The following is a 72089-nucleotide window of genomic DNA, read 5'->3' as shown; positions in this document are numbered from 1 at the left end:
TAAGCCAGGATGGGTGAGTCGCAGTGTGGAGGGGAGGCGAGGCACTGGGCAGTAGTGGTGGTGGCTGAATAGGCCCCTGGGTTCCCTGAGGGGGACCCCGGGTTGGACGGTCGGAGCAGAGGAGTGCGCTCCGAGTCTTCGCCTCCTGTCCCTTCTCCCCCCCCACGTCCTCCAGTTTCCTCCTCAGACTCGGACTCTGAGTGCTCTGGGTTGTTGCGAGTGACGCGCTGTTTGCACACAGGACATGTCTTCTTGGTCTGTGTGAGCCACGGGTCCACACACTTGCAGTGGTAGGCTGACAGGCAGAAAGAGTGGCAGTTAGCAACAAGGACTTTGGTGCAGGAGGAATTGGCAATTTCAAGTTTGGAGGAAAAGGGATAATGTTGCTTTATGAACATTTTTGATCACTTGGGAGTACAATATTGTGCTTTTAAAGATGCACTAAGTAGGGGTACAAATATCGACTTGCAAGAAAGGGTACATTCATGTACTTTGTGTTCAAATAGTACAAAAGCGTGTTGCTGCAAGAGTGGTAGAATCAGTAGAGGTATTTTGCACTGTAACATACACATTTCATAGTAACATAAAATATTTACCATGTGAACAAGGTAATACTCGCAGCTTGTCACCTTCTTCATAATCATCCAGACAGATTGCACACACATCATAGTCATCCCCTAAAACAGAGGAGAAAAGTTAAGAAGTAATTTTAATTCTTAGTAATATTTCATCTTAAGAACCTGTTCTATAAATAAAAAGCTCCACAGATAATAAAATACATTTTACAGACTTCAAACTCCCATGCAAAGAAAATGTGATCATTGCAATTAGTTCTGAATATTCTTAAAAACAACATGCTACAGTAACAGTGCAATAGTTTGCAATAGTGTTACCTTTCCTGAACTTGTGGGTTGGAATCCGCTTCAGCTGTTCCTTGGACAAACGATTTTTCCTCAGCCTTTTTCTGTACTGTACACATCGTATAATCTAAACAATACAAAAAGACCATGTTTCTGATGGCATGAGAATTACACTCAAAATGCACGGATTAGTTTGTTTATTGTGTTCATGTAGGACCCCACCGCTCGTAGTAAGTAAGAACAAATTATTTGGAAAATAGTTTTTCAGATGTGTCTACTGAATAAATATAGGGTGAGGCTATTTGCACCCCTGGTACTATTAGCAGTGTATGCTATTTGTACCCTGGTGCAATTAGAAGTGTATGCTATTTGCACCCCTGGTACAATTAGAAGTGTATGTTATTTGCACCCCTGGTACTATTAGCAGTGTATGCTATTTGTACCCTGGTGCAATTAGAAGTGCTATTCGTACCCTGGTGCAATTAGAAATGAATGCTATTAGTACCCCGCCGGTGCACACAGCAATGTGTTCTATTAATACCCCGTCTGGTACAAATATCAATGTATGCTATTTGCACCCCTGTGCATTTACAGTACCTTGGCATATATTTACACACAGTTATCCATACTACTCATGTATTACACCTTTTTGTAATATTATCGCCCTGACATTCTTACCCTAACCATAACCAATCCCACTCCTCTTGCCTAAACCTAACCAACCCAACCAGAGCAGGCATATTCATGAGTCTTCCCCTACCACCCTGCAAAAAAAATTGACTTGCGCAATTGCATGCAAATTATCCAATCCAAATTTAAAAAAATAATATCACCACACAGGGGAATCGAACTCCAAACTCCCATACCAAAGGTAAGCATACTAACCGCTCACCTAGCAGTTCTGTCAGGAAGTTGAACAAATGTTTACCCTTTGGTTTCTTCAAGCCTCGGTTGCTAGGTAACAATACCGTATACAAAAAAATAGGTACTAACTAACAAACTAACGGTTATATGCTTTCACTGAAGACAGAAAGCGCAACTGTAGTATCCATTTTCCGCTAGAAATTCAATTGTTATAAACTTTAGAGACAAAACTTCCCTAATATGCCAGTTTCTGCGGTCATGGAAGATGAACGTCCGCCATGATTTCGGTGCACGCGAGCAACGTTTTTTTGTTGTTACGTCACAGGGTGTAAATAGCTCAGCTGTGTGGCCGAGGCTATTCGTACCGGGGGTGCAAATAGACACTCCGATAAATATATCATCCAGATAGTTAGCTGGCTCAAGCTTTGCTGTAAAAGCAGCCTATTCAAGCCTTGCCTCTGCTAAGCTTGCTTATAATAGACTATCTTTGGAACCTGGATGACAAAACAAACACATCGTATGGTAATTATTGCACCACAATTATTTCCATCCAAAAAGGTATATTATTAGAATGCAAAACATAATAACACAACACCCAGGGAGGCATCACATCATATGCATACTTACCAAGACGACACACATCACAAGAATGATCATGCCAACTACTCCAGTGAATGGAATAAGGTAGTACGAGAGTGGAAAAGCAAACTCCGGCTTGAGGATCACATAGGCCCTGCAGATACCAACATTATTATAAGCACTAGCGCTGAAAAGGTCAGTATGTATTGGTCTGTACACATCTTATTCTGACTGTTAAGGTTCGGTTTGGTCTAGATTATATTTAGTTTGAAAAATTATTTCATGAATTTATTTCTGAAAGCGCTTTTACTTACCCTTGTTCTGGAATTATGTAATTCCTGAGAATTTGGGAGGCATAGTAGCTGGTGAATACAGAGGGGATCTCAATTTCCTCTGCAATAGTGTCTGAAAAAAAAACAAAAAAACAAGATTTACATTTTAGCCATTTTATTAAGATGGTGTGAATGTGTAAAGTTTGAAATATAAAAAGAGAATTACCATTGCTGTAGTTCATATTGAGCAGTGTGTCTGAGTACATGTTGTGAACGATTACAGCACTGTATCCAGCCTGCTGTGCATGCAAGACCTAAAAAAACAGTTCCACACATTAAACCTGTTTGCCTCACAGACACTTAAACATACTCAATGTCACTCAAAACATTACTGACCTTTATATCAAAATTGCATTCGTAGCGTCTGATGAGAGCGATGAATTTGGTGGTGTTGGCATCATAAGATAGTGGCAATGGAGGGGGAGGGTCTATTGCTGTACAGCCATTAAGTGGACGAGACGCCACCAAAATTCCCTTTCACACAAATAAAAAAAAACATCATTATAAAAAAGGACTAGAACCTCTAGTTTTCCTGTATGCACCCTTTCTCCAATAATCTGCTCTTACCATTAGTCCATCCTTAGGAAGTGGGGAGCCAAAAAAGGCAGGCAGGTCCTCAAACAACATGGAGGTCATATTGCTATAATGCTGCAAAAACAACATACACATAAAAGAACTGACAATCTCCAGGAGATTTTGAGGAATCATATTTATAGCTAAAGCCTAAAGATTACTTACAGCATAGATATAGGCATGTGTGGGTGAGGGAACCAGTACGCTGCAGAAAACCACTATAAGGATACTCAATCGTGCTTCTACACACCACACACCAAGGTGAGCCATCCTTGGTTGCACTAATCTGTGAAAAACATATGACAGTAAAACACATCATAATCAAGAGTCACAACCAGAAAGAAATTATTTAGGTCTCAGGCTTGAGCTGATCTAGCAGTTTGGTTACAGCCTGGCATTAACATACTATTGCAAATAGTCAATTCAGGTGGTAAAACTTTGTAAATATGCAAATGGTTATGCAAACAAGGAACTGTAAACTGGCTCATCAGCATGCACTCTATTGTAATGGAGTAGCATAGCAAACCTAAAACTCCATTTAAACATCAACGTCAACGTAGTAGTGTGGATGTAGCTTAAACCAAATTATACTTTTGAAAGTGATTGTGATTCTGTTACTTTGTAAGACTAAAAATGTCCTCTCAAGACTATGGTTGTTGTTGTTTTACAAACAAAAAGGACATATGCATAAAATGCATTGTATTGACATTTAACTGCAGGTTGGCTAAGAAATTGTATCAATTACCTGCAAAGCAATCCCTTTAATGTAGTTATCTGCAGTTGGTCTACAATATCACTTAATAAATATAATAAATTACTTTTTCTTGGTGTTAACATCTTATGGCTTACTCTTAAAATGAAGTCTTTAACAAACCATCTGGTCTCTCAATTCCTGTATTTTTTTTGTTAAATTCAAATTTCTTTCTTGGCAGAATTGTTTGTTGTAGTGACACTGCAACGCTGTTGGTTATTTTATTTACAAATAAAAATAAAATAACTGTGGCAAAATAATTGGGGTAATTAAAATCAATACTATAATAATTTAAAGAGATATCAGCTGAACCAGGCAGACAGTCTCAAATTTTACAATTTGAGTTTGAATATGCAAAGCCTGATCAACACACTATTTGGATGTGTTGGCCCTCATGTGGGCATAGAGTGCAAAAACCTTCTCGGCCTCAGATCTGGTTAACAATGCTGTTTTCGTATGCATCTATCTAATTTTGTGTACAGAAAATCAGGTTTAAGAAGCAAACATTATGATCAGGTAAAATAAGTGCTATGCTCAGATGATATGTGCTTGTAGACAAGATGTTAGCACAACAATTATGGACATGCCCACTTGTCCTGGGTACTACTCTGTTTGTAGGTTACTTTATGGCACTAGATAGCAATGAACCCAAAGTACTGCCTCTTGTGTGTACTAACCTAAAACATGCTGAAATATACTGTCCGTATGTTAAATCAACGTAACACCTTTTGTGGCGTAACAGCCCAACGTTACATGAAGTTAGTGGAGAAAGAATCTGCTGCTGCTTTTGTCGCTAAACGAAACATTAGCTAGTTATGTAGCTAACGTTAGCTAATGTTTCCTCAACTTCTTAGAAACAACTTGACTTAGCTAACGTAACTGTACTCATGGCAGGCGATTGATTATAACGTTAAATAGTTACGTTATAGTAGTCTGCACTGCTGGACTGTCATTTGCATTTACGTTACTCCGGTATTGTTTATATTCCTTTCAAAATAACAATAACAAATATACAACATATCAAAAGTCATCGGGGTAATGTGTAATTTAGTTAGTTAGCTAGCTAGCTAGCCAGCTAGTGACATAACGTACCTTAGTATCCTGCTAAAATCGGCACCGTGAAGGATGTAATGTAAACCCAGTCGTCTCACTTGGGTTTCTTACATGTCGTGTAAAAACGATTAAATTAGTTTTTCTGTACGTCTAGCTACTTTCTCGACAATCATATAATTCCACAAGAAAAAGACAGGAAGGATTACTGTTAGCGGACGTCTGGCTAATGTTACCAGATGTTAGATACCAGTTAACGTTACGTGACAGATTACTATATGCCTTCTTTGTAGTCCATGTACATCCTATCATACACGGTTAGTAGTATATAAACCAATAATATGTTTATCCACCGTGAAGGAGACACTTCGCCTGCGTGCTCGATTTCTCAAAGTTACGTTAGCTTACTTCTAGCTTTGTTTGTTATTGCTTCTTGTTCCCTGGCTCTTCTTCGAGTTGTTTGATAGATTGACTCACCAGCATCCTGACCCACAGCGCCACCAGCGGCCACAAGGACGACCAGATAATCTAAAATAGCTAAACACGCGTGGACCCAAAATTAAAGGATTGAAGGAGCTATGAAAGAAAGTATGTTATTATGATATTTCATATAGAGTGATAACAGAAAATGCGCGTGAAAAAGAGATTTCACATGCTAAGGATTTCAAGCTGTATTTCGAGACGCAGAAAGAAACAAACATTCAAATGAGCAGATTCCAATCATTCAGGCCAGCATCCACAGGTCACATGACTGAATTACCTTTTACTCAGGCATGTCAGTTGTAAGAGATTGGGCCCCTGGTAGAAATCCTGTGCGGGCCTATGAAAATAAGAGAGGGCAGAATAATAAATAACTGCAGCAAATAACTTCAGTCATCAGGCCACATCTTCCTCAACACTGACCTCAAGTGGTGGAATCACTGTACTAGAGTACAGTGTTTAAACTGTTGTCGGTCTGAAGACTCTATCAAGAGTGATAATAGACTGTATAAAACAAGAATTCGGGATACTTTTACCCTCGGGGAAATTAAATGTTGTTTCAAACACACACACACACACACACACACACACACACACACACACACACACACAGAGTGCATTTCACTATCTTTGTGGGGGCCCGTCATTGACATAATGCATTCCCTAGCCCATTACCTTAACCTTAACCATCACAACTAAATGCCTAACCTTAACCCTTCCTCACCCTAAAATAACCTAATTATATCCCTAATCCTAAAACCAAGTCTTAACCCTCAAACAGCCCTTTAAACTTGTGGGGTCCACCATTTTGGCCCCACAGAGCTGTCGGGACCCTACAAGTATACTGGACTCCCAGTTTTTGGAGCCCATGAATATGGTTAAACAATAACACACACACACACACACACACACACAAGTCTGGGCATTCTCTATGGGCATCCACAGTTATTCATTCTAGCACCCCTTTTGTTGGAAACCTTAATGACATACAGGATGCCAGAGACTGGTCAATTTGATCTTCAAAACAATGTTGACCATTGATTGCTATTTATATTAAACATTTATAACAAACATGGTCTTTATACGTATACTCTGCCATGAGCCAATACTGCATGATGGAGCGGGCAGACTTAAACAAAATCCATATGAGTTTTCTTCACTTTATAATTTTTCCGTTTTTAATATATTACTCTTAAAATCGAAGATGTAAAACTGTTATTTCATTCTGAATTCCAGCTTGTACAATGGAGAATAAGTGATTTTAAGGTAAAATTCAGAGTGAACTCAACTGAAATCAGAACAATGTAAGAGTTTCATTTTTGGATTAAAAATGTAAGATTATGAGCTGATGGTGAAATTATAAGGACCAACCACTGGTCCTTTTGCAAAGCAGGGATTGTAGTGTACTAAAGCATGCAACTCTAGCTATCCACTTATTGTCCATTGTACATCCTAAAGTGCAGTGCCCCTGCATTCTTCTTCTTCCAATAAAAACATGCCGCTTATTAAATTAGAGCAACTCTGATGAGAAAAGAGGAGATTTGCTATACAAGTGGTAGTCTTTCTGCCCAACAACATGTTTAGTGTGTAAATCACATTAGTTTTCTATTATTCTGACCAGTATTCCAACGTTTCATGTAAAAAATACAAAGCAAGCAAGAAAGTTTAATGTCGTTTTTTACTTCACCTCAGCCATTTCAGCTGCATTAAAATCAGCAACAAAAAACTACAAGCAGTTGAGTTAACATTCCAACGTCCACTGTGTTACATTAGAGTAAAAAGCCAAATATGGTCCTTCACAACAGTGCCTTCTGTGATGCTTCTTGTTTTAGCATGGCTGAATGACATTTTTACGACTGCAATGACAGCTCTCATAGAAAATGAGACACACAGCACCTGGGAATAAACAAGAAACAATGCATTACAATTTGTCAGCAGATAAACACACACAAAATATTCACATACTGCATCTGATCATGAAAACATACAAGAAGCCTTTTCCGCAGCCAAGAGGTCCAAAGAACAATTCTGTTGGGAGGCAAACTTTTCTACACACTCCACTTAGACTGGGGCAAGACCAAGGGAATGATGCAGCCTCATTCTCCACAACTGTAATGATGGGAAACATTGTAGCCATGTTTAACGAATAAATATATTGTCTATAATCTCTGGAAGCGTACAATTGTGCAGATTAGAGCTACAAAAATGTGCAGAGAAATGTTATCAAAACTTACCATTTAGCAGTAAGACAACCAAAAGCGCCAAAACAACCACACGATGACAAGACATTGTTGTATCTGATGCTGTTGCTCCAAAATGAGGATTAGCCTCGGGTCTGTATATTGGTCAGAGGGGAGGAGTGAAGATAATTTAAAGCAGCATACTGGTCACTGGGTTTTATATTATAGAATTATAAGAATCCTTAAGAGAACATGCTTTTCTTAATCACATTTAAGAAACCAACAGCACTGTGCCAAACCCATGACCAACTTTTGTCATGAGACAAGAGACAAACATTCCCAAGAAGCTGCTTGTTTTCAAGATGATTAAAAACCCATGCACATCCTTAATCCTTATTGCTTTCTGAGATTGAGGACATAAACATAGAAGTTCTAAGCATCAGAGAAGACATTTTCTCATAAATGGTAAATGTACCTATATGGAGGAGAGCATTTTGTAAACAGCATTAACTTTTCCAGAGAGAATAACTTTCCCAGACAGAATAATCTAAGACCACATTTTTTTAAAATAAATGATTGTAGACTTGAGTAATTGATTTGAATTGTTTGTATCTATTTTTGCAAGCTCATTTGGGCCTTGGCACATTCTTTGTAAAATTTAGTTACCTCAGTTTCAGAGAGGATGTTTAAATGTTTTATCAGAAATATTTAGAATCACAAAAAACTGCTTACTCACTATTACATCACATTACTGCATCTTATGTGGTGTGGTTGATTACTTTGTTTAGTATGTTTTTATTCTTTCAATTAAGCGTTAGTGATTCCTCCACCCCACACATTACAACCATTTTAGTTGTAGAGGTGTTGGTGACCCAACAGCAGTGTTGTCCAGGGTCTAGGCACCTGGACATCTAAGGAGAATTGGTCTCAAGTGACAGGCCTAACAAATGAGAAGAGAAACTAACAGAGTTGTATGGAAGTTGGCATGTGACGGTAGCATTCCTTCTTCAAACAGACATTTCTTAAACTCTCTAATACAGTCAGAAAGTATATATTTCACAAAAAATGCCTTCATCTCTAAAGTAGAATATGGCTTAGTTTCTGTCTGTGTATACATGTTAACCCAAATGAACTGAAATAAACACAGAGCTTATACTGCAGTATGAGAACTGCGCTGTTGGAGACGTACAAGAAAACTGCAGGCCCAGCTCAAGGGAGAAAATGACACTGGAGAAGAGCCAAATAGACCAGGGTCCAGGTAAGACACACATCCTTTCTTTGGAGACAGCAACCAATGACACAGTATAATGCTGTGCCATGTAGCTGTCATTAACCTTGGCTCGACTAACACTTTAAAGAGACAGTTCAGGTGGGGTTTTCAACTGACTCAATCAGAGGCACTGGTATTAGTAACAGCAGGGTGTACATGCAAGGCTGAGCCCACTACCCATTAGAACCAGTAAGTGGGGAACCACTGTTTGACATAGCCAGAGCAGTACTCAACATTGGCCTCTTTAATCTACCAATTTAAGGAGTGTGGTGTGTAGCCAAGGGTTATGGGGCCTCTTTTGAGGGGCTACGGTTTACTTTTAAAACAGTCATGCATTTGAGTAGATTTAGTGAATAGAATATATGGTATTTTAGATCAGAAACACGCAGAAAGCAACAAAGCCACCAGGATTGCAAACACCTCCTATACTGCCACCTGTGAGCAGATACATCATATAATCAAACCAGATCACCACTGCGTTCACTGATATTGTTGCTGTTTAGGGGTACTTTACTTCACCAGTAAAGTAGAGGAGCTGCTGAATCAAGCAACACATAAAATACTAGTCTACAATTTACAATAAATGCTGGTCACAGGTTTAGCTTGCAATGCTTTCCCACCCCTTCTAGGGCACAGTTCATCTATTTTATATTTGCCCTCTGTACAACCTGCCCCTCACTCACCACCAGCCATCATGATGAGTACAACGGGGTAATGGCTATGTGTCTTCTCAGAGAAAATGAATCAAAACCAGCACCTCTGCCCAACTTGTCATGTTGGTATTTTTCTTATGCATGCTGTTAAAAAAAGCTAATTGTTTGATGATGGTATAAGTAAATGAATAAACAAATTATTGTTGTGTTTTGCATTAGCTCAGATGTCACAACCCCTCGGAAACAGTTTCACCAGAGTTACATCAGTGTTCTCCAAGGGGAAGTCATTACTGTTTTCCTCTCATCCCCTTGTCTCTATTCTCAAGGTGCTGTCCAAAGAAGTCTCACCAGACCTGTGGCAAAACAGCAGCGTCTAAATGCTTTCTAGAGGAATGGAAACACAAAGTGGACTAATGACCTCTAATGAGCGTGTTTATCCATTTATGGCTTGCATCATCGGTGCAACTCTTTCGTGGCATTCAAATTAGCAGTGCATTATTTACAGATTTATCTGATAAGTAGAGGTCACACAGAAAAGTTTCAAATTTAAGGCAAATTGTAACATTTAGAACAAATTAGACTAAAACAAAATAAGAGATTTTAAACACAAGGTTGAAGGTACTGATATTAAGGACTACAACCAGCTGTTACACATCACAAATAAGCATAGAACCATCACTTTTCACACCACCCTTTCCTTTTCTGTTACAGAGTCAGGCATAACTATCTAGCAATTATTTTAGTGGCTTACAGTGGCTTAAATCCATAATGTGATATGCTGTGTAGTGCACAGTCTGACAACACAACTGCCTTGCTCAGTCCTCTAGTCTAGCGGCCTTGTCTCAGCTGAATGGAAAGATAGTCCAGATACCAGTTCTGGGGCAGCTCCTCATGATCTGAATCCTTAATGACATCATTGGATGAATTCAGGTTTATTGCCATCCGTAGTGTATTCGTGGGTATAGCAGATGTGCGACCCTTTAACTAAACTATTTGTCCGTCCCAAATGACCTCCGATGCTATATGAAGCTTTCTGACTTCCCTCTCACACAGGTGATTGGGAAAAGATGCATTGATTGTTTCTTATGTGTGCTTTGACATGTTTTGGAGAAAGCACAGCTTCCTCACTTGGAGTATGGCTGCTGCAGCAGCCATCTTTGAGTCTGCCCTAATGTCTGCCTCCAGTTTGTCTGATCGGTCTGTGGTCAGTTTTGGGTACTGCTATTTTCTGAAAAAAATTGGCGCCACTCTTTGATCAGCTAGTAGAGGTACAGTTGTCGTGTTTTTTTTTTTGTTTTTTTTTAATTAAACATTGAAATTGGTATTTCACCTCTAGTAGCATCAGAAAATTGTTACAGGCTCTGTGTAATGGCTAGTTAGCCCACGTACACAAACACAGGCGAGGTGGACTACTGTACACCGGGCACTTTTTGATAATACCAAAACTCAAATAGCTGCTATCTTCAAACTGTTTCACTTAAGTCCAGATGACAAAATATCTATAGTAAACATGTGAACAAAGCAAGTAAAATCCCAAAGGCCTAATGTGATACTTTTGTATGTTATGTATAGTGCAAAGGGACCATAGGGCCTGCAGATATTTTAATCATATATGTTAATCATTCACACTCTTTCCAAAGGTGTCTAAATCCTTATTATTTGTTTTTAGTGTTTATAACCAAATGTTCACATGATTGCTATTGTGAAGGAGTTCAAAATAAGTAACACACTTTGGTAGTCGTGTTTACAAGAAACACATGATGAAAAACCATGAAAAACACACCACTGGTCCACACTGAGTAATGTTAAAATGCCACCCAAGCCTTATGCAGCACACAGTGGTGGAGAGGATGATCACACAGGTAACTGTAGTTTTAAATGTGTGTTTCTGTACTCTGAACCATTAACTTTGACAGATATGTATGAAATAAAAATACTTTATAACTGAGAAATCATTGCTTGCCTGGGTGACTTAGACTCACATTCTTCATAAAACCTTAACGTTTGGTGTAAATTCTATGTGATATGTGGTACCATTTGGCCATATTACAAGATAAGATAAGATCATCTTTACTGATCCCACACCGGGGGAATTCACATGTTACAGCAGCTCACGAGTTTAGAAAAGCCAATCAAATAAAGACAAACAATAAAACTGAAATGTAGTGTATGTCATAATACATTTATATTTTGGCAAGTCAAATTGTGTTAAAACTCACATCTTTTTCTTTTCAGAACTGAAACACGGAGAACGGAACGACACTAATGTTCACAATGACTGCATACACTGTGATGAAAAACTACAAACATGGGCTGTTAAGTGTGTTCCTCCTGCTGTACATTATTACTATAGCTTTGAATGCCCTGCTAATTACTATCATACACCAAAATATAGAGTTGCATCAACCTATGAAGGTGCTCATATCCGAGACGCATAAAATGCCTGTGAAGTGGTGAATGGCTCAAGTCTATTTACTACACACATACGACAGATATGCTGCCATACAGTATGTTGCCCACTACATTACCACAGCATCATGTCTAATTCAAAGACAGGGAAGCTTGTTGCATTGCATCCCTGCGTGAACATGGAACTGGTAAAAAATTCATGTTCAAAAGTATTGTGGGACTTGTACATATTTGGTTTCTTGTTGTGCCTCAGGTAGTGTTGATTGTTTCCTCGAATGTATTATTATTATCTTTGCTAAACTACACAATAGGTTCTCTTTTTGAAATTATCCAAACTAGATTTAACATGGATCATGTTTCTATTAAGGCACGAGCTTCCTGTCTTTATACTTTGTCATCATTCCATCAATTGTCAACCCAGTGTTGTATGGACTCGGTACACAAATAATAAGAGTTCATATCTTGAAACTGTTTGTTAGATACAAAATCCCGCCAAGACATTTGTTAAATACATTGTAGTGACATTTAGAATATGTTTTACAGACACTGTACTGTTTAATATTAGATTGTATATAACATGTAACATTAATAACATGACTTTTATGTTTTAAGTTATGTTCTTTATGAAGTGGTTACTCTCCCTTAACTTTTGCTCTCCTTTTTTCTTGCCATTATGGAGCTAAAGATAAACAAAATTAAACTATAGATCTTGTCATTCAATGCTGTGGTTCAAATTAGGAAGTGAAAAACAAGATGGAATCTTTTTAAGCATATACTGTACTATTATTTAATTTGATGATAATAATTGCTTTTGTGCTAATTTATGATAGTAAACTCAGTGTCAGAAATAAATAGAAAAAATAATATTTCACCTTAACCTTCAATAAGTTGAAAATTAAGGTGAGGACCTGCCGACCTAATACAAAGAGTTGGAATCACTAATTCATCACTTATCCTCCAAATTGCATGAGTTATTTCACATTCAATCATTTGCTTCAAAGTGTATTTTGTTGGAGCAGTCACTTGTTCAACAATCATTATTAAAATGTTATATAAGTTGATGAGATCTTGATCTGCCAAACTACCGTTTTAATCATTTAAATCACTGTTATGCAGGTTTAGTGTCAAAACTGTTAAAGTGTGTTCAGCACAAGGCAAGTTTATGATTTCAAACTGTATTCATGCTTTAGAAATATTGGTACTTAACCACATGTCCTGTTGTTGCATCATTAGGACTAATTAGAAAGCCTCAAAACATTTTCAATTAGGCCTTATGGTCCAGGAAGTTGAACACAGGCTCATGCACAGCTGTTAAGTATCAGGTACAGCTGAGTTTCCAAGTTTGTTGCATGGTTTTGCTCTGAACACATCTGAACAGAATGCAGTAACCTTCGCAGCAGCTGCAGCTGTCTCAGACGACATAAACCCTGGTTCACAGCCAAACTCAGAAGGTTAAGGCTGGCTAAGGAAGACACGTTCAGAAGTGGGGACAAAGACAGATTTAAAGAGTCAAAGTACAAGTTTAGCAAGGCGGTGAAGGAAGCTAAACGACGGTACTCTGAGAAACTCCAAAACCAGTTCTCAGCTAACGACTCTGCGACTGTCTGGAAAGGACTTCCAGATCACCAACTATAAGCCTAAAACCCCCCACTCCTTCGACGACCGACACCTAGCCAACGACCTGAACGAGTTCTACTGTCGATTTGAAAGACAAAAGGACAGTCCTGACACCATCCCCCACGACACCTCCCTACAGCTACAGCCACTATGCATCACCTCCACCTCCCTCACCTCAGCAGGGTCCTGGGCCCCCCCACCAATGCCCTCATTAAAGGTCTCCACCTCCACCCCCCTACCCACCTCAGTGACGATTCTCTCCATCCACGGGAGGGATGTCAACAGACTCTTTAGGAGACAGAATCGCAGGAAAGCTGCTGGACCGGATGCTGTCTCCCCATCAAGCTTGAAGCACTGCGCTGATCAGCTGTCTCCAGTGTTCACAGACGTTTTTAACACCTCACTGGAGACATGTCACGTGCCAGCCTGTTTCAAGACCTCAACCATCATCCCTGTCCCCAAGAAGCCAAGGACCACAGGACTTAATGACTTCAGACCTGTCGCCCTGACTTCTGTGGTTATGAAGTCCTTTGAGCGCCTTGTGCTTTCACACCTCAAAGCCATCACCGACCCCCTCCTGGACCCCCTGCAGTTTGCCTACAGAGCCAACAGGTCTGTAGACAATGCAGTAAACCTGGCCCTACACTACATCCTCCGGCACCTGGACTCTGCAGGAATCTACGCCAGGATCCTGTTTTTGGGCTTCAGCTCTGCCTTCAACACCATCAGCACCGGATCCCCTCAGGGCTGTGTTCTTTCGCCTCTGCTCTTCTCCCTGTACACCAACAACTACAAGTCTGTCAAGCTTCTGAAGTTCGCGGACGACACTTCCCTCATCGGACTCATCTCTGATGGAGACGAGTCCGCCTACAGGTCGGAGGCTGACCACCTGGTGAAGTGGTGCAACCAAAACAATCTAGATCTCAACACTCTAAATACAGTGGAGATGGTTGTGGGCTTCAGGAAGAACCCAGCCCCACCTGCCCCCATCACCCTCTGTGGCTCCACAATTGACACTGTGGAGTCTTTCCGCTTCCTAGGAACTACCATCTCCCAGGACCTCAAGTGGGAGCTGAACATCAGCTCCCTTGTCAAGAAAGCACAACAGAGGATGTACTTCCTGCGGCAGCTGAAGAAATTCAACCTGCCAAAGACAATGATGGTGCACTTCTACACAGCCATCGTTGAGTCCATCCTCACATCCTCCATCACCATCTGGTACACTGCTGCCACTGCCAAGGACAAGGGCAGACTGAAGCGTGTCATTCGGTCTGCAGAGAAGGTGATTGGCTGCAATCTGCCGCCGCTCCAGGACCTATACGCCACCAGGACTCTGAAGCGTGCTGGAAAGATTGTGGCTGATCCCTCCCACCCCCGGACACAAGGAGGCCCCCTCTGGCAGGAGGCTGAGGTCCATCAGGACCAAAACCTCACGTCACATGAACAGCTTTTTCCCCTCCTCCACTAGCCTTATCAACAAGGCCCGGAAACCACCCTGACTCTCCACCTGGCTCTTCATGCCACTGTTCTCTCTCTGCTGTAATAATCTTTGCTCTTTATTTATTTATTTTATTTTATTTTTAATTTAATACATACTGTGTACATATACTTATACTTATAATGTTTATACCTATACTTATATTGTTTAATATTCCATTTAGAGAATGTGTGATGTGCACCAACAACACCAAAACAAATTCCTTGTATGTGTTAAAAAACGTACTTGGCAATAAAACCCTTTCTGATTCTGATTCTGATTCTGATATCACAATAACTGAAGGGCAGCTCATGGCTGTTTCCTGACTGTCTAACAATACTCACATTATAAAATAATTAATGAAGCAACAATGAAATGTGCAAGTAAAAGATCATTCAGAGCCAAGTGGAGTGACAACTGAAATTCAACCGACATTGATGGAAGAGGGAGGAAAACAGAAAAGACACATTGTAAAAATTATTTACAAAGCCTAGTAATTACCCAGATTTATTTAATCCAATAAATCAAATATGACAACTGGATTAAACCTAAATGTTACGTTAAGAGGATCTATCAAAAACTTACAGAACTTGACTTGGATTCAAGGAGGTAAAATGATTAATAGGGTAATGATTTGTAGGGTAACCCTGGGTAATGACTGCTGTCATAATAGGAACAAAATATACAGTATATTAGATATTTTCCTGGAATGTCAAAAATCACATAAGACCTGAGCATGTAGAGAGGGTCAAAGTAATGACAGTGAGTGAAATGAAGATGGAAATGAAGACTGAAGAATTGTTTGGGACGACTTTCTGTGCAGTATTATAGAAAACCTGAAGGGTTATTAACCTGTGAAGAAGGCAGTAATCTCTCATCTCTGCACCCAGAGTGTCCTGCAGCACACTACATCAGTGGATTGAGGGGCATCATGCCACGGCCTACATCTGAAATGACACAACTGGTTGGGTGTGTGAGTGGTTAAGTTAATATCTTCTGTTAGTTTGTACGGTGTGTGTGTAAGCCTTAACATGTTAACCAAGCTGGACACAGTTTTAAATTTACAGTTTGTGCTTTGTTTGCATTATTTTGGGCAAATAAAATCCTCTTTCTGAAAATCTACCTGTGGCTCCTCATGCCTGCAAAATTGGTTGCTCACATTTAGATTTTGGTTTGGTGTAGTACAGCTAACTCATTTGTCTTAGTTTAGTTTAGTACATCTTGTCCTATACCCCTTTTCCACTGGCCAAAAAAACCACTGACATCCACTAACATCTATCTATGGTCAGCAGTGAGAAAAGTTAGAATTGCAGTTAGTTAGTTTAGTTTAGTACATGTTCAGTACAAATGCATTTTATACGTTAAGGTGAGTTCAGATTAAATGAAAAACACCTTTTTAACTTTTAAAAACTGATCACTGATTTGTGAATTAGCGAGGGAACCTGGGAAGAAGCTCAATGGAAAAACATACTTATTAGCAGCCAGTGTTTAACATCCCTTTGGAGGCAATTAAGAAGTGCTTCATAATGAGAGTAAGACCATACCTGACTTGTGGACAATACCTGGAGAATAGGCTATATGACCTTGCTGTATAGTAATGAAACAAGTGTAAACACATTGTCAATATTGTTGGCTGATTGGTTAAAAAAATAACAGGAATATTATAAAAGCAGCACAAAGGTGAATCTAAGACTGTGCAACATTGCACTGCATATTCTGGATTACTCAGATGCTTTTAAATATGAATTTCTCTGAAGTGACGTATTTTTATCTATCTGATTACAATGGAATGGAGGGCTTTAAGCCATTGTACTTCTGCATCTTTCTGATTATATACATGACTATTGTTGCTGAAAATGTTGTGTTAATAGGACTGGTCTATTCTGAAAAAACCCTGCATGAACCAATGTATTTTTTGCTGTGTAACTTGGCTGTGAATGGCCTGTATGGAAGCACTGCCTTACTGCCAGCCGTACTGAGCAACCTGCTGTCACACTCATATGAGATATCTTTACCATTTTGTCAGACACAGATCTATGCCTTACACACATATACCATCACTGAATTCACAATTCTAGCAGCTATGAGTTATGATAGGTATGTGGCCATTTGCTATCCACTGCTTTATCATTCAATCATGTCACAGAGAGTTGTTAAAATTATTGCTTTTACGTGGCTGTACCCCTTGCTGGCATTTGTCATTGTTTTAATTTTCACTCTTCGACTGCGGTTTTGTGGGAGAACCATAGATAAGGTGTATTGTATGAATTACTCACTGGTGAAACTTGCCTGTACAGATACATCTATTGTTAACATAGTTGGCCTGCTATCTGTAGTTCTATATACACTTCCACAGATCATCATGATCTGTTATTCATATGCACACATCCTGAGGATATGTGTACTGTCATTCAGCAAATCCAAGCTCAAAGCCCTCCGGACTTGCACCCCACACCTGCTCGCAATAACGAACTACTCTATCGGGTGCTTTTTTGAAATAGCACAAAGTCGCTTCAACATTAGTCACCTGCCTTACCAAAGCAAGTTGTTTTTATCGCTGTACTTTTTGATATTCCCACCCATTCTAAATCCGTTACTCTACGGTTTGAGTATTCAAATCATAAGGACACGACTGTTTAGGCTTTTTCGCAAAAAAAGCGGGCAAGTGACAAATAATGTAGCCAAGAGGGCTGTTGTTATGGTGCATTCAAAGTGTGTTCTGCATGGTGCTGGGAGGACTGATGCCTCTGGAAACACATGACCAACAGAATCTCCTGTCTCTCCATGTTGTTTTATCAAATTTGCTCATCTCATTTTCTAAAACAAAACCAAAGAGAAAAACATTTTTACTTTATCAGTTATGCCAGGTGGGATTATTGTAGTATTATCATCAGACTGAAGCTCAGGGTTTGTGCACATAATGTAATGAGATTTAGTCAGTTTGTCTGGGATTCCTGTGATTGTAAAACAGGAATGCTGTGAAGACATATGTCTCAGCATTCAGTTTATTCTATTTGGTTTGCTGAAATGAATATACCACTGGAACTTTAAAGCACACCTTTGTCTTTCATGCATTGTTCTTCCTGCTCTAATATGACCATGTGTGTTTTAATTATACTGCAATGTTTTGCAAACAGCAATTTAATGTTTTATGTTTTAAAGGTAATTTATTTTGTTATAACTGAAAGCTTGTGTAATCTAAGTTTAAATTTGCAATAAATATTAAAGCACACATTTTCCAGTCACTACTTGAGATTTTCCTATCATTATTCCATTCTTCCATTTTTTTCCTTTTTTGCTTAATAAATATCAACCAGCAGAATTACAAAAAAGACACACATTTGATGAGTTTATTTTATGAACTAAACACTTAAATTGTGCATTGGGTGTGAAACATAAAAGCATTTACTTACTAAGGAAAAGAGATTAATTTACTAGTCAATGACTACATGACTGATGTATAGGTTCCTTATAGTTGAAATGATAATCTTCACAAATCTTCAAAAACAAATATGTATGTGCTGTTAATACTGTGCTATAAATACAAAAACAATCATGTTGAATATTAATGTAGGTTTTATTTGTAGGACCTCTACTACTCTATTTCCAAAAAGAAACATCAAAGTCTGCAATTTGAACATAATTCTTTAGTTAGCCATTGTTCTAACAGGACAAATGGATCAATACTCTTATCACAAGACACAATGGCTATATAAAGGCCATTCATATGGTATAACATCTGTAGAGAAATGAGAATTAACTATTTGCCCTATATGTGCTGTATTCTATGTTGCTCTCTGTCTATTTGTGAAAGATTGTGCAGAGATAAACCGAACTGACTACACAGGAAAAATAAAGATATGTCGGACACTTGACACCTTTGCAATAGTCAGTATGTAATCGGTATGTAACTATTTTTATGTGATTTACTCTCAAGCTTGTGCAAGTCAACTATTTTTTGTCTACAAAATCATGTGTATGGTATAAATAAATGATTGAACAAATTATTGCTGCGTTTTGCATTAGTTCAGAGGTCACAACTCCTCGGACACAGTTTCACCAGAGTTACATCAGTGTTCTCTAAAGGAAAGTCATTACTGTTTTCCTCTCATCCCCTTGTCTCTATTCTCAAGGTGCTGTCCAAAGAAGTCTCCCCAGACCTGTGGCAAAACAGCAGCGTCTAAATGCTTTCTAGAGGAATGGAAACACAAAGTGGACTAATGACCTCTAATGAGCGTGTTTATCCATTTATGGCTTGCATCATCGGTGCAATTCTTTCGTGGCATTCAAATTAGCAGTGCATTATTTACAGATTTATCTGATAAGTAGAGGTCACACAGAAAAGTTTCAAATTTAAGGCAAATTGTAACATTCAGAACAAATTAGACTAAAACAAAACTGCAAAATAAGAGATTTTAAACACAAGGTTGAATGTACTGATATTAAGGACTACAACCAGCTGTTACACATTATAAATACGCATAGAACCATCACTTTTCACACCACACTTTCCTTTTCTGTTACAGAGTCAGGCATGAATGTCTAGCAATTATTTTAGTGGCTTACAGTGGCTTAAATCCATAATGTGATATGCTGTGTAGTGCACAGTCTGACAACACAACTGCCTTGCTCAGTCCTCTAGTCTAGCGGCCTTGTCTCAGCTGAATGGAAAGATAGTCCAGATACCAGTTCTGGGGCAGCTCCTCATGATCTGAATCCTTAATGGCATCATTGGATGAATTCAGGTTTATTGTTATCCGTAGTGTATTCGTGGGTATTGCAGATGTGCGACCCTTTAACTAAACTTTTGTCTGTCCCAAATGACCTCCGATGCTACATGAAGCTTTCTGACTTCCCTCTCACACAGGTGATTGGAAAAAGATGCATTGATTGTGTCTTATGTGTGCTTTGACATGTTTTGGAGAAAGCTCAGCTTCCTCACTTGGAGTATGGCTGCTGCAGCAGCCATCTTTGAGTGTGGTCTGTGGTCAGTTTTGGGCACTGCTATTTTCAGAAAAGAATTGGCGCCACTCATTGATCGGCTAGTAGAGGTACAGTTGTCAGTTTTTTTTTGTTTGTTTGTTTTTTTAATTAAACATTGAAATTGGTATTTCACCTCTAGTAGCATCAGAAAATTGTTACAGGCTCTGTGTAATGGCTAGTTAGCCCACGTACACAAACACAGGCGAGGTGGACTACTGTACACCGGGCACTTTTTGATAATACCAAAACTCAAATAGCTGCTATCTTTAAACTGTTTCACTTAAGTCCAGATGACAAAATATCTATAGTAAACATGTGAACAAAGCAAGTAAAATCCCAAAGGTCCAAAGCTACATGATGCATTGAGGGATTTGTAAAGCCTCATGTCAAAAGAATTAGGCCTAATGTGATACTTTTGCATGTTATGTATAGTGCAAAGGTACCATAGGGACTTCTTCTTCTGCAGATATTTTAATCATATATGTTAATCATTCACACTCTTTCCAAGTCTCCTTGTGAAGGAGTTCAAAATAAGTAACACACTTTGGTAGTCGTGGTTACAAGAAACACATGATGAAAAACCATGAAAAACACACCACTGGTCCACACTGAGTAATGTTAAAATGCCACCCAAGCCTTATGCAGCACACAGTGGTGGAGAGGATGATCACACAGGTAGCTGTAGTTTTAAATGTGTGTTTCTGTACTCTGAACCATTAACTTTGACAGATATGTATGAAATAAAAATACTTTATAACTGAGAAATCATTGCTTGCCTGGGTGACATAGATTCAAATTTTTCATAAGACCTTAACGTTTGGTGTAAATTCTATGTGATATGTGGTACCATTTGGCCATATTACAAGATAAGATAAGATCATCTTTACTGATCCCACACCGGGGGAATTCACACGTTACAGCAGCTCACGAGTTTAGAAAAGCAAATCAAATAAAGACAAACAATAAAACTAAAATGTAGTGTATGTCATAATACATTTATATTTTGGCAAGTCAAATTGTGTTAAAACTCACGTCTTTTTTTTTCAGAACTGAAACACGGAGAACGGAACAACACTAATGTTCACAATGACTGCATACACTGTGATGAAAAACTACAAACATGGGCTGTTAAGTGTGTTCCTCCTGCTTTACATTATTACTATAGCTTTGAATGCCCTGCTAATTACTATCATACACCAAAATATAGAGTTGCATCAACCTATGAAGGTGCTCATATCCGAGACGCATAATATGCCTGTGAAGTGGTGAATGGCTCAAGTCTATTTACTACACAGCTATGCAAGTGCTGAGTTTTGTGCGTTAGCTGTCATGGGATACGACAGATAGGCTGCCATACAGTATGTTGCCCACTACATTACCACAGCATCATGTCTAATTCAAAGACAGGAAAGCTTGTTGCATTGCATGCCTGTGTGAACATGGAACTGGTCAAAAATTCATGTTCAAATGCAGCGTAGAAGCATATGGTGGGTACATATTCTGTTTCTTGTTGTGCCTCAGGTAGTGTTGATTGTTTCCTCGTATAGATAAATATCGAAAGAGTGTAGGAAATAATCAAGAGAGTCCCAGAGAAATGCTCTTAAAACACATATCCCACATTTATTATCTTTGCTAAAGTACACATGTTCTCTTTTTGAAATTATCCAAACTAGATTTAACATGAATCATGTTTCTATTAAGGCACGAGCTTCCTGTCTTTATACTTTGTCATCATTCCATCAATTGTCAACCCAGTGTTGTATGGACTCGGTACACAAATAATAAGAGTTCATATCCTGAAACTGTTTGTTAGATACAAAATCCTGCCAAGACATTTGTTAAAGGCAGTGATTGCAGTTTAAACTCAGACTAAAAATGTTGACATTGTAGTGACATTTACAATATGTTTTACAGACACTGTACTGTTTCATATTAGATTGTATATAACAATAACATGACTTAGTTATGTTCTTTATGAAGTGGTTACTCTCCCTTAACTTTTGCTCTCCTTTTTTTGTCGCCATTATGGAGCTAAAGATAAACAAAATTAAACTATAGATCTTGTCATTCAATGCTGTGGTTCAAATTAGGAAGTGAAAAACAAGATGGAATCTTTTTAAGCATATACTGTACTATTGTTTAATTTGATGATAATAATTGCTTTTATGCTAATTTATGATAGTAAATTCAGTGTCAGAAATAAATAGAAAAGATAATATTTCACCTTAACCTTCAATAATAAGTTGAAAATTAAGTTGAGGACCTGCAGACCTAACACAAAGAGTTAATTACTATTTCAGAACTAATTCATCACTTATCCTCCAAATTGCATGAGTCATTTCACATTCAGTCATTTTCTTCAAAACTGTATTTTGTTGGAGCAGTCACTTGTTCAACAATCATTATTAAAAGGTTATATAAGTTGACCTGTAACATCTCAGTTGAATGAGATCTTGATCTGCCAAACTACCGTTTTAATCATTTAAATCACTGTTATGCAGGTTTAGTGTCAAAACTGTTAAAGTGTGTTCAGCACAAGGCAAGTTTATGATTTCAAACTGTATTCATGCTTTAGTAATATTGGTACTTAACCACATGTCCTGTTGTTGCATCATTAGGATTAATTGCAAAGCCTCAAAACATTTTCAATTAGGCCTTATGGTCCAGGAAGTTGAACACAGGCTCATGCACAGCTGTTAAGTATCAGGTACAGCTGAGTTTCCAAGTTTGTTGCATGGTTTTGCTCTGAACCATGGGCGATTTTAGACCCTTTTTAGGGGGGCTCAAGCCCCTCTAAATTTCATCTCAGCCCCCCTAAACATATATATATATTTAAATAAATTGTAGTGCTTCAAGTGAGATTTTGTGAACTTGTATGTTAGTGACAGAGGTCAAACAATTACCTTTAACAGAAATGTAGTTTTGGCCAATTGGAGGTGGTCTCTCGCCTTTGGCTGAGTCTCTATCTGATCTGTCAGAGGGAGAGCAGGAGACAGTTGGGAAGTTTAACGTTGGTAGTCCCCAGAGAAGAAGTTGGTCATTTCATGGCGCAGATTAGAAGCCAAATTGAAATGTAAGAAACTAAAATTTCTGAATGTTAGAACATTGTGTCAAATTGGTCATCATTACTGTGACTTATAAAGTCTCAGGTTTAGTTCCATCCAGAGGTTAAATTGGGCCGGAGCGCAGCTCTGTCTCCTCAGGTCCACAACACACCCTGCTGGAGCTCAGCTCTGTCTTCTTCAGCATCACGGTACTCTGTGTTTCAAACGGGGCTCTGTGTCTGTCAGAAGGTCTGAGATCTACCGTATCAGCAGAGCAATCATGTAATGCACAGCACATGATGGGATGAGTTATATTTTAAATATGCACAAAGTTTTGGACATGAGCAGAAATCTTGCTCAAACATCTGAAATATTACAGTCCAGAGGTTTATTAATAAATTCAATGAATAATATATCACTGGGGTGAATAATTGTCATATGCACATTTACGGAGGTTACTTCCCCAACAAAAGATGCAAAAGAGGGAAGAATAAATGATGCCTAAGCTACATGTGTGCTGACTCAGATATCATTAGAAAAGTTGATCTAAAGGAGAATAAATAGATGAAAGAAATACAGAATGCCTGACAGCCTTACTGCAATATTTTCCATTATGTTTTTATATTTGGATTGTAGCCTAATGTTTCCCTTTACATAAAGATATTTCAGGTATATTTATTCAGAAAAAGCTAGAAATAGGGGCATAAAGTGTTTAATGTTAAAAAAAAATGTTGTTAATGCTTTGCAAGGCACTGTATCCGTGTCACATTCTCATTAGGGGCTGAGCCCCCCTAAAGGTCTGATCCTAGGGTCGCCCCTGCTCTGAACACGTCTGAACAGAATGCAGTAACCTTCGCAGCAGCTGCAGCTGTCTCAGACGACATATCACAATACCGGCATTTTCCCGGTGGGCCGACGGACTTTTGGGCCGAATCGCTGATATAAATAGGCCTTTTTTTATTTTTTTTGCCGGGCCGGCCCATAAAGAACTCACAGCGGCCCATTGGTTAATTTTCTTTATTGGCACTGGCCTGACCCAATGAAATCCAGGAACCCCCTTCCCCACTCCTGGCCGCAAATTTACGAATCCCACTATGGCCACGCCTCCCGGCCCTGAGACGTGAGCTGTAATAGTTATGCTGGAAGTTTAGCATTCACGTTATAATGGACAAACGACCACCAAGTGCAAGGGAGGTGCAGAGAAATTAGAGGAGAAAAAGATTAAGAATCTACAGGCGGAGTCCTCAAAAATTTCTTACATGTTTGGGGCTGTATAGCTGCTTCAACATCAGCATTACCTAAAGCCGAGGAGGAGGAGAGGTGGCTGGCTAAACAGAGAAGCAGAAACCACGATGTCAGGGAAGAAGGCGAGGAGGAGGCGAGTGAGGAAAAGATGGAAGAGAGAGTAGATGATGATGTGGTAAGGACTAGACAAATTAACAGGGACGGGAAGGGAGGGAGGCTGTGTGTGTGTGTGTGTGTGTGTGTGTGTGTGTGTGTGTGTGTGTGTGTGTGTGCGTGTCACGTCATAACGATAACAAGAAGTTTGGCTGTAACATTAAAGTTAGTGGCTGTCAGGTAACCTAACTGCTTAAGCTTACATTGAAAATGCTAGCGGTTAGCCTGTTGGGTAGCTGAAAAGTCTGTGTGATCTATAAAATCAGTGTTGATTAGATAATACTTTTATTAATACTTTATTCATCCCACAATGGGGAAATTCACTTGTCACAGCAGCAGTGTTTCCACAATAAAAACAAACCAACAAACAACCAAACAAACAAACAACAGGCAAACAACAGACAATGTGCAAAAAACACTGTGGCATTATATAAAAAGTATTTAAGTAAAGTGAGGTGGGCAGTGCAAAAAAAATACTGTAATTGTAATTGACGTGAAATTAGATTGAAAAATATGTAATTACATAATCACACTTCTCAGCCTCCCTGGTAAAGTCTACTCCAAGGTGCTGGAAAGGAGGGTTCGGCCGATAGTCGAACCTCGGGTTGAGGAGGAGCAATGCGGATTCCGTCCTGGTCGTGGAACAACGGACCAGCTCTTCACTCTCGCAAGGATCCTGGATGGAGCCTGGGAGTATGCCCAACCGGTCTACATGTGTTTTGTGGATTTGGAGAAGGCGTATGACCGGGTCCCCCAGGAGATACTGTGGGAGGTGCTGCGGGAGTAGGGGGTGAGGGGGTCTCTACTCAGGGCCATCCAATCTCTGTACGACCAAAGCGAGAGCTGTGTCCGGGTTCTCGGCAGTAAGTCAGACTCGTTTCAGGTGAGGGTTGGCCTCCGCCAGGGCTGCGCTTTGTCACCAATCCTGTTTGTAATATTTATGGACAGGATATCGAGGCGTAGTCGGGGTGTGGAGGGGTTGCAATTCGGTGGGCTGGGGATCTCATCGCTGCTCTTTGCAGATGATGTGGTCCTGATGGCATCATCGGCCTGTGACCTTCAGCACTCACTGGATCGGTTCGCAGCCGAATGTGAAGCGGTTGAGATGAGGATCAGCACCTCTAAATCGGAGGCCATGGTTCTCAGCAGGAAACCGATGGAATGCCTTCTCCAGGTAGGGAATGAGTCCTTACCCCAAGTGAAGGAGTTCAAGTACCTTGGGGTTTTGTTCGCGAGTGAGGGGACAATGGAGCGGGAGATTGGTCGGAGAATCGGTGCAGCGGGTGCGGTATTACATTCAATCTATCGCACCGTTGTGACGAAAAGAGAGCTGAGCCAGAAGGCAAAGCTCTCGATCTACCGGTCAGTTTTCGTTCCTACCCTCACCTATGGTCATGAAGGCTGGGTCATGACCGAAAGAACGAGATCCAGGGTACAAGCGGCGAAATGGGTTTCCTCAGGAGGGTGGCTGGCGTCTCCCTTAGAGATAGGGTGAGAAGCTCAGTCATCCGTGAGGAGCTCGGAGTAGAGCCGCTGCTCCTTTGCGTCGAAAGGAGCCAGTTGAGGTGGTTCGGGCATCTGGTAAGGATGCCCCCTGGGCGCCTCCCTAGGGAGGTGTTCCAGGCACGTCCAGCTGGGAGGAGGCCTCGGGGAAGACCCAGGACTAGGTGGAGGGATTATATCTCCAACCTGGCCTGGGAACGCCTCGGGATCCCCCAGTCGGAGCTGGTTAATGTTGCTCGGGAAAGGGAAGTTTGGGGTCCCCTGCTGGAGCTGCTCCCCCCGCGACCCGACACCGGATAAGCGGACGAAGATGGATGGATGGATGGATGGTAATTACATAACAGCAAAAGTAATTAACCATAATTTAAATGATATTTAAGTGTGACCATAATATAAATAATATTGAAAGTAAAAGTAAGTACTTGGAATGGAAAAAATATAAATACAGTTGGAAAAATATAAATACAGATAATAACAAATATATACATAGAGCCATGCTGAGTGGTGGGTGATTGAGACAGGACCCGAAAAAAACTACAACATTATTGGGTGGTGCAGGTGTTGTAGAGTCTGACAGATTGATACAAGCATCATTGTTCTTGAATGGCTTAATTAGCTTCTCTTGTATTGGTGCTCTTTTCCAGGGCATATACTTCAGCTTTATTGTAGCTTTTGGGAAGGGTTATAGTTATGGTTACAGTATTTAGCAGACACTTGTGTCCAAAGCGACAAAATATGAATCTTACAATAGTTAAAATTAACAGTAAACTGTTTTTAAAGTTGCTAAGCCAATATTAAGCAAAATAGTAATAATAAAAATAATGACAATACAATATCAAATATCAATAATAAAAAAAATATAAAAATACCATAAATATACAAATCATAACTCTAAGAATGAATGAATTATTTAAGTGTAAGATCAACAGATAAGTCTTGAGTCCCCTCTTGAAGGATTCAAAACGATCACATGAACGCTGAACACTAGGCAACTCATATCATTGAATGCACGCATATTTTAAGAGTACTGTCTGCAGGGAATTTGTCTGACCAATCACGGTGGGTGTGGGCCGCCTGGGCCAAAAATGCCAGGGCCGATTATTTGTCCCAGTCCAGCCCTGCTGAAGGGCAGCTCATGGCTGTTTCCTGACTGTCTAACAATACTCACATTATAAAATAATTAATGAAGCAATAATGAACTGTGCAAGTAAAAGGTCATTCAGAGCCAAGTGGAGTGGCAACTGAAATTCAACCGACATTGAGGGAAGAGGGAGGAAAAGAGAAAAGACACATTGTAAAAAATTATTTAAGAAGCCTAGTAATTACCCAGATTTATTTAATCCAATAAAACCAAATCTAATAAATCAAATATGACACCTAAATTAAACCTAAATGTTATGTTAAGAGGATCAATCAAGCTTTAATTGGATTCAAGGAGGTAAAATGAATAATAGGGTGATTTGTAGGGTAACCCTGGGTAATAACTGCTGTCATAATTGGAACAAAGTATACAGTATATTAGATATTTTCCTGGAATTTAAAAAATTACATGAAACAGTAATCTCTCATCTCTGCACCCAGAGTGTCCTGCAGCACACTACATCAGTGGATTGAGGGGCATCATGCCACGGCCTACATCTGAAATGACACAACTGGTTGGGTGTGTGAGTGGTTAAGTTAATATCTTGTGTTAGTTTGTACGGTGTGTGTGTAGGCCTTATCATGTTTAACCAAGCTGGACATAGTTTTAAATTTACAGTTTGTGCTTTGTTTGCATTATGTTGGGCAAATAAAACCCTCTTTCTGAAAATCTACCTGTGGCTCCTCATGCCTGCAAAATTGGTCGCTCACATTTAGATTTTGGTTTGGTGTAGTACAGCTAACTCATTTGTCTTAGTTTAGTTTAGTACATCTTGTCCTATACCCCCCCTTTTCCACTGGCCAAAAAAAACACTGACATCCACTAACATCTGGCTATGGTCAGCAGTGAGAAAAGTTACGATCTGCAGTTAGTTAGTTTAGTTTAGTACATGTTCAATACAAATGCGCTTTACACGTCAATGGTGTGTTCAGTTTAAATGAAAAACACCTTTTTAACTTTTAAAAACTGATCACTGATTTGTGAATTAGCGAGGGAACCTGGGAAGAAGCTCAATGGAAAAACATACTTATTAGCAGCCAGTGTTTAACATCCCTTTGGAGGCAATTAAGAAGTGCTTCATAATGAGAGTAAGACCATACCTGACTTGTGGACAATACCTGGAGAATAGGCTATATGACCTTGCTGTATAGTAATGAAACAAGTGTAAACACATCGTCAATATTGTTGGCTGATTGGTTAAAAAAATGACAGGAACATTATAAAAGCAGCACGAAGGTGAATCTAAGATTGTGCAACATTGCACTGCATATTCTGGATTACTCAGATGCTTTTAAATATGAATTTATCTGAAATTACATATTTTTATCTATCTGATTACAATGGAATGGAGGGCTTTAAGCCATTGTACTTCTGCATCTTTTTGATTATATACATGACTATTGTTGCTGAAAATGTTGTGTTAATAGGACTGGTCTATTCTGAAAAAACCCTGCATGAACCAATGTATTTTTTGCTGTGTAACTTGGCTGTGAATGGCCTGTATGGAAGCACTGCCTTACTGCCAGCCGTACTGAGCAACCTGCTGTCACACTCATATGAGATATCTTTACCATTTTGTCAGACACAGATCTATGCCTTACACACATATACCATCACTGAATTCACAATTCTAGCAGCTATGAGTTATGATAGGTATGTGGCCATTTGCTATCCACTGCTTTATCATTCAATCATGTCACAGAGAGTTGTTAAAATTATTGCTTTTACGTGGCTGTACCCCTTGCTGGCATTTGTCATTGTTTTAATTTTCACTCTTCGACTGCGGTTTTGTGGGAGAACCATAGATAAGGTGTATTGTATGAATTACTCACTGGTGAAACTTGCCTGTACAGATACATCTATTGTTAACATAGTTGGCCTGCTATCTGTAGTTCTATATTCACTTCCACAGATCATCATGATCTGTTATTCATATGCACACATCCTGAGGATATGTGTACTGTCATTCAGTAAATCCAAGCTCAAAGCCCTCCGGACTTGCACCCCACACCTGATTGCAATAACGAACTACTCTATCGGGTGCTTTTTTGAAATAGCACAAAGTCGCTTCAACATTAGTCACCTGCCTTACCAAAGCAAGTTGTTTTTATCGCTGTACTTTTTGATATTCCCATCCATTCTAAATCCTGTAATCTACGGTTTGAGTATTCAAATCATAAGGACACGACTGTTTAGGCTTTTTCGCAGAAAAAGCGGGCAAGTGACAAATAATGTAGCCAAGAGGGCTGTTGTTATGGTGCATTCAAAGTGTGTTCTGCATGGTGCTGGGAGGACTGATGCCTCTGGAAACACATGACCAACAGAATCTCCTGTCTCTCCATGTTGTTTTATCAAATTTGCTCATCTCATTTTCTAAAACAAAACCAAAGAGAAAAACATTTTTATTTTATCAGTTATGCCAGGTGGGATTATTGGAGTATTAGTAGACTGAAGCTCAGGGTTTGTGCACATAATGTAATGAGATTTAGTCAGTTTGTCTGGGATTCCTGTGATTGTAAAACAGGAATGCTGTGAAGACATATGTCTCAGCATTCAGTTTATTCTATTTGGTTTGCTGAAATGAATATACCACTGGAACTTTAAAGCACACCTTTGTCTTTCATGCATTGTTCTTCCTGCTCTAATATTACCATGTTTGTTTTAATTATACTGCAATGTTTTTTTTAAAGTTCATTTCTTTTGTTATAACTGAAAGCTTGTGTAATTTAAATTTGAATTTGTAATAATTATTAAAGCACACATTTTTCAGTCACTACTTGAGATTTTCCTATCATTATTCCATTCTTCCATTTTTTGCTTTCTCTATCTGTTATATTAATGAATATGAACCAGCAGAATTACAAAAAAGACACACATTTGATGAGTTTATTTTATGAACTAAACACTTAAATTGTGCATTGGGTGTGAAACATAAAAGCATTTACTTACTAAGGAAAAGAGATTAATTTACTAGTCAATGACAGTGCACAGTCAGACTACATGACTGATGTATAGGTTCCTTATAGTTGAAATGATAATCACAAATCTTCAAAAACAAATATGTATGTGCCCAATACTGTGCTATAAATACAAAAACAATCATATTGAATATTAATGTAGGTTATATTTGTAGGACCTCTACTACTCTATTTCCAAAAAGAAACATCAAAGTCTGCAGTTTGAGCATAATTCTTTAGTTAGCCATTGTTCTAACAGGACAACTGGATCAATAATCTTATCATAAGACACAATGGCTATATAAAGGCCATTCATATGGTATAACATATGTAGAGAAATGAGAATTAACTATTTGCCCTCTATGTGCTGTATTCTATGTTACTCTCTGTCTATTTGTGAAAGATTGTGCAGAGATAAACTGAACTGGCTACACAAGAAAAATAAAGATACCGTCGGACACTTGACACCTTTGCAATAGTCATATCAGTATCTAACTATTTTTATGTGATTTCCTCTCATGCTTGTGCAAGTCAACAATTTTTTGTCTACAGAATCATTGTAAAAACATAAAAACTTGGCCTAAAAGCTACTGTAGAGTACATCCTTTCACACTGAATCTTCCCATCCAAATATTCCTGGTAACCAGAATCATTGGCTGTCATCCAGGAAAAAGTTACAAAAGCACACACATCTATACACTGAAACTGTATTTTCAGGGCAAAATCACCTGTATCAGACTGAGAAACACTAGATAATGAGACCATGAAATATTTATTTAATCACCACAAAGGTGACGTTTCGAGCATCATGCTCTTCCTCAGACTCCAGGAATGCAGTTACCTTCCTAGCATTTAAACATACTAATAACAAGGCAATTTTATTCTGGATTTGCTGTTTTAGCCTTGAATACAGCTGTAAATGTCTTCATACAGTGATGTAAAAACGGATCCTGTGCTTGGACGGTGAAAGTGTGTGCTCTTTACATTATGTGTCAGTAATATATTTAGGTAAAACATGATGCAGTTGTACCGTCATTATTTGGTGTGTCTGGAGTGAACCTTACCTTACAGCACTGCAGCTCTCCACTGTTTTGAAGATGTCTTTTCTGCATCTTAAACAAGTAGAAATGAAACAAATTATTCATGTATCACGCTGGCAGGTTTACTCAGTGTTTTTGGAAATACGAGATTCCATATTGGATATTTGTGTACATACTTACACCGTTTCCTGTGTTGATCCTCTTCTGTGAACACTCTTATATAATTTAACATATCATACAGAATAACATTGCCTGAGGCTTCATTTACATTGAGTGCATGTGTATTATATTTGCATATTATTATCATCCTTTGTTGGGCTCCCGCTAGAAGTAGTGTCTAAATGTAATAGTCATCTAAAATGTAATTATGAGAAAAAACATTTAACAATGGCTCTCACTTACAGTAAGTGTGCCCATGCCATACTTTATTCAATAAAAAAAGTAATGTAGCTACAATATCGCACACCTGTGCAATGTCAGTCAATTCTCAATGGCATGGTAAAGTGTTTTAGTTATACAAAGCATGCTTGTACATTAAACACTTAATAAATACAGTTATTCCTCTTAACACTTAAAAAAATCTACTTTTTCAGGGGCAAATTGTAAAATAAGTCTTAAAAACACATTGTGGTGGAGGAAGGGGTCGACATCAGTATTCTCCAGACTAAACGCACTTAGAAATACAAAACTGTTTTACAAACAATTAGGTAGACGGCATGCATACAAAAATATACAACTATTCTGATCATTCCTTTGTAATTTACAAGTTCATTATTGCCAAGCATTATACTTTGTGCTCCTGTTTTGAGGAATAGCTTGCTTTCTGTCTTCTCTCGTCTCTCTTGGAAAAGTACAATGTACATTCACAATCACTGAGGCACAGCACTTGATTTACAGCTTGTATAAGTACCCCAAAACATTGTGTAGTCATTGTTGTAGTAATGTAATATTATATACTGTATATATGCTGAACACTCTGTACACTCATAGAACAAACATACTCTTTAATCATACACACATGCATAACAAAATGTTGTGTACATCCAAAATAGCTTTTAATTCTTCCATCAGACTTACTGAGCGGCTGTACACACTCCAGCATAATGTTCAAAACGATTCAATAGAAGCGAGGGTAGGCGGCCATGCATGTGAGCAATGAACTACAAAGATCTCTGACAAGTCTTTGACACGGACACAAAGTGCATATTAAAGTGCCATAAACCCTGTTGTTTTATCAGTGTTTTTAGCTTTAACAGCCCTCATCTTTAAAAGTGGAGAGGGACACCAAATCTTTGTGCTCCTGAACGGTGAGTAGGGTTGAAGGAGCTGAAAAAGGAAAAGAGATGTAGAGCCGAGCAGGTAAAGGGAGGTTTTTGGCGCCTTTAATCTCCAGCAAAGCGATGCCAGCTATGTGAGGCACAGGCAGAGGCGATACGTTTGAGGTTTAATCAACACACAGATCCTCCTTGCGGTCTACCCTAAAAAGCCCAATGACCGGTTTGTGTCTTGAAGAGGGACATTCTGTAAAGAGGTGAAGGTATCGATTAGTAATTAGCCACAAAAAAAACACAGGTTTGGAGAGACACAAATGCTCAAAACATGTTACCTTAAGCGAGCTGTGGAGGATCCGGAGGCGATGAAGCTTGTCATTGAGCAGGGGGTCATTGACTCGGCGGACAAATGAGCGCTTGTACTCCAGGCGGCTGGCTGATCTGTGGTCAGCTGAGGAGGACAGACTGGTCTGCTCCAGAGCCCGGTACAAATCTCCCAGCGAGTCTGCCTGCATCCTGCAGTCCCGTCCATGACCTGGCAAGAAGCACAAGCAATCATCAACAAAGATATTACATTAAACTGAACTCAAGAATGAGACTCGTAATGATTCTTTTACAGTTAAATAAAACTGCTTGCATACAGAGAATTATTCTAAATCATCACCTTTTTTAAACTGAACAAAGACACTTAGTGAGAAACGTTTGCAAAATAATCATAGCAGTGAATCTCCACCATATGAAACTGTAGCTGCAGCCTCTCTCTGCCCACACATCCACACAAGCCTGGTGTATGCTACCTGCCCAGCGTGAATTGGCAGAGAATATCTTGAGTAACCAGGACATTTTTCTGGAAACAAATGTTGAATTTTTCAGTTTCATGTGAGTATCATAAATAAAATTGCATTCATCCATTCATCCACAAGGCTGTTTAAGTTATTTGAGGTAAGTACTTATACCACACTGTAAAAATACTCCATTACAGGTAAAAGCCCTGCTTTGAAAATGTTTGGTTTTAGTATGTAAATATAATCAGGAAAAGATTATTTTATTATATAAAAGTATAATCAATACAGAAATATCGCTCCTGTGATGGTTAAATTATTAGATCATTATTACTCATAATGTGTAAGCAGCATTTTAGCACTAATTTTATAAACTGCTTGGTAGTTAATCTATAACAATGCATCATATTTTACAAGCTCTTAATATGTTTTTTTTTTAATGTAAAACCCTAATTGGTAAAGTAACTAGTAACTAACAAATAAATGCAGTGGAGTGAAACAAGTAAAATATATTCCATTATTAAAAGGTCTTTCTAAAAATTATTCCCATTTTTCTATATTTCCTTTTACAATTTGTGTTCCATAAAACTTCCATATAAATCTTTTTTTGCACTATCTATAGCCTCTCCTGTTTACTCAGATAATACAGTCTTCTTAACGGATTTACAGGATGCACATTCCCCCTCTTTCTAATACATCATTCTGTGGCAGTCTCTTCCTTATGGGATCTTCTACAGGGAAAACACCGGGTGCACATCTCATACATTATTGTATTATTCTAATAAACTACCAGGGCCCCTCTTGTCTCCTGTTTACATACACTGCCCTCTGTTGGCATGATACCGACACTACACTAGTGCTCTGAATCGGTTAGTCGTCACTCTATTTTGTGTTTTGGAAACAGGGTGGTACGTTCTGAAGCTTTGGGGCTGTGCTTTGAAATGTATCATGCTTTATTTCCCGGCTGTTTGTGATTCTTTCTTGTCCTAAGAGGCAGTGGTGGAGAGAGTGAACGGTAGAGCAATAGATAAATGAGGACAAGAAGAAAGGACCCTTAGGCGCGTTTCTTTATCCTGTTCAGAATTCAACATTAACATGGACTGAAAGGATTCCTCCTCGCTTCACCATTCAAACACTGCCGAGAGGCACAATGACTCTCGATTGAGCAAAAGAGAGAGAGAGAGAGAGAGAGAGAGAGAGAGAGAGAGAGAGAGAGAGAGAGAGAGAGAGAGAGAGAGAGAGGACTTCAAACTGGCTTCAAATCCAATCCAATAAAGCAATGATAGCGAGTATTCAACCTCTGACATTTGCTGGCTCTGACGGCCTATTAGCAGCTTTAATAAAATAACTGACGACAAATAAGTGCACTTGTTCAACACTATGCAGAAGAAAAGACTGATCTGCATGTAAGAGTGAGCAGGAGATGTCCCTACACTTGGAGATGTCAGGGTGATCTTAGTAAAGTGTGTGACACCTTGATCTCCTCTAGTGCTCCACTGCAGTGGTGTCCAACCTTATTTGTGCGACGTATACCGACATCCCTGTCAGATTCGCTCAAATACCCCTTCATCCATACCAAACCTCATGTACCAAATATATTGATTTGAATTGATTTTTAAACTGGGTGTTATTTAACACTGTTGTTTACATAAAAGTGGATATTGTTGCACTGATTTTTCCATGCAAGACATAGTGATCCTTTTGACAGTAATCCATTAGTTCTTTTCGACTCCTCTTCTCACTTGCAAACTAGTTTTAACGCGGTCTCAATCGCAGCGTGTGGTGTTAAGGTGCTACAAGTGACTCAGCTTGGTTGGAAGCATGTCCTGTGCAGTTGGTTTACAATAAATATCAGCCAACTTTGTCCGTATATTTTGAACACAAATATGTGGATACATGTTTTTGTCAAATCCTAATTTGAAATTTTTGTAATTATCTGTGCTACTTCACATTCTTTTTAATAAATTGCTTAAATGCATAATTGAAATTTGTCAATAAATGTTGGTTAACCTTATTATAATTTTAAAGGTCTAAGCTTGTGGTACGTTTAAAAATATGTAAAACACAGATGCTGTGTGTCTGACCGCTGCCTCTGGCCCGGTCCAGCTCGTAGTGATGGTGGTCTCTCTGATCCGATGCAGCGGCGGTGGCAGCCAGGATAGCATGTAGCCCGCTGTCCCTGGGTAGCGTGAAGCTGCGGGGTTTCCCTCCCGCATCTGAATCGATGCTGGACCTGAGGGGCAGAGGCAGGGCTCTGTACTGTTCTTGCAGCAGACTGCGCTGGGCGGGCAGGGTGGACTGCCTGCGGTACTCCATCGCAAGTTGGCCTCTGTCCTCAGAAAGCAGGGTCTCCTCCACCGGAAACGTCTGGAGGTAGTGCATCCTCGCGTTGCTCTCCATCTGGTCCTGCCATGAGTTTCGGTGGATGTTCGTCTTCTGCCCGGGGGAGACGCCGTTTTTGTTGCTGCTGCTGCCGTCCTGAGGCTCAGAGTGGAACTCGTCATGAGAGGAGCGGGACTGGAACGTGTCGGAGGAGGAGAGGTGGCCACGTTTCGGTTCCAGGTAGGGACTCACCTAAACACAAGGTTAGCAAGTAAAAAAAGAGAAGTTTGCCACATATCTATCTACTTAACTACTGGCTGAGAGACTCACTGAGGATGCTCTGGGATAGGTGTCATAAGGTGGTGGCGGACTGTCCTGTTTTGGCATCGAGGGCATCTCCATGTCCTCATGATCACTCTCACTCCAGTAATCTGTCATGAACAAACATACTGAGTCATGTTCTTTTATTTCTAAAGCAGACAAGCTTTTTAAAGCATAAATTACAATCTTCCCACCTGCACTTCAGTAGCTGAGTTTAGAGAGGCTGAGGTTCTTCATGGCTTATGAGGCTTTACTTACATGTTTGTAGTTGATACAAATAATACATATTTACAATTTATGATAGGTTTAGCTTTTGAACTGCTGCGTCAGGTCAGAAAGATCAGCTCTGCCCATTAATGAGTTGTTCTGACAGGTGTAGCTGCAGTGTAGGTGTAGTGTAGGAGTGATTTAGGTCCAGGTCTGACTAACTTTTGAGGCTGAATATGGAGACAGATGACTAATGAAGTAAGAACTTCCTGTTAAAACGTCTGGAGGTGTTAAGGGTCTAATTTAGCAACTTGTCTGGTAAGGAAGAAGCCCCCTCTTCATAAAACCAACGACAAACCGGATCTCGCCCACCCACCTTTGCAAGGTTTCTATGTAGGCTCCTCTAAATAGAACAAGGGTTGGTTAAATCATTTTCTGTCCATTTGTGAGAAGCCAAAGAACACCAGAATATGAAAATAACAAGTACGCCTTCAGCCCCTAAAAATAGCATTTATATTCAGCACAAAGCAGAGACGTTAGAATCAGATGTGAAGTGAAACCGGGGAGAGGAGTTGAAAAAGCCACTGATGTAGAACTAAAATTTATTTATTGAATTCTCTGTTTCTCATGTTTTGCAGCATATATGAGATGAAGTTGAAAGAGCAGATACACTGTGATGGATAATTACTGCTTTGAACCTGTAATATGGAATTAAAACTTTGCCAAGTGAAGACTAGGCCAAATAATTATCCATGCGTTCATCATTATGATTTCTCAGTCATGGTGTTTTATATAAGTGTTGACCAGCAACCTGTAACAAACTGAGAATCCTTTGCAGCACCGTGAACAGACTGTGACTAATCTCACCTTGGTCCTGGCGATTTTTCTCCTGCTCAGAGTAGCCTGCCACTGCCATACTGAGACGACTCAGCCACCTGTGGGGGAGAATAACAGTCATGACGCACAGCAGCTTGACATCCAATAAAACATCTTGTGCTGTGTGTGTGTGTGTGTACAGTATGTGTGTCCCTTTTTGACCAATCACCTTACAAAACTGCTCTGTTCAAGGAGAGTGGGCAGTCTGGTACAGGGATTCAATATCCGGCCCGCAGGGGTATAAATGTAGTTGCAGATGTGGGTTTGGGGGAGTTTACAGCATGACTATAACAGTCTCATTAACTCACCGGGACATGTCGTCTACATTTTCCGCTGCAAAGTAGAAGGTCTTTATCTTCGGATGGCAAGCCTTGAAAGCACTGAAAGAGAACCAATGGTATATTTAATCATATGTAAGCACAAACACGGGGATGTAAAGCGCACATTAACATATAAATACGGAACACTGCCGAGGTAAAACACACACACACACACACACACACACACACACACACACAAAAAAACAGCAATCTGCATCATAAGATAAACAGCTCTACTTATTTTCAGGAGCTGTACGTAAGTCTGAGTCTCATTAAGTGTGTGTGAATGTGTGTGCATTGGCTGGCATTTAACCTATTAGTGCTAACAGCTATTTGCCACAAAGTATACTCTGTAAAGTAAAGTAAACTGTCTATGTGTAATTTGCAAGATTGTTCTTTGGTTTCTTAGAAATGTAATCTTTAAAGCAAGATGTGTTCTTTATCCATAACCAGATCAGATTTAACAACTGGTGATCTAAAGATTTTAATATTTCGTTTGTCCTTAAAAACGTCTACATCTACTAGCTATAAAGGTTCCTGTAGAGTTTTCCTTTGATCTCGGGTAGCGCTATGGAATTGTTTTCCTTTGAGTGGGTTACCGTTTTGTTTGCATTGTGCACCTGCATGTGCAATACATTGAATTTAAAATACCTTCCAAAATGAGCTTTTCAAATGTTTTATGCATTCAACACATTTGTTCTTAAGGATACACACAATATGGGTTGGGAAGTAATGCTGAATATGCATATCTCTACTATGTTACAACCTCTCCATTTTACTAAACCTTCTCCATCAACATTCATTGTCAACAAATGATCAGCCCTCCCTCTAGATACTGCCCTCAGGTCCAAAAAGGACGACATGATTGTCTTAGAATTAGTTAAAATATCACTGATGAAATGTGATCTACACACTTCTTGTTTTACATTTTTTGTCTACTTACTTTTTATAGATATATTTTATATCTATAAAACTCTATATAATTTATATTTTATCATGTATAGGTAATTTCAGTCTTCTGCATCCACTACTATTAGCACTGCTGCTACATAATCTATATCAGTTGTTTAATCATAATCACAGATTTTTGTTAAAATCCTATACAAAATATTAGAAATGCGCCATAAATGTGTGCATTTGCTGTCCTCCTGTCAGCATACTAAAATGCTGCTGGTGCAATGTGCATGTGCATATTGGTTGTGAGTCAAGCGTCCTCTTTAAATTGTCCGTTTTGCATGGTCAGTCCCCTAAATTATTCAATATATATGCCAATGTTTTTCCTGCCAAGAACCAATTTGCACAAGGTTACATCTACGCCGATAATACATTTGTAGGATTTTATATCACTGTGCAACATGACTCTGCTGTCAGCTTTGTGAGTTGTATTCAAGAAATTTGTACCTATGTTTTGTCCAATTGTGAGGCTAAACAGAAAAGCAATGCAAATCTAACAAGCTTGATTCTTGATCAGTACTCACTACTTCCTTCTGCATTCAGTGGCACGATCGATCTTGAACTCTGGAAGACTGACAAAGCCCTCTGCCTTCTCATCCTGCGACGAGCAGCAAAAGCAGAGTTAAATCAAAGTGCCACATAATGAATAAAGGCTTAATAGTGTGTATTGCTCTTTTGGAGAAAAAAACCCCATCATATTCACCTCCTCGTTCATGTACCAGTACAGGCATGTGTCTTTCAGTATAAACCAGTACTTCTTCCACTTCTGCGAAAAATAGGTTTTAGCATCCTTCTTTTTCCACAGCCAGCCCTCACAGTCCCCCTGACCCAAGTCTCTGCAGGAAATCCGCCGCTTGCTGATTGAAGACATAGGACTTCCAGCTGCAGGCGCCAGCAAGGGAGCAGAACAGACGAAGGGTTCAGAAAACACCCCTTGTCTGGGTATGAGTACATTTGAGCACTCAAGTAAAACTCTTAAACAAATGCTCATACCTTTACTCTTCTTCTTTGACCTTGACATCAGTGAGGATCGTTCAAACACCTGCATAGTAAACAACAATGATGTCATGCAGAGGATCCCAGTGTTGCTAAATGCTCCTGCTGTACTATTATTTGACTATAACTCCTTGATTGAGTCTCTGAAATACTGTACAGGGGACAAAATATATTTCTGCAGTTGAATAACAAGATTTACAGCTGTGAATGTTGAAATGTTAATGCTTGTAGAAATGCAATGATATGAGAAGTTGCCTTGGCTATTACTAATGTCTGTATTTGTCTGTTATATATTGTTGTTTTATAAAGTTTGTTAAAAAAAAAAAAAGCTCCTGCTTCTACGCTAGCTCACAACAACAAAAATAGATTTTCACAGACATAAGGGACTGACATGGTAAAGGGAGGCAGAGTCAGAGCTGGATGTGGACAGGGAGACTTCCATCTGGAGGGCGGGGACAAGCGTGTACTGGGTGGGGCTGCCTCCTCGCTCCGTCTTCCACCTGTTTTGACTCAGGCTGCGTCCCAGCAGGAAGTCCTCCCCCGGGGTTTTATCTTCACTCGCAAAACGAAGCAGGGAATTCTCTGCAGGGACACAACAGAGGCCAACTCAGTGCTACACACACTTTACTTTAAAAAGCTATCATTTACATACTAAATGCCCTGAACAGTTCAACAGAATGCTTCTGAATTACAAGATGCTGCTCCATTTTAGTAAGATAATTTGTCAATTACCTCCTTCCATCTAGACTATGGACTTTTAACCACATATTTGTTGCTACAACAGTTTATGTCACAGCATTGATCATAAACTTTTATGTAATCTACTTTAAGACCAGTCAGTTTAACGATGTCCTTGTCTTAGATCAGTTAATGCTTCAAAAGACTACCTACAGAAGAATGCTGTTTTCGGACAGGAAGCCCTAAAAACTTCCAAATACTGTCTTATGTAGATAAATATAGCATAATCGCTTTGTTTTTTTAAAGCCCAAAGGAGCAACATATCACCAACAATCCCCAGAGGAAACAAACACATCACTCAAGTCTTTCTTTGAGACTGAAATAAAGCAATTCAGTCTCCTCCCACTCCGTTTACCACCTAGCTCGACAGTCAGCAACTAAATGTGAAAATCTCCAGATATATCTCTATAGTTGCCAAAGCAACAGAGAGAAACGACAAAGCTGAGAGTGAAAAAGAGAGGGATGAAGGGAAAAAAGGAGCAGTGATAGATTGTGAACACATGGAGGAGATAGAGGCACGAACAGATATGCAGCATGTTATCAGTTTTGACAGGCCAGCTCATCCTTCTACTTTTTGGCTCTGAGATCTAAGAGAGTGAGGATATTATGAGATATCCACCCACTCACCTCAGCTCTCTCTGTCCCTCTCCGTGTCCCTCCTTTCTCTGCCTCCCTTCCTTTTTTTCTCTCCCACTGCCTCCCACTCACCTCTCCTGCTCTCTCTCTTCAGCTTGGCCAGGTCTTCGTTGTCTCCCACCCAGTTGTATTCTACCGGCATTGAGATGGGCCTGAGCCTGCCTGGAGCAAGGAGGCGCATGGGACGTCAATATTACACAGCTGCCCACACACACATCAAACAGCCGCAGACGTCTCAAAAAAATCTCAAAAGCATACAAACGTCACATTCGTAGGGCTCTGAGCTCTTGGCTCTCACGATTACAGCAGCGAGACTTCGGATGAGGCAGAGGTCTTACCATAGGTGGGAGTGCTTCCCCTGCGGACTGATGACACCTCTTGGTTCTGGTCATACTCGTAACAGGACAGTATGGCATCTTCCTCCACAAGAGGAAATCTCCGCCGACACTCTTGGTCCAGGTAGGAGTTTGGTGACTCAGATCCCTCTGAGAAATGGACATCCGATTGAGGCTCGTCACCCGACAGATTTCCCTTGTCATCTCTGTGGTAACGGAAAGCAGGAAGTCATTTAAATATCAGTGAAGATCTGGACTACTATGAGAGAAAAGAAGAAGCAATGCCATCATCAGAATGTACTGTAGGATTAATATGTGTAAACTCTCAAAAAAACTGGCAGGTTTTTGGTTTGAAGGATAAGGCTGGCAATATTCTATATATTTGTTGTCAAAAAATCCCATGAATAGCCCAAAACCAACAATGTGTTAGTCCGTCATTCAATACTGGCTCACTTCTCCAGCCTGTCCGTGGCTCTCAGCCACAAGCCCATTCAAAAAACCCTTGCAAAGCCAAAATTTTTACATTTTAACCCATGCATTGTTTACGTCCATATTTGCTAGCTACAGTAGCTGTCTTCTTCTTCACTGCCTTTGTGGGTGCAATGCTACACTTCTTTGTGTGTCACCAACTGTCAGTCAGTGGAGTACTATGAAATCAATAGCATGAATGTGTATGGAGTGTGCTCGTTTGTGTGCGTGTGCGCCCTTGTGCATGTGCAGGATACAAACAGAGACAGTTTAGAACCGAAACGCCACAATATTTTCCTGTATCTGTGTCACGTGGGTTTCGCCACTGCCACGCCTCTTTAGGAAACTAGCTAAAGGGCCCAAGTGTATTGGGACTTGTGAATGGGGGAAGTCAATATGAACACACATTATGACCAAGTCTTTTGCCCTGTGGTTACCAAAGTAAATATTGGATCCATTCTTTACAACCCACATAACTCCTGAACATTCTGACACTAAAATGGCATTTTCCAGACGGACAAATAAGGAGAAAAAATTAACTTTGTTCGAGACCTGTTTCTTTCACAGGAACAAACTCTCGCGAGATCTGGCAACATCTATCAGTCGCGAACAGCCTAACAAACCTAATTTTCGTAATGCTAAATATGTCTTTAGCTATATAAATATCTGAAGCTAGCAAAAGAAAATATTAATAAATTATGCATTTAGGAGACAGGAAGTGTGTACCGTTTCATACCATTGGCACAGCGTGTAATGCACTATCTTTAGTTGCAGAAAATCTTTGATACAAACAAAACGGGGTCCCACTTGTAAAAATATTGCTCCATAGCACTACTAGTGGTCAAAAACTCCACAGGGTACCTGTATTTGGTAAAGCATGCAAGTGTTAGTTCACCTGGGGGTGTAGGGTTCTGCTGGAGGAGGGGGGATGTAGAGGTCCTGCAGGGCACAGCTATTCCTCCTGGATGGAGTACTTAAAGTGCTGGTAGGCGTGGCGACACTGCTGCTGGGGCTCTGTGGGAAGATTGGCTGTGTGAGTGAGTGAGTGAGTGTTGTGTGTATGTGTGAGCATGTGCGAAAGAGAGAGAGACAGGCAAACAGAGAGAAAGAGAGGGAGAGGAACAGTTACAGGGATTGACACATAGAAATTTTGGAGTTCACAGCAGTCCAGTCAGTTAGTCAGTCAGCGACCATTTGTTCAGTTCAGACTGTGCTGCTGAGCATCTCAACCGTGAAATGAGCAGTGTACTGTACGTTTCGGATGCTCCAGTTCTAACTAGTGCAGACAAGAAGACGGGTTGGTGTGCAGTCTCGTTGTCCCTTTCATTCAGGTCAAGGAAAATCTGGTCATAGCCTACATAGTCTGTTAAAACAGTACATGGAAATATATTGCTCCTTGTTTATTCATTATGCCTTCATAACAGAATATGTGTCACATTATGATATCATCATATAATCAACTTAACTTAAATAGTGAGAGAGATCCAATCACAATATGCCAGTTTTGCAGTGATAAAACATGGACTTCCAAAAACTTTATTAAATGAGTAAGAACTGAAATTCTTTCAACATTAGAATATTAATTTGTCACTGCTCAAACTATGCTAATATGTTGGGTAACTCACAGCTGACTAACATCTGAGATGTATTATGGGGAGATGTGCTTCATCATAAGACCATTATCTGTGTCAGAGCTACTGCAGGGCTTCCACAGCACACTGCTCTTTTTAATAACTCAACAGACTACCTTGACATTGGTAATTTGAGTCACATCTCAGAGCAGAAAAAATTAGTTTCTATGTTCTTTTTTGTCTCTTCTGTCCTTAAAAATGCCAGCAGGAGAGCAAATTTGATTTATGTGGAGAAGAAGAAGAAAAATTAGAGTGTGATGTGAAGGGGGAGGAGGCTGTGCAGGACTGCGCTTTAGGGCCTCGAGGGGGAGAAAACATTTTTTCTGGCCTAGGACTCAAAGAAAGGCTGGGCCACATTAATACACATCCCTCTCATTTCCACCCATTCTGGCTCAGGCACACAATCCTAATAATGTGGTTGCTTTGGCCGAACTAGGACAACCGATGCCACTAAGGTCAACTTGTGAATGAATGATGCTGGAACGTCCAACCAATTATTAGCAAGGTGTGGTACATAAAGAAGGTGGATGCAATAAAAAAAAAAAAAAACCTGCACAATACTGTGCAAAGCCCATAGCAACGAAATATCTCTAAAAATTATACCTTTTACAAAGTTAATATTTGCTTCAGGGATCTCGTTTTAGATTACATGCTATTGTAAAAGTGCAACTTTAATTCAACATCATTCTCACTTTGTACTCTTACATTTTGGTAATTTATGAGCTGGTCCAGGATTTTGGTGTCTAATGTCCAGGGTCTGTGCAGTCTCATTTTGAACAGACAGAAGCACAGAGATATACACATACAAATACATATCTACACACAAACAGGCATGGACAAATATATCTGCGGAGGATGAAAGCAGTCATCATACTTGCAGAGCCAAGGGTTTCCATCTCATGTTCTTGAGCAGAGCAGGGGTTGACGTGAGTGTGCTCTGTGGGCGTTTCTTCAGCGTCAGGGTGACACCTGCAGGGTCCCCACGCAGCAAGTTCACCAAGTTCTTCAGCTGCCAGCCCACCTAGCAAACAATAATAGCATGATAAGGGTTTCCTCACACAGGCATCCCCATGACTCAGACTACAGAGGTAACAAGCTGATATTTCAATATGAACATCCAGTTAATGAATAGTACAGATGATTTGGATGTGTTTTCTTTACGCCTAACCCACATCTGTGTTGTTATTATTTTAATTATACACGCAGATCCTGATGGTTGGAAACTGCAGCACAGCCTCTGAAATTCATGTTGACGAAGATGGTAAATGCAAAGTTGGATGCCAAAGGGCATCTTGTACACCTCCGGTGATATCAGTCTGCAGGCGCTGTCATGATGTGGCAAGCCCTGATGCTGTGTGTTATGAACAGCTGCATGCCTTGTAAATAGTCTTTAACCCAGTTTTGCTGACACTTGGCACAAGAAACATCCCTCCCAGAGAAACACAGTCTGCAGCTGAACCAAATATGCCTGGTCCAGTTTGGGGAGGAAATATCCTCTCTTGCTTGGCTGACTGCACCAGGTTTCAGTACATCTTGCGTATTCCAAGCGTCCTGAGAAAACAGGTATTTTTTAGCCACTGACCTAGCAATCACTTTGTTCCTTTCCAAGTAATTTTTCACCTTGACAGCCACTACACAGAAATGTATCACACAGAAAGTGCATTAAAGAGACCGACAGGCTGAAACAGACACTTTTATACTCCAAAGCATGCTTTATTCTATGATAAAAAAAGATTGTTTTGCTGTGTCTGACCCAAAAAATGTGTTTATTTAAAGCAGTGAGATGATTTGCTGTATGCTGTTTGATGTAGCTTTTTTCTCCAACTATCTACTGCTTTGCCTTGGTAAAGAAACGTCTGCTTTAAGGTGTTTCTTGGAAAACGTCATGTCACTGGTTTCTTATTTTTGTCTCATTTCCTTTAGGTGACTCTTGCAACACTCCCAGTGTTAAAATGTACTGTCCCTTTTTCATGTGTGTGAAACCTTCCCCATTTATTGACCTGCACCAGAAATTCAATCTATTCTTGCTGCCTGAAGTTATTTATGTCCGACATGCTGCCTTATTCTTTTTACAGCCTTTCAATCTTGTGCACAATAGCACTACATAATTTGCCATTTCTTTAGGTTATTCTACATGTGTCATAATACTTTCAATTTTAATCACAAGGTCACTTTTGCCTTGGAGGATTTTTCCTTCAATACTTTCCTTCATTACTTTCCTTCATTACTTTTGGTTGATGTAACTCCTTTGCCTCAGCAGCCATTGTTATGGTTCTCGTGGAGAAGGATGTTACAATCCAGTGAACTTTGTTCTGTGTCTTACTGCTGGACTTCTCCCAGCTGCATTAATTATAGATCTCTGAAATGTTTCAAGCATCTCTTCTTTTTATTAGTTTTTTTTTTAACATTGATGTTTGTCTCTCAAGCCTGAAGATAGTTTTCCTTGCTTTACTATTAAGACCTTTTCAGTACTTCTCTGTCCTCTGGTCCTTCTAAAATTCTTGTGAGAAGAGATGGTGTAAGGAATCCTCCCACCACAGATACATCTAGTTCAATGCAGCATCGCCTTTTTTCTCCAAAGGTTTCATCATGGCTAATGCCTGCCCCCCATTTCAATGGGATGTTCATGAGCAAAATACCCCCACAAATTTGTTCTTCACTATGGGCCACACTAAACTAAATGAATTTACAGTCTTTAAGCTGGTTATGGCAGTCATTACAAGTGACAGTGCGGTTTTGCATAAGCCGGCACGTCAACTGAGTTTACATATTGCCATCACTGAGCTGCCAAACTCACTCAGCTGCTGCTCCTTTCAGCAACAGCCGCAGCAAGATCTTTCATTCACCATCACCTCCATGGCAGCATCCACATATGAGTGCCATAATATGTACTAAAAATAAGCAGTAAATACAACATACTAATCTTCATTTTATACTTTTTTCAAGGTAATACACAATAAATTAACAAACATGTGAAGACACAAGACATTCAAACAAAGGTCACTCAAGCTGTAAATTTGAAATGCTGCTGCCAATCAATCAAAGAAAGCAAAATGCTTCATGAAATGCACAGGTGTAATTAATACCATAAATCAAAACCCTGGTATTGTGCATGCATGGCCTAGTGACTCATTGTTAATGTAAATAATTACAACTATGCTTTTTCTACTATGACAGGTTACATTATCTGCCATAAAAGAAAGGTCTGTTGGGAGACTAATAAGTTGTATTGCATGCACTGACACCTCCCTGCTCTCACTTTTTGGCAGCCTTTAAACTATGCTTCACAGTGAGATAAAAGAGCCTTGACACCAAAATCAACTCTGTATTTGCACTTATTCGCTATAAAAATGGCTGCATTTAGTGGGTTAGTTGACTGACTGAAATGAACCTGACTTGAGCTGTGTAATTATCATCTTGCTGTTGCACACACAAGTAGCAATTATTTTCAACAAAGAGTGCTATATTTAAATTGTGCACCACTTGACGTTTTTGCTTTAATTTCTACTGAATATATATAATATTATGTTTCAACAACAGCAACAGGCAGTTTCTGCAGTTTTGTCTCTTTGCAAAAGCAAGTCAAAGTACAATTATTTTTGGCTGGTTAGTGCTCTGTTCAGGTTGATGTTCGGCACAGCTAAGAATAATGTGATGTCACCAAATAAGAAGCATAAATTTGGGAGTGCCCTGGTGGTTGAGGGATTTAAGGTGACAACCATGAATGGCAACATCCACAGCCAAGGATCTTTGTTGCATGAAATGTGAGGGAAATGTCAATCAAGCACAGGTCTATTAAGTAAAAACACCTGTATGGGTGCATCATGGGTGTCTGCGAGTTTAAATGCTACTAACAGAAATCACATTGAAAATGGTGTTTTTTTGGGGCCATAAGCAGTTACCTCCTGATTAACTGAAGGGCTCTCATGAACCCCTCCCTATCTCTGCTTCTCTTCATAGAAAGCTTATATTTAGGGAGTGAGGAGTTGCAGCATTCGCCTAGACTGGCGGGGGAGGGTGTGTATCCACAATCAAGGCGCGCCCCCTCCCTATCTCTGCTTTTCTGCAGCTCTTAGCTTTGCTGTTATAGTTTTAGACTGCCGGGGGACTTCCTTTGACACACTGAGCTCCTCTCTCTTTTCATCTCTGTGCAAATGCTTGTTACTAAGCTAGCTCTGGGGAGCTTTTTCCCCTGAGCCCTTTTCTCACCCCGCGGTTTTCCCTGGATTAGGGTGGCACCTAAATTATGGTTGTAGCTGTCACCGTGGTCCTGCTAGGCGCCCTGCTATGCCCTGCTACACCCTTCTATGCCCTGCAGTGCCCTGCTATGCCCTGCTACGCCGTGCAGTGTCATGCTATGCCTTGCTACATCCAGCTACGCCCTGCAGTGCCCTGCTACACCCAGCTACACCCTGCTACGTCATGCTATGCCCTGATACACCCTGTTACGCCCTGCAGTGCCCTGCTACACCATGAACTACTACAACAACTACTATTTCTAGTCATAGTTCCTTTATCTTTATTGTGACTATAATTGCCACTGTTCATCATACCCCCAACCGGCACTGGCAGACAACCGCCCACCAAGAGCCTGGGTCCATCTGAGGTTTCTCCCTAAAAGGAAGTTTTCCTCACCACTCAAGGTTTCTGCCTAAAATGGAGTTTTTCCTTGCCATTGTCGCACTAAATGCTTGCTCTTGTGGGAATTACTGGAATTGTTGGGTCTTTGTAAATTATAGAGTGTGGTCTCGACCTACTCTATCTGTAAAGTGTCTCGAGATAACTCTTGTTATGATTTGATACTATAAATAAAATTTAAATTTAAATTTAAATGACAGCCAGCCACTTATACAAGAACAGGTCCTGTAGTGCTGTAATAGTGCTCACTGTGGATGTCCTGCAACACATATATGAATGTGTATAAAGGAATACATATTCACAGCATATACAAAATCTGAGATGAAGTATTTTTTGTGTACAAAACAAGCGTGTGTGAATAAAATACATTTGGATAAACAATCTGAAAACATAAAAAATCATATTCAAATTCAGACAGCAAATGTGAAAACACATAAAATAAGCCAGTGGACTTACCACTGTCTGAAGATTGACCTGAATGACTTCATCTCCAGCATGGATTTTCTTACAGCGGTCAGCCAGAGACTGATGGACAGATGGACAGGCAGAGTCATAACTGCAGCTCTATTTCACTGTCTTGGCATGAGCTTACTCTGATACAACCATAAGCGACACCTAAGTCTACATATTACACGTGAGCAGTGAGGCCCAGATCTGCGTAAGTGAATACAAAAAGCTTGTACTTACTCCTTCTGTTGTCCCTGTGATTACATGCAAACCATCATAGGTTGATTTGATATACATGCCCTGTGGGAAGATAGCACAAATATAAAGTATTATATTTGAAAGCAAACTCTAATGTAAGGCTCCTTTAACACATGCATCTTGACTCAGCCACTTGCAGAGCAGACCTGATACGTTATATATATGCAACTCTTAGCATTTGTTTTAATCTGTTTGAAGTCCAAAATTGATAGGAGTTTGGATTTATCTTAATTATTTTTTTAACAGCAGTGAAAGACGTTAATGTTTTTCATATTGAACTCAGTTTTGCCTTATCAGACAAATGTCAAAATGACAACAGGAAGGTCTTTAAATATCACATGGGTGTACTTTTTAAACATGGCACCATCTGAATTTTTGTAATTTAATGAGTCTCACTCACAATGCTCCTTCAAGCAGATTGAATCAAACATGGAGGATTATTTATCTGCAAATACTGTTCCTCTGTTGCAGAACAGCTACATGTTTTTTCTAAAAGGGGTCTAAAGGGCATTACAAAGAAACATACACACAAACAAACACACACCCAGACACACATTCGGACACAGATGTACATGAGTATGCACACACACACACACACACACACACACACACACACACACACACACACACACACACACACACACACACACACACACACACACACACACACACGCCAGTCTTCAAGATGAGTATAAGAGGTTTATTTTTAGGCCACTGGGCCCACTGTTGTGTTCAGGTTTTACCGAACGGATGAGAGAACTTCCATGCCCCCTGCTAGCATTTGTGTGGGGGTGGGGCTTTTATTGTGGCCCCAAGCAGGGCACTCGTGCCTGAGTGTAGGTCAGTGCGAAGATGGAGTCCATTGAAGTGCTGATGGTTATAGAGTGGCGGCAAAAATAAGTGTCTTCTCTGCTACTAAATACAGTATCTACAGTTTGCCCCAAAAGTAAGTGTATAGACAGCGTATAATCTGTAAATTTAAGCATTTTGTATTTTGGTCATTTCAACATGGACAACATGTTCTTTTTATGTTGCTTTTTATCAGCTGACTCATATGCCCATAAGCTCAGCAAAACCCAGTTTTGGGACAGCTACAGTGAGCACCATTAGATGCTGGACAGTACAGCAGCACACAGTTTTACTTCAATGTTCCTACTATTTTGAAATATAAAATGATACCATGTTTCCTATTTAAAGTGCTAATTTACAAAATTTAATAGCCACTTGTCTTTCCAGACAAAGTCCTGGATACTCTGGTTAACTGAATATAAACCTTTAACAGCAAAGTCTTTGTATTAACCTCAGTAACAGTTTTTTTTTTTACTGCAATGTATGTGCTGTGAGCATCACAAATTAAAGTCCCTTCACCAACGATGCATTTGGGTTAAAGCTATAGTGCACAACTATTTTATATTAATAATCGTCCGTTACATTCAAGCCATTGCCAAATTAATTGATACAAAGCTAATTAAGACTATCAGCTCCACAAAACTCTTTCTATATTACTCATTATGGCTATGTTTACAAAATGGTGTAGTCCAGCGACATTTGCGCGCAGCAGCTCGAGTGATGTGCTCTACGTCACCACTGAGAAAAGACAACGGCAGCATTCAGCTTTGGAGACGAATAGGACATAAAAATAACAAGATAATTACCTCTTCTGAAGAGTCCATCATGTTTTTTTTTATCATCCGTATCCTTGATTTGATGGGGAAACGCTACTAGCAGCTGTGTGGAGGAGGGGTGGGGGTGGTACTTGCGTCATGTGGATGCACAGACAGTGTTTTAGTCATTACTTAAAATTCCTCATGGTGGCGTCAGAAACTACACACTATAGCTTTTTGCCAGACACGTCAGGCAACAATATTGTTTTTTCATGCATGGTTTAATTTTAAGTTTTTGGACTAATTTGCTTCCATAACGTATCTTCTTTCTTTCAGACTAGTGGAAATAAAACAACCAAAATACACATATAGGTGTTTATTTTATTACACTTCTATTTGTGTCTGTAGATTTCTCCTAAGGTTATAGGAGATATACTGTATCAGTCTATGCTAATCTCCTGTGACTGCTCCCACCTGTCACTCAAAGTGGCTACGTCCTTAATTATGCATAACTTTAAACCTGAATATAATTATACTTATAATAATTTGGGTGTGTTTATAAAAAGATTATCCCCACTCACAGTTGTCATGTAGGGTGAACTTAGCTTTAGAGAATATAACCGTTTTTGTACCAGGCATGTTTAATTCTGCTGTAAAGTTAGGAATTTAACATGGTGGTGTATAGGGACTGTCTTGCTTTTGGAGCCTGCCTCAAGTGGCCACTCGAGAAACTGCAATCTCCGCAAGGGCTTCATTTTTCAGCATCGGATTGGCCGCTTTTGTTTTTCTCGCACACTCTAAACTTTACTAAACTTTCCAGTTTTATTCCTATCAATATTTTGAAGGTTTCCACAGTTTTTTTTCAAGTGAATAGCCTGTGTGCTTGGTCCCTTCATGGTCCCAAAACACCTACAGAAGAAAGAGTACAACGATAACTGATGATATAACTGGAACAAACAAATCAGGCAAGGTTAGTATTAGTGATTGAGCAACTGAATTAGATATTTTTGCAGTGAGTGAGATGCATGCTGCAAGATCATTTGCATATGCAATATTTGAACCAAAAGAAGTCAATATGCTGCCAAAAGTCATGCTGCTGTGATGTCTGTAATTAGTAGGTTTCACCATCATTATCCAGCACTATTAGTAGTTTTGTACTTTACTTTTTTGGTAGCTTTTTCCTGTGTTCATTTCATCAAACCTGGAAAAAAATTTAACATCTTGATGTTTTAAGTATATTAAACCATACTCAAGTGTAATGAAAAGTATATTATAAACCTGTGTGGGGTATTGGACTTGTATGCTTCTTACATATTGTTATGTTCACCTTTAAAGAAAGTCTCTACGATGTGATGCTATTGACTCAGTTCATTAGCTATGTCGCTAACTTTGGTAACCTTTTTAGTTTATAGGCTGCTAAATTACATGCACGCTGCAAGGCCAAAAAAGGCAATATGCATTTCATTTTTCTAAAAAGTCTTAACTTGTTACATAGAAACTACCAGTATACTACAATGAAACAAGCCACGCTACATTTTACAAGCCATGTAAAAAGGAAATTGCAGTGAAATTGCTTAGTATAACTTTCTTTTAATTTTCTATGTGGAAACTGTGTATTTCATACAAACAGTGCACACATACAATTAACAGGCCATATAAAGGTAATTATATTTAATAGTGATATTCATTGCCTTTTTTTCTTAATATGGAAACTAGTTAGTAAGAAGTAGGCTTTACAGTACAATTTTGGCTGAAAATATATATTACTCAGTAACTACCAGCCATTATATTGGCTTCTCAAGTCACAATCCAGTATTATATATATTGTATATATACATATCACCATCTTACAATTCATTTCAATACAATTACTAGCAAAACCTCTTGTTTTTTTCTTACTTACTTAATTACTGACTAACTGCTCAGTTATGCACTACAACCATTTCCCATTGTATCAACATTGCTGGATAATTATTTCTTGAATTAACTATGTAATTAAGCAGCCTGTAATTTACATAGTGCATCCTCTAATGACATACTGGGTAGGATGACCAATGAGAAACTTATAAAGAATTAGCGTGGTTCTCAAAGTCTGATTAAGGGATAGTCTTACCAGTCCTTCAGTGGATTTTATGTTGGCTAGCTGCACAACCTCCAAATGTGCAGCCTGGGACACCATGGGATCGGAGGACAGAGAGATAATGTGGTCGCACACTTCAGACAGAGTTTTACACTGGGGAGGACATATTAGGGATGAGTACAACCTGAAAGTGTGCACATTATAGCTTAATTTACATTTAATCCAGTGTAAAAAAAACAAAAAACAATGTCAGCAACTCACCACATTCAGGATTTTGTTTTCTGTTTCATACACAGAGCAGTCCTGGGGAACATTCAGAGAGCACTGTTACCTCCAGAGAATGTGTCAAAATGGAGTTATTATTGGCATTTCTGCTGTAGGTGGATATAAGCAAAAACCGAGCAGCTTGGCACCTATTACCCCCAACACTCCCACACAGGCATGCACAAACACAAAACAAATGAATCACCAATGCGGAGGCATGTCTCTCTCTCTCCCTCTCTTTCACTCTGCCAGTCTCTCTCGGCCTTCGACGCTCCCTCTTTCACTCCCACCTTCAATTTTTCCCAGTTACATTTTCCCTCAACTCCATGTTAACATTATCCCCATAGAGACTGTCCTAAAACCTATAAAGCATAAGTTTTCTCATTATTTACTGATCTAATTACTTTCACAAAATATACTGATATTCAAATCTGATGAACATTTTATCTGATCTGCAGTGTCTTTAGTTTTGAAAATATCGGAATATTGGATTATGTCACGGTATGAAGGCTTTTTTATGTCGCACTGATGGTAAAAACTAGAACATTTTGCAATAGCAGAATGAAGTTCTCATTCTTGTATCAGTGATTAGCTGAACTGAAGTAGTTTTTAAGTTATAGACATTTTAACAGTTGAAAAGCTTTGTTGTTCTTCATGTATATCTTCCATTGCTTAAACCTCTAAGTTTTAATCATGTTTAAATATGTATATGGATGCAAAAAATAGCAGTTGTGTTAAGGTATTAAAGGCTATATATTCTATGTGTATTTAGAATTAAATAATTCATTAATTGGGATACAAACTTTACCGAGCTGTATAATAATATTATATTATACAATCAATTTACCTGTTGTACAATTGTAGTGAGCTCAAGACACAGCTGAATCACGTTGTTTCTAGTCACGGAGTAATCTGCCACTGCAGCAAATGGAGACCTGAAAAAGAAGGAGCACCTGGAATGAACCATTAGATCATTCTTCCTTTGAGACAAAATAATTGGTAAATCTGTGGGAACATTTCCACACACACAGTTGTGTCCATCAGCACACATACACACGCATTAGGATTCCTTTATTTCTATCCACATTTCAATTTCTTTTTTTAAAGGATGTAAAGTAAGATTTAGATCTGGATGTTCCTTAAATGTACAGTGTATCATTGTCCTGAAAAACAATGATGTTAATGAACAACATTAAGTGGCTAATACACATTTAGTATATATAAAAACAGCATCTTTATTCATATATGATTAAGGCCAAAATGAGCTGTCACTGTGTAATAAATATGAATTGTTAAGCGTACATACTGTACACCTAAAACCATTTTCTTCTCCAAACAATGCATTTACACATAAAAATGAAACATTGGTTGTTGGTTTCTTGCTGTTGGATGCTGCCTGCTTTGAACTTCCAAATTTGTCAAATAAACACACATACATACACAGTGTGTGTGTGTGTGTGTGTGTGTGTGTGTGTGTGTGTGAAGCAACGCACACAAACACACATTGGCACAACCACACAGAGACGCAAAGGGATAAAGCAACATATAAATAGACTTGCTCAGTGCCTTTTTAGCCACCCTTGTCAAAGTCTACTTATATAAGGACTTTGCTTATCTTTTCTTGTCAGTTGACTGGTCAAGGACATAACAATAAAAACAAAATGTGTTAAAAACACACTGGAATCCCCAAAACAGACTACATCAAGCAATGCATGATGCCAGATAAATAGCATGTTCTCATTCCTTTTAGAAGCCAATTTTTTCAATGATTCTGCTGCACGTTATATTGTAAAAATGTAAAGAAAATCCAGTCCATGTCTCTCTCTATGATTCACTTCAGGGCTTTCAATCAAAATGGTGCAAAATTTGAGAATATATGAGTCAAAACCAAGCTCAGTTTAAAGCTATTAGACTCTCCTGAACATGAAAACTTTTTGGTTTAAAAACTAAATGGAAAACATTGTTGGGTGACATGTAGAGTGAGAGGTGAAAATATTGGGCTTTCACTACTTTTAGTGATCAGCAGAGCAGCAATCAATCACGCTTACACACACAAAACTTGTGTTTCTGAGACTAAGAGCAGAAATCACTTCCAGAGGAGGCTATAATCCATGTCAGCACTAATGACAGCTGTAAGATTTGCCTGTAGAGATTTTGATCTCTGGTAGATTTGCTGTGATGTTTAAAAAATTGAGGAAATTCACTCTGTTTTCCCCAATTTCCATCTAGTGAAATTGACTTTGTTACCTGATTAACAAACTTCATGGATAATAACTTTATGGAAAATTACAGCCTAACATCATTATTATCACTTGAAATCTTACATATCCAAAATATCAAAAAATTGACTAAAAAACAACCTTATTTTCTAGCTTGACAACACAACATTATTGGGGTTAATCCAATCAACAGCATTGGTTTGGACTCTTTGAGGTGACAGTAGAGAGTAGTGGGGAAGGGAAACCACTGACCCATCTGCAAAGTAAGGCCACAGCCTCCCCTCCATCTGTCACAGAGTTTCTTGGTAGGATAGGCAGAACCTCATTTAATCATATTCCAAACTGATGAAGTTCAGCAGAGTCCTAAAGTCCAAACACATTTTGCATCTCCTGTCTCCATACATTTTTTAACCTTATCAACGGAGGATTCAAACTGTGCTGTGTTAACACATGCATCAATACAGTATGTACCTGTTATTTGCACACAGGTGGTATTTATTTCGGAAGCATTGTATTGGACTGCATTATGTATAGGTGTTAATCGTTTTATGTCCACCCTCTGTACTCCTTCCTACCACTGTCCTACTGATGTACAATTATGTAGAAACAATGCACATTGTGTGTTGTAAATAGCAAATTAAGTTTACTCTGTAATGAGTTGATTTTTCTTTTTTAAGAATTTCTTTTGGGCTTCTATAGGCTTTTTATAAGAGCAGCTAAAGAATGTCAGGAAAGGGGGGAGAGTGAGGGGATGACACCCAGCAAACTACCAGGTGAGCTAAAGGTCGCTGCCAGCTATACACTTTTATTGTCAATTGTATTCACTTTCATATCAACCAAACACACTATTTAGTGAATAACTAATTTAAGGGCAGCTAATGTTTTTTTTTTCATTATCGATTATTGTGCTAATGATTTTCTCAATTAATCGTTTGGTCTATAAAATGTCAGAAAATTGTGAAAGATGTCCATCATAATTTCGTAGAGCCCAAGGTATGTCTTTATATTGCATGTTTTATCCGAGCAACTGTCAAAAAACCCAAAGATATTTATTTTACTATCGAAGAAGCAATACAGCATTTCATTCATTCAAACACAGCACATTTCAAAGTCTCTTAGCAGAACAGTCTTGCAGATTTAAACGATTAATCGATTATTAAAATAGTTGAAGAGTCATTTTCTGTCAATTGAAAATTCAATGAATTGTCAAATAATTTCAGCTCCAACACATTTATATACGTATTTAGTCTATGTCATAGGGGAATGTCACCTGAATGTGCTCTGAATGTTAACTGGCTATCCTTTTACTAGACAGAGAGGGTAGCCTTTGCATGTTTTTTTCTATACACTTGGTCTGTTTCCATCTTCTCAGTAAGAGGGACACACACACACACACACACACACACACACACACACACATCTCTTTGCTCATCTCGTCTTCTCATCGCTGCGGACCAATCATATATGTGTCTCAGTGCTGTGCCTAAACCTGATCAAGCATTCAGATCGGGTTTAGCTGGCAGCTAAACGGTGGAGAGGAAACATAGGGAGTTTCATGGTTTTGCATAAAATTTAAAGGCTTAACTAATCAGCCTATTAACCAAGTTAATTGAGACTCATTATGTCAATGAAGTATTCCCCATGTTGCCATAGAAACCATGAAGCAGGGTTTTGGCAGGGATTCTCCCTGACCGCAGGACCAACTAAAGAAATACGTGAAGACAGGACATGATGCTTTTCAAAAAGTGATGGTAGCATGAGACATCTAGCTTTCATTAGCAAGTTCATTAACAACTTACTCCCATGGGATTTTACATTTTTATGTCAAGCATTAAGCACTATTTTGATGGGTATAAATGAAATGGGAGAGTTAAGACACAAAAAGTAAGAGTAACATGCTGTTTATGCTTATGTTTCAAACTGAAATATCTGTTTCATACTTGTCCTCTTCTGGCTGTAGAACCGTGTAATAGAGAGGCCCTCTAGATGGAGTATACTTCGCTGATTACACTAAATAATCTCCGCTACATCAATTTTCCTGTCCATGTGATGTACGGGTCAGATTAAGAGGCACGCTGAAGAGAAATTAAAAGCGCAGCACTGACATCCTGATCTCCATTCTAGATAATCCACTGGTAATGTGAGGTAAGAGAGATATTTAAGGCTGTTAGCGTTGTTAAATAGATTTCTGTCAATCTGACTTGTCATTGATCACTGTTAGTGACTGTCACTGTGTGCAAGAAAGACTGAAAGAGAACAAATATAAAACTGATACGGTATGCTTCACAAAACATGAAAAATTATGTTAATGCACACTGCCAGGAAGAGCAAAGAGATTAGACTAAGCCTGCATTAAATCTGTGCCTCAAAACACACAATTCATGAAGACAATACTAGAAATGTACATATCATATGTTTGCACAGCTACCACGCACTGAACACATATTCGGTCAAAGCTGGAATTCTTTGCTCTTTTGTGAGGAGAATCTTTTCTCTTTTTCTTTGTCACAGCTGGGACATAAAACTCTAACAGGGGGGTGGAGAGGGATTGTGGGAAGGTCATAGGGTGCCCCTATTTGGCCTCCAGTGACATCACAGAGCGGTATGATAATAATGGAACATGTGAATGCTTAAGACAAAACGCTGCCAGTCCTCAGGAGCTGAGAATGGATGTGAGTAGGGCTGTGTATTGGCAAGAATCTGGCGATACGATACGTATGACGATACATGGGTCACGATTCAATATATTGCAATATATTTCGATGCTGTGAGTAAGGCGATATATTGTGATGTTTTTAAAGTATAATTTTAGAAAAACTAATATTTAAAAAAATACATGATATGCATAAAAGTCAAAGAAGTTTACTTTAGGTAAACAATTCAGTACACAGAAAATCAAACTACTAGTTTGGGATTGTGGTTCACAGGTTCTTAGTGAGCTAATTTTGATATGCTAAAGTAGGCCAAAGTTCAGCCATAGCTATTGTTAGCTTCTAGCAAAAAGTCAGGCACTTCTAGGAACTGCTAGGCACTGTTAGGCAAGGACACTAGTGGTGTGTCTCAGCATAGCTATCAAGCGGTAGGGGGTTTAAACACAACATAAACGTGAACCACTGTGTTACATGAATATTTTTGCACGTAAACAAAAAAAAATATATATATATTGCGTTTTTGAAAATTGATATAGTATTGCTAAATAAAATATCGCGATACTCAAGTGTATTGATTTTTTCTTACACCCCTACATGTGAGACAAGAACAAAACCCCCTCTTGGTTTTCTCTTCCACAGTGTCTCTCAGTGCCACTCTGTCCCTCACTTTAAATTACCATTACTGGGCTCTGGGCACAGAATTGTCTCTGCTCCACTTGTCAGATGTGGGACACTGAAGAGCCCTCTCTCATTTTCAATCTACCGCTTCTATCGCTCGCTACATTTCTCACTTGTGCTACCAGCTACTTTACAGATCATCTTAGATCTCATTTAAACTGTTGTGGCCATTCTGTCTTAGCCGTTTCTATGCATCCTATCACCCCTGTGTCTCCTTTGTCTGTAAAAATCCTCCATGAAGATATACACTGTCTCTACTGAGCCAGCACATTCACAAAAACACCCTGTTTCAAAGGCAGCATTACATTTAGGTATTTGTAACACACAACTCATACCAAGAGAGGTCTGATTCTTGCAATCACAATATGTCTGAGCCAACAGAAAAGGGCCTACAGGCTGAGAGTTATGAGTAAGTGTGCGTGTGTGTGGAGGCGATAAAGATGTGTATGTTTCATCGGGAGCATCTCTGAAGGGCTGTGGCCTGACACGTGAGCATGTGGCTCTGCAAAACAACAGATAACTGAAACTATTTCTGCACTAACAGACAAATACACAGACCTACTGAGTTTAACATCTTTTCTTACATATTGTACATAGTAATAGCACCGCCAGTGGCAATTGCTTTGTAATGCAAACAGACAAAAAAGCAGCAAATCTAATGAGTTATCTGTGCCCTGGCAGCAGCTTGTGTGGGCCATTTATAGGTCTTGGACAGACAATTTTCCTCTAAGGATCCTCTCATCCAACACAGCTACCACATTTTATCAGTGATGAAGTCATTTGAATAACTATATATTAAGCTTTCCAACTTAATTTGAATGCCCAGGCCTTTTTTATTCACAGTTCAGTTTAGTCAAAACACCACTTTCTCTCTTGGATGTCGTTAGCCTTAAGAGTGCTGAATTCATAACCAAACTGGATCCTATCCATGCACGTGTATTTGAACCTCATTTGTCTGCTGGATGTTTCCCAAATTTGAAGCTATGTTCTGATTTACACACTGAAATGCTTAAGCCTGAATAAATACCTCGAGCTAATATAGGCTACTCTCAAATACTAATGGGAGAGCATCAGCTTGGGTTTCAGTGCACTATGAGGTTTTTAAACTATTTGTCAGCTGCGACTTCTTTATGACTAAGAACATCTTAGATCAACATTTGGCACAGATGGCTTTACAAGCTCTGACATTGTAGAGCTATGACATAGGCTAGCTCTTATTTTATACATTGCACATATCAATCTTGTTAGATAGCCTAACTTGAAACATAGATTCTGACCCCAGATCTAGTGAAAAGGGTTATAATGTGTGTGTAATACTGGATCTCCGCTATGTTTCCCAGTCTCCTCCGAGGCAACCCGCGCGTTAACAATAACCACCGCAGGACACAATAGAGGTTTTAAACCGTTTGGTGCTGTTTGAATGTGTTGGGCTCTGGAGAACATGTTGCTCTGAAAGGACAAGTCGTCTCCACATTGTGTAAGACTGAAAAAATCGATCAAATGATTTAGGGTCGGCTGTAATTAAAAGCACTAGAAACCGCATGCCGTTGAGGCAAAAAAAAAAAAAAAAAAAAAAAAAACGAGGCTCAGCAGGTGTTTTGTTCTCCTTTTGGAATCTCGACTGAAATCTGTGTTGAAATGCGTATCGACTCGCAGCGCAACACTGTATTCATTGCAATATCGCAGTTTGGTGATATCAGTTTGTATTGGGCTAGCATCGTGCCTAAAGCCTTACCTTTCATCCAGTCAACCACTTGACTGGAGCTCCACTTGCTCACAGGCTCCATAACCAGTGCCATGGAAGAAGTTTGCTGTTCACGCTTAACAAAAGAAAAACACCCCCAATAACAAACCCACTTCCCCTCCTCAAAAATGTAAAATAATAAAATTAGAAATGAAAAACACTAAATAAAAGGGTTCTGTGAAATCTTCTCTGCTGGTTTTGGGTGTTTACAAACAACACGAGGTAGGTCCAAAAGGTCCAAAATATCGCTTTGACAAGGCTGAGTGCAGCCCAGCAGACTTATGCACATTCCTGTGCTGTTTGCTCGATTGAAAGAGCTCCTTTACTTGTCATTCATGTCAGGCTCAGTGGCGGTAATGCTGGTGGGTCGCTGTTGCCCGACCCCCCGCCCTTCCAAAATACATCCCAGTACCATCCAGGGCAGAGGAGAACAACGCACAGACTGTCACTTCATACTCTGGAAAGGCTGGGTTCCCTCTGAGCATCCTCCCTCATATACAGACATGGAGTCATAGCCTTCACCGTGCGAAGTGTTTATGTATGAGGGGTGATTGGTGCCACAAAGAGGCAGGAGGAGTTTTAATGGGAATTAATGACATCCAGATTATACTGGATTTTGGTAAGAACAACTGAGTACACGAGAAGCTTGGCTGAGTGGCAGCACTTATTTGCAATTGTGCACTGTAGTTCAGGCATGAACAAGCAGAAATTGGTAACCATGTAAAATGACTGTGCTGACTTCTTAAAAGAAAATAATACTGTAATTGAGATTTGTAGATCATTCAGTAGTTTTACTGCATGTCCATCTAACCACTTGTAACAGTATAGGGAAGTAGTGGTGATAGTACAGAATAGTGTTAATTGATATACTTTTACATAACAAAAGTTTGCTGAGGGCAATGTGGACAATCATCGCACCAAAGCAGTTTTTCATTAAATTAAGTGATGCTGGTGATGGGAAATGTTTTAAATAGATTTCCTGTTTGTTTTTAAACGGGCACCAGCAATTGCAGAAGTTCAACTTTGTTTCAGAATCAGCTTTAATCCGATTTTTTCTGAAAGCAAGATAAATACTGATGGCAGATGAAAAGTCCATGCATTCTCTATGATATGACAATGTGAATACAACATGAGCCACTAATAAATTAATTCAACACAATGGCTTTTGTGTCAATGATTCCTTTCCTTCTCCTCCAATCCATCGGGCACTAATCACCCCTCATACACTCCACTGTTTCCTCCTGCCGTCTTTGTCGCTGCTCCCTCCATCACACAAAGCGCAGTGAAGCGGTAACGAGACAAGGAAGCTGACATGCGCCTCGCTTTTTTCATATATTGGTAAACAGCCTCAGGGTATATTCACTGCATGAACAGTCATACAGCAAATACTACATTTAAACTGAATCTAATAACCATATAGATAAAAACATAAATACACTGATGAGTTCATGCACACTTTTCGTTTCTACATTATCCTTTAGAGATCATTTAAGTAGGCCCTACTTATGTTTTATAATTAGGTTCAACAACTCTACAGCACAAATAAATGATGAAAAGTCGGCGTATTCACGTCAAATTAAACTCTTAGAGAGCAAGTAAACAGCATAAAGTGACAAAAACAAACATGCCTGTAACCAATAACCAATCTTTTACTAACATTTTTCAAAGTGTTACCGAAACCCTGCAGTTCCAACATTGACATTCAACATAATCAATAATCATAAATAAGTACAAGGCATCCTCTGTGAAGCTTGAGAATGTGACTGGACTTCACCTGTAAATGCAAATTAAATTAATTGTGTGTATTACAGCAGTGCAATAGCCTAGATGAAAAGATTTGACTTGTTGAGGGATGCAACACATATGCAATAAATTAATGAATTACATAACAATACTGCTAAACCATAATCATAATACACTCTTAGAAATCGCTGTAGATTTAGCAGCACAGTACTGTAAAATCCTACAGTATAATACCATATTTCTTCATTACAGTAAAATACTTCATTTTATGTTGCATTGTCGGTATGAAGCGGGAATATTTTACAGTGAAGTTTAGCTGTAACCTGGCTGTAATATGCCATGGCAATAATACAGCATTGCTGTAAAAAACGACTCCTGATGTCAGTTACTCAGACAGAACACCAACTGGCCCCAGATACTGAAGGAGAAGCCTTGCTAGCGGAGGATGTTTGGAAGTGTTGGTAAGTTTGGTTTATTTTATGTATTTCATGCTAACTTTTATCATGTTTCATGATTATACGCTCAAGTGTAGCTAACGTTACCACAACATTGTTCTTTTTTATAGTGTGGGGTGCACTGGGCATCCTAACGTTGCGATATCCTCACACAGTTATTTTCTAGCTAAACTAGCGACTTTAGTGTGGCTAGCAAGTGGCTGAACATATTGTTTTTTTTTCTCTGTACAAAATACCGTTAAATACAGTTAACGTTACGTTAACATTACTCTAACTAGCTAGTAAGTACGGGTTCTCCCCATTACTTTCCAGACTCCGTTAACATATTGCTCAATTTAAAAGATCTGGGTTCCCCTTTACACATATAGCTAGCTAGCTAGCTAATACTCCTATTTTATAACGCATGACTTTGTATGACTCCTAAAGAAAGGCTTTTCATTTCGGCTTGTATTTAACTTAAACAGCTACTCTGTAAACTAACTTTAAACTAAAGTGAGATGATAAAGCTAGCTAACGTTATTGTTTGAAGTCCCGAAACATCGCCAGTTAGCATGTCCGTACGGAGCTTTTACAACTTATTATTTCATTAAATTAGAGTTCTGCTTCGTGAAACATGATGCCAATTTTATCAGAATAACTTAGTGAATTACGAAAAGTCTGTTTGATTAGTTAATTTACAGAAATGACTGACAACGAGTCAAATAAAATCTTCAACTCGTTCACTGTCTGAGGCAAACGTCCATTAATCTATCATTAAATTAAAGGAACACGCCGACTTATTGGGAATTTAGCTTATTCACCGTAACCCCCAGAGTAAGACAAGTCGATACATACCCTTCTCATCTCCGTGCTGTAACGCTGCCTGACAGTTCCAGCATTAGCTTAGCCTAGCACAGATCCTGCAGGTAACTGGTTCCAACTAGCCTACTGCTCCGAATTGTGACAAAAGTGACAAAATAACGCCAACATGTTTGTATTTACATGTTGTGATTTGTAGAGTCACAGCGTGTACAAAAAACAACGTAACATGAGACACAGCCGTCTTCTAACTGTAAACAAACCGGGAACTATATTCTCAGACAGGCTTGCTGCGAGCATATGACTGCGCCCAAGTACTATATTCTTCCGCCTGAGAATATAGTTCCCGGTTTGTTTACAGTTAGAAGACGGCTGTGTCTCATGTTACGTTATTTTTTGTACACGCTATAAATCACAACATGTAAATAGGAACATGTTGGCGTTATTTTATCACTTATTCGGAGCAGTAGGATTACTGGAACCATTCACCTGCATGTTCTGTGCTGGCCTGATGCTGCTGGAGCCGTCAGACAGCATTACAGCACGCACGGAGATGAGAAGGGTATGTATCGACTTGTCGAACTCTGGGGGTTACGGTGAATAAGCTAAATTCCCAATAAGTCGGCGTGTTCCTTTAAACAGAGCCGAGCTTTAGCGGTAAACATCTACTCCTTCTAAAAGATCATTTATGTTTTCTTACGATCATGATTTAACATAATTTGGTTTTAACTTTAACTCCATGTAAAGTGATTAATGATGTTTCCCAGGTAACATTAATGTTCGTCTGCTTAACGTCGCAGTTTACACATTTTTATTACTACTGTTTTATTAAATCTGAGTTTTACAGAGTCAAACATGATCGCCGAATTTAACGTTGCAGAATAACTAACTTATAAAGAAAAGGTATATTTGTCAGGTAACAAATATCAGTACCTATCGTCTAATAACCAATAATGACATTCAAAATGAATCCACATTCATCACTATAGTCTACTCATGTTGTCCTGGGACACTATAACAACTCTTTGCTTAATGTTGTTTTATCATGATGCAGGTCACTGCAGCCTAAGCAGACATGGAGGCACATCCGATGACCAGACAGACATCCCCACCCTCATTATGGTGGTAAGTAAAATACAATCCCTTTATAATGGAATCCCGTCAGTTCCTTCCATTTGTGCATCAAAATAGTAATAATATACAGTATGTGTATGATTTCAGATTAAAATACTGTAGGTAACAGTTTTTTTTTATTATTTTCAGGTGGATCTATTGAGGGAATTGTCATCATGAGAGCTGGACAGCAGTGAAACATTTGCAGCTGCCTGCTGCTGCTCTTTGTGGAAACATGTTGAAGGATATCAACACTATCACATTTGACTGAAAGTTGCTGCAGCTCTCTGGGCTGAACTTGCAGGAAAAATGTGAATGTTGTCAAGGACAGGAAAATGTTGAAAATTAAAAAAATGTTTAAATAAAATTATTTTTTAAATGAAGAACCTTGTTTGGATTGCCTTTTGATTTGTATTTGTTATTCTGAAGTATACCTTATTAGTAGTACAATATTAGTAGCTGGAGATTATTATATAATATTATTTATAATAGCAATAATCAATAATATAGTAATAATTAACAGTAATATATCAATATTAATAAAACTGCATATTACAGTACAATACCATCAAATTACAAAATACCATAAAAACAGTAAAATACTGTTTTGTACTTTTACAGTATTGTTTATATATACTGTAAATTGCATTACAGTACAGTTACAGTAGTTTGCTGTAAAATCGATTTAACTAGCTGGCAACTGTGCTGCCTGTAATTTACTGTAAATATACAAGGAAATTGTTTAGAGTGTATCTTCTCCTCATTCGCTAATGCTGAAAAGATTTTGACCAAAGCTTTATAAATTGCCATACAGACAACCCCAATTATAAGGAAAGTTAAAGGGAACCTCCACCGTTTTTAAACAGCAATGTCTGCTGACAGGTCTTACGCAGTAGGCTATTAAATAATGGGAAAATGTTGCATAAAGACTATTGTGATGCCGGAGGGGGGTTCACGTTAGTTGCCTCAATTTATGTCACTTGAGTCAACATCTGTTGGGTAAAGAGTAGTTTAACTACCAAGTAAATGGAAAACCTAATCTGGGGGTGTGAAGTTAGAAAGAAGTAAACTTACTAGACATCTGTCGCCCGCTCCTCATCTCTGCGTGATACATTAGCCACTAGTAGCATAACACACCTGAATCTCCAACCAGTTTAGTTGGAGACAGTTCGTCAGCAGTTGAGTTGTATTGTGGGTTATGTAGAATGTAGTAAGAAGAAGGCATGAAAAAAAAGTAGCCTACACAATATCTCTGGTTCGGCTGCATCAATTTTGATCCTTTTTTAAAAACTGCTCATTGGGTGTTAAATAATGTGCAATGCTAAACCCTTATGAGGTAAGCTGTTGAAGTTTTTTCTCTGTTTTCACACATAATGTTCTGAGTATTTATCTTGCTTCAATTTAAAAATCATTCAAAAGGTATATGATTGTTCAAGTTTGTTATTATTATTATAATTAATAATAATAATAAATATTAGCAAAACACTTTGCCATCACAAACGTATCAGCCACAAGCTTATTTTTTTAAACTTTTACAATCATTGTTACTAATAACATTAATGATGGCTCTGTTTTGTGTGTGAAGCATAGTGTGACAGTGAGCTAGTATGTACAATACCAAACCCTGAAACTGAAGCAGCTAAATGGAATTCAGCCATCATCATTATTAATGTTATTATTTAGGCTACACCTGTGCTTTCCCTACTGTGAGAGAAATGTCTTTCGTGTGAAAAAGGGTGTTACTAATGTTTTATGCAGTAAATTGTAGATGCTTACTTGATTCTGCATGCAGGATTTGTTTGTTGCATAGAAAAATACTCTGAAACTTGGGCCTCAGCACAGTAATTAACAATTTAGAATAATAAACTCGACTTCACGTTTTGAATACAGGACTTTTACTTGTAATTGACTATATCACATCGCGGTAGGCTATTTCTAATTTAACTTAAAGATCTGAGTAGGCCTACTTATTCAACCACTGTTCATTCCTCCTCCTCTATAAATAAAAGTTATTGTGTTTGAGCCACATACCGTACCTATAAAGAGTTTTGAACAGACTGCATGTTGTTCACATTTTTAGGTGTCCTGCCTGTAGGTGGCAGAGTCTGCTTTGTACGTTTTGCTACCCACGCAATAGGACACGAAAGAAGAAGAAACTTTGACTTCCTGAATCAAACTGACAAACGAAGGTAAGTTAATGTGTATTCCTGGCATGAATTAGAAAGTAGCAATAATGTATTTATGTAATTACCAATACGTTTTTATCTACATTTTGACCATTAATAAAGTAGTGTTATAATTTTGCGTAAAACTCCCCTGCCTGGTTCGAGCCCTCCTTGTGCGCCAGTCTGTAACATTAGCGTTAGCTAGCTTCCCAAATCCAAAGTTTGAAGCTAACGTTAATCTACATTAACTACCTCAAGTTAAATCGTAAACGCATCATAAAATCCCGTTTAATTTAAAACTGACATTATTCGCGAAAATGGCGCGTGGAGAGGCCGGCGGCGCTGGTGAGACGTCTGCCATTGAAATATTACATGGGGAGAAATCATGGAAGAAGAGTGAAGTTGAAATACCACAAAATTTCAAAACTAGCTAGCTAGACTATGCAGCAGTTAACGTTATGCTAGCTAAAGCTGCTAACATACCATTGTTTCTGTTAACATGGTCCGTTGGTCAGACTGAACGACGTGCAGCTTCAGTTTTTTGTATGTTAATTCGTGAGAAATATGATAAAGAAAGACAGGCTTCATCTCCAGAGCGAACCAGAGTCTTACTTACTTATATCAGTGGTTTCCAACCTAGGGCTGGTGCCCTTAAAGGGGTCCCTAATTAAATATGAGGGTCTTTTTTCCCCTTACCCAAACATTTGCTTGTATCTGTAAAGTTAAGCTAAATGCTCAACACAAACTGCTATCCTCTTATTTTTGGGCTCAAAATGAAAACTACTCTATCACAATCCAAAATGATCATGCATCTAGTTTTAAATTTTGTCAAAGGCAAATTGATGATTGTGGTCTTTATTTCATCATGTAATTGTTCTGTATCTACCATAAAGTCTGCAACACTAAACTGTGACATGACATTTTTCATTGGCAAAGGCGATTTAAGTTCAATAAAATGTAAAGAATTTAATTTTGAATTTAATGGACATTTCTGTTACCTACCTTGCATGCAGTTATCTTTTTACAAGGCAATGCAGTATCATAATGTAGCCCAGACACAGGCTGAATAAGCTTCCAACAGAAGAAACCTGAATATCTGGTTTGGTGTTAAGTTCCTTATACACCCTGATAGAGAATTAAAGAACTGATATATTGTATTTCCCATGTTTGTTCAGGGAGGTAGGTACAAAGATTACTGTCCTGAGACCATCCCTGGAAAACCAAAAGTAAAAGCTGTATGCGCTTGTCATGTTAGTCGTTGGCTGATTCTTTCCATAACATGATGGACGACGTTGAAATGGAGGGGATGGCCACGCCGTCAGGCAACTCCTCTATCGGGGATGCCGTGTCTGGTAGAGGACCACAGAGTGGACAGAGTGACACTAATGAAGATGAAGACGACCTCTACTACATCCCCGATAGAAGACCTTCTCTGGACCTGGGGCCAACTCCAATGGATACCAGCCACTGGTACTGAGATTTTTCGATTACAAGCTCTAAGAGTTCTCTCTCTCACTGTAGGGTAGTATTTTATGGAAAGTAGTGAAAATATATCTGAAGTCGGAAAATAACTACTATCCCTATACTATCATTTACTCTCTGCAGAGGTACAGTACAAAGTGAAAAGAATGTTACTTGTAACAACAAGGTGGTGTTGCAGCTCAGCATTTCCCCTATTGGACTGAATGAAGAACTTAACTTCTCTTGCTCCATCTATCTGTTTTTATGTTGAATTACCATGTACTCTTGGTTAAATACAGGGGTAATTGGGTGTAATATACCTGAATTAAATGTGATGACTGTATCACATTAAATCCCCCTTCTCCACCTAAGTTTCACGGTTGTCTGTTGTCCTTTTGGTTTAAAAATAAATAAAACTGAACTATGCACAGAAATAAAAGAAGAAAACTAAAGCCTAGGGGTTCACAAACCGCAGAGTCTCAGCAGAATCAATACAAAGCCAAGAAAAAAAAAAAAAAAGATAACATTAGTCCATGCTTGTCCATGAACTTTAAAGGTCCCATGGCATGAAAATTTCACTTTGAGGTTTTTTAACATTAATATGAGTTCCCCCATCCTGCCTATGGTCCCCCAGTGGCTAGAAATGGCGATGGGTGTAAACCGAGCCCTGGGTATCCTGCTCTGCCTCTGCTTTGCCCGCCCAGAGAATTTGGCACACCCATGAGAAAGAGACATCATGGCTTTCAAACAAGCGAAGTGGCAGTTGGTCGAGGCCACACCCCCACCCTCCACCTTGCCCCCCCCTCTCTCCTCAATAGCCACAGACACAGAAATGGCACATACTAAGGAAAGCTCATTGTGGGACTGGCTCTAGTGGCTGTAAATCTGCACCAAGGCTGAATTTCTGGAAAGAGACTTCAGATACAGTATTAGGGGACCACTAAGGTCTATATCTTATCTGGCATGTACTATGGAAGCATGTGATTGTTTATGTGGCCACTGAGCAATTAACAAACTTTTTTTCCCAGGCATTTTGTGGACCATGCCTTTCCTCCAGCTCTCAGCTACAAATCAATGACAAGTGAGGAAAATGTAAGCAACATGGATGACGAAGAGGGATCCTCCACGAGGTACAAACAAGGCAAAGTTTTCAAAGCTTAAATCAGTCTTTAAATTCCTGCATTCATCCTGGTAAATCCAGGAAGCATATGTGCTTGTAGTTTGTACCTTTTCAAAATACCATACCTTGTTGTTAATTTCATTGTAACGTTGTAAAACTGTAATGACATCTTGTAGAATATACTTTAAACTCTCTTGTCATCCTGGTTGTAGGGTCCAGCTAAACAAAGCAGATTCATACTCTAGCTGCTACTCCTTGGACAGTGACGATTGTGAAAAGATCATCCCCAAGTAAGGAATACACACCTATGGCCTTGCACTTGGACATTACATTACATGTCATTTAGCTGACGCTTTTATCCAAAGCGACTTACAATTAAGTGCATTCAACTGAGAAGGTCCAAACTCTAGACAACAAGTAGTAAGTGCAAGTACATTAGCTTTAAATAAGCAAAGCTACAAAGAAACGTATAAAAGTGCAGGTTCAAGAGTTTTTTTTTAGTTTTTTTTTTTATATTATCCGAGGTGTAGTCGGAAGAGATGTGTTTTTAGCCTTCGGCGGAAGATGGGTAGGCTTTCAGCCATCCTGATGTCGATGGGGAGCTCGTTCCACCATTTAGGAGCCAGGACAGTGAATAGTCGGGATTTGGTTGAGTGATTAGTTCTCCCTCGCTGTGAGGGGGCAGCAAGCAGTTTGGCTGATGCAGAGCGAAGTGAGCGGGTTGGGGTATATGGTTTGACCATGTCCTGGATGTAAGCTGGGGCTGATCCGTTCGTGGTCCTGTATGTAAGTACTAATGTCTTGAAGCGGATGTGGGCAGCCCCTGGTAACCAGTGAAGAGAGCGGAGGAGCGGTGTAGTGTGAGAGAACTTGGGGAGGTTGAAGACAAGTCGAGCTGCTGCGTTCTGAATGAGATGCAGGGGTCGGATGGCACATCGGACATCAGATGGCACTTGGACATGTTAGTGTGTGTAATTGCTAAACTGACACTAACATATGTTTACATCTCTCCACTGTGGCCTCACCAGGGTTAAAAGCAAAGATGATGCTGCCTCAGAGCTTCCTGAAACACCTGAGTTAATCCAAGACCCAAAAGAGATTAGGCATCCTTCTCTGACTGTGGCTTTCACTTTCAAGGTTAGTTTGTGTTTGCCTTTTGTCTTTATCAGTTTTAAATAACTTAAAAATAAATGATCCTCTAGTTGCTAAAAACAGCACTTAATTTACTCCTCCTTCTCGATTCAGGCTATTTCTAAAACCCTTGGGAAGCTGTCCGAGGGGGACTTTAGGAGATTCAAGATGATGCTGTGGAAGCATTACCCACATTCATTCAACACTCCTCCACAAGGCATGGACATGGTGGACCTTGTGGATCGGTTGCTCGAGCGTCACAACCTGGAGTCGTCTTTGCAGATCACCAAAACCATTCTTGAGGAAATTGGGCAAAAGGATAAGATTGATTATCTGGAGACTTTGTGCCTCAGAAGTAAGTAGGCGCCTGTATTAATGTCTTATTACTGTTAATTTAATCTCAACAAAACTGATGGATAATATATTAACACAAGCCAAAGGAGATAATAGTCAAAGTGCAATTAAATCAAAAGCCATCCAGTTCACTGCCAGCTCGAAAGAAATGCGTACACATATTTACATGCACATTTTCCTTTTTCTCAGATGAAGTACGTCATGATTTATGCGAGACTCTGAAGACTATATACAGCGAAGTATGTGAAGATTCAGGTGAGCAGGGAGAGAAGAGGCCCGTCGACGATGTCTTTACTAATCTCTCCATAACCACGACGTGTGATAATGGCCCAAATATTGAACATGAGGTCATGACCATACCAAAGCTGGACAGCAACCAGGAGACAGGGAAACTGCTTTCTACTAAGGATATTTTGAGCGCTGAAAGGCTGGAGAAATCACACTTAAAGTTTGTGCTGATCACAGGAATGGCAGGGTCAGGGAAGACGATGGCAGTCAGAAGGATAGTCCTCGATTGGATTGAAGAGCGGTCCCACCAACACGTGTCCTTCCTTTTTCCTTTGACGTTCAGATTCCTTAAACAGTATGAGGGTTCCAAGGTCTCCCTGCTGGAAATTGTACGCACACTCTACCCAGCAACAACAAAACTGAGGGAGGAGGATTTTCAATGCGAGGAATGCAAAATAATGTTCATCTTTGACGGTCTTGATGAGTACAAAGGGGAGCTTGACTTTCATAACACGTCGCCTGTCAGTAACCACTCAGAACCCGTCCCCCTGAACGTTCTCGTGGTCAATCTCCTCCGGAATAAGCTGCTCTGGCGCGGCCTGTTCCTGGTCTTTTCTCGGCCGCAGATAAAACGCTGCGTTCCTTGGGATATGCATTATGATGAGATAGATGTGCGTGGTTTCCGTGACCAAGACAAGGACGAATACTTCAAGAAGAGATTTAAGGACCCAGTTCAAGCAGCTCGAGTTATTGCATACATCAACTCTTCCAAAACCCTCCGCATCATGTGCCACCTGCCCTTGTTTTGCTCACTGGTGGCTGATGAGTACCAGCACATATTCAAGGAACAGGGGCCCCGGGCGGCGCTGCCCAGCGGCATCACCTACATGTACACAAAGCTGCTGTTTGCACTCGCACGTCAGCGTCGCGAATTTAGAGCTCCACAGCAAAGCCCAGATAAAGAGAGAGACTTCCTCATGAAACTTGGAAAGTTGGCATTCAACATGCTGGAAAAAGGCAAGTTCAGGATCACCAAGCACGACTGGAAAGAGATTGATATCGACATAGAGGAGGCAGTGAATGACAGTGGCCTGTGCCTACAGTACCTCACAAAGCCATTTGTCTTGTATACTGAGAATTCCATCAGCTTTATCCACCCCACCATGCAAGAGTACCTGGCTGCCTTTTATGTGTTTTTCACCTACCGGAACCAGGGGAAGAACATTTTTGAGCAGCATCTGAAGGACAAGGTGAAGGGGATGTTTAAGGGCCACAAGACCATGGAGCTGTACAAGAGCGCTGTGGACAGAAGCCTGCTGTGTGACGACGGCAAACTGGACATGTTCCTGCGTTTCCTGTTTGGCATGGGTCTTAAGACCAACCTGGAACTTCTCCAACCACTCTGCACATTTTCTGTAAAGTGTTCAACATTCATTCAAGATGCTGCTGCCCTCATCAGGAAGAAGATGGGAGAAAACCAGTATCCTGACAGGAATAGCAACTTGAAGCGCTGCCTGGAAGAGCTGGGTGTGTGAGCCTCAGAGGCTGCATCCAGTTGATGCGACTCTTTTAAACACTGATCGCTGCGCAAAATAGTTTGGATACAAAAAAACTGTTGAGGCTTCCACTGAATTCTAACAGGAGGAAAACTGTTTAAGACGTGCCTGTCGTGATGGAGAACCATGTTTCTCTCCTATTCAACCAACGTGCATTTATGGAGCTTTATACTGATGTACCAAAGATTTAGAAACGGAATCATTTGCGGGGAAGGTGTGATTTATTGTGTTGACATGGATTTAAAGAAGCTGAAAGATACTAAAGGGATTTGGGGAGAATTATTTCCTGTTTTTATACAATCCAATCATTTTGATGGACATTATTAATTGCTTGTCTGCTGCTAGCTTGTGCTTGACATGACTT

General features: G+C 39.4%; 4 protein-coding genes and 1 pseudogene across 7 annotated transcripts in view; 3 read left to right on the top strand and 2 right to left on the bottom strand.

The window, feature by feature from the left end:
- Positions 1-5712, bottom strand: part of rnf167 (ring finger protein 167) — an 8068-nt gene extending 2356 nt beyond the window's left edge. The window contains exons 1-10 of one of the 3 annotated variants that reach the window (XM_028596387.1): positions 5487-5712; positions 3374-3494; positions 3203-3283; positions 2972-3109; positions 2802-2889; positions 2618-2708; positions 2352-2457; positions 894-987; positions 597-677; positions 1-295 (exon numbers count right to left, since the gene is read on the bottom strand). The exon at positions 1-295 is cut by the window's left edge and continues 2356 nt beyond it. In XM_028596387.1, the coding sequence (XP_028452188.1) occupies positions 1-295; positions 597-677; positions 894-987; positions 2352-2457; positions 2618-2708; positions 2802-2889; positions 2972-3109; positions 3203-3283; positions 3374-3478 (1079 nt within the window). In that variant the 5' untranslated portion in view covers positions 3479-3494; positions 5487-5712. The other 2 variants (XM_028596386.1, XM_028596385.1) reach the window with 2 other exon arrangements.
- A 15005-nt stretch (positions 5713-20717) lies between these two features.
- Positions 20718-21940, top strand: LOC114567020 (olfactory receptor 51L1-like; annotated as a pseudogene).
- A 2463-nt stretch (positions 21941-24403) lies between these two features.
- On the top strand, positions 24404-29809 carry LOC114566861 (olfactory receptor 5AN1-like). The gene is made up of 2 exons (XM_028595665.1): positions 24404-24542; positions 27605-29809. The coding sequence occupies exon 2, from the start codon at positions 28450-28452 to the stop codon at positions 29479-29481; it is 1032 nt and encodes a 343-aa protein (XP_028451466.1). The 5' UTR covers positions 24404-24542; positions 27605-28449; the 3' UTR covers positions 29482-29809.
- A 1750-nt stretch (positions 29810-31559) lies between these two features.
- On the bottom strand, positions 31560-53276 carry LOC114567019 (connector enhancer of kinase suppressor of ras 2). The gene is made up of 19 exons (XM_028595908.1): positions 53157-53276; positions 52307-52348; positions 52079-52198; positions 48344-48403; positions 48113-48181; positions 43893-44039; positions 42283-42416; positions 40923-41125; positions 40657-40746; positions 39602-39792; positions 39208-39256; positions 38918-39147; positions 38739-38812; positions 37249-37320; positions 36932-36999; positions 35867-35967; positions 35299-35788; positions 32768-32967; positions 31560-32682 (listed from the first exon to the last, which is right to left on the bottom strand). The coding sequence occupies exons 1-19, from the start codon at positions 53274-53276 to the stop codon at positions 32635-32637; spliced, it is 2508 nt and encodes an 835-aa protein (XP_028451709.1). The 3' UTR covers positions 31560-32634.
- A 12519-nt stretch (positions 53277-65795) lies between these two features.
- Positions 65796-72089, top strand: part of nlrc3l1 (NLR family, CARD domain containing 3-like 1) — a 6707-nt gene continuing 413 nt past the window's right edge. The window contains exons 1-7 of one of the 2 annotated variants that reach the window (XM_028596395.1): positions 65796-65899; positions 67131-67345; positions 68365-68466; positions 68669-68746; positions 69485-69593; positions 69702-69942; positions 70131-72089. The exon at positions 70131-72089 is cut by the window's right edge and continues 413 nt beyond it. In XM_028596395.1, coding sequence (XP_028452196.1) covers positions 67155-67345; positions 68365-68466; positions 68669-68746; positions 69485-69593; positions 69702-69942; positions 70131-71704 — 2295 coding nt within the window. In that variant the 5' untranslated portion in view covers positions 65796-65899; positions 67131-67154 and the 3' untranslated portion in view covers positions 71705-72089. Of the gene's footprint in view, positions 65900-67050; positions 67346-68364; positions 68467-68668; positions 68747-69484; positions 69594-69701; positions 69943-70130 lie in introns of both variants that reach the window. The other variant, XM_028596394.1, reaches the window with a different exon arrangement.

The sequence above is a fragment of the Perca flavescens genome, chromosome 13, assembly GCF_004354835.1.
Source record: "Perca flavescens isolate YP-PL-M2 chromosome 13, PFLA_1.0, whole genome shotgun sequence".
Lineage (NCBI taxonomy): Eukaryota > Metazoa > Chordata > Actinopteri > Perciformes > Percidae > Perca > Perca flavescens.
This window is presented reverse-complemented; position numbering and strand designations above follow the sequence as displayed.

Excerpts from the sequence above, each read along its gene's own strand:
- LOC114566861 (XM_028595665.1), top strand. The coding sequence starts at position 28,450 with ATGCTTTTAAATATGAATTTATCTGAAATTACATATTTTTATCTATCT.
- LOC114567019 (XM_028595908.1), bottom strand. The coding sequence starts at position 53,276 with ATGGTTCATTCCAGGTGCTCCTTCTTTTTCAGGTCTCCATTTGCTGCA. Across the intron at positions 39,793-40,656 it reads GAAGAGAGAGAGCAGGAGAG|AGAATTCCCTGCTTCGTTTT; the intron begins GTGAGTGGGAGG and ends GTGTCCCTGCAG. Across the intron at positions 32,968-35,298 it reads GGACCGGGCCAGAGGCAGCG|GTCATGGACGGGACTGCAGG; the intron begins GTCAGACACACA and ends GCTTCTTGCCAG.